Source organism: Electrophorus electricus, chromosome 11, assembly GCF_041902795.1.
Source record: "Electrophorus electricus isolate QZ-2024a chromosome 11, ASM4190279v1, whole genome shotgun sequence".
Lineage (NCBI taxonomy): Eukaryota > Metazoa > Chordata > Actinopteri > Gymnotiformes > Gymnotidae > Electrophorus > Electrophorus electricus.
In genome coordinates, this window is record NC_137507.1 from 16,798,696 (window position 1) to 16,860,000 (window position 61,305).

The 61,305-nt window shown below is 38.3% G+C and overlaps 3 protein-coding genes and 3 long non-coding RNA genes across 14 annotated transcripts; 1 reads left to right on the forward strand and 5 right to left on the reverse strand.

Annotated features, from left to right (window-relative positions):
• Positions 1 to 2,979: 2,979 nt before the first annotated feature.
• On the reverse strand, positions 2,980 to 9,243 carry LOC113584013 (peroxisomal succinyl-coenzyme A thioesterase-like). Of its 5 annotated transcripts, XR_014125758.1 has the most exons (8): positions 9,104 to 9,154; positions 8,783 to 8,985; positions 8,404 to 8,503; positions 7,935 to 8,125; positions 7,464 to 7,627; positions 6,706 to 6,761; positions 6,519 to 6,601; positions 5,124 to 5,399 (listed from the first exon to the last, which is right to left on the reverse strand). XR_014125758.1 is itself a non-coding variant. In XM_081722482.1 (7 exons), the coding sequence occupies exons 1-6, from the start codon at positions 9,133 to 9,135 to the stop codon at positions 6,741 to 6,743; spliced, it is 711 nt and encodes a 236-aa protein (XP_081578608.1). In that variant the 5' UTR covers positions 9,136 to 9,154; the 3' UTR covers positions 3,364 to 3,500; positions 6,706 to 6,740. The 5 variants fall into 5 exon arrangements, 4 of the variants coding, with proteins under 4 accessions (XP_035383774.1, XP_081578606.1, XP_081578608.1 ...); XM_081722482.1 differs by lacking the exons at positions 5,124 to 5,399; positions 6,519 to 6,601 and adding an exon at positions 3,364 to 3,500; XM_081722481.1 differs by lacking the exon at positions 5,124 to 5,399 and having other exon boundaries at positions 6,515 to 6,601.
• Positions 9,244 to 17,463: 8,220 nt separating this feature from the next.
• Positions 17,464 to 26,521, reverse strand: LOC118241646 (bile acid-CoA:amino acid N-acyltransferase-like). The gene is made up of 8 exons (XM_081722483.1): positions 26,408 to 26,521; positions 24,505 to 24,652; positions 24,179 to 24,241; positions 23,881 to 23,983; positions 22,785 to 22,939; positions 19,818 to 19,898; positions 17,913 to 18,036; positions 17,464 to 17,795 (listed from the first exon to the last, which is right to left on the reverse strand). Exons 4-8 carry the CDS (start codon positions 23,936 to 23,938, stop codon positions 17,674 to 17,676), a joined length of 540 nt encoding a protein of 179 aa, XP_081578609.1. The 5' UTR covers positions 23,939 to 23,983; positions 24,179 to 24,241; positions 24,505 to 24,652; positions 26,408 to 26,521; the 3' UTR covers positions 17,464 to 17,673.
• A 921-nt stretch (positions 26,522 to 27,442) lies between these two features.
• LOC145659674 (uncharacterized) lies at positions 27,443 to 29,215 on the reverse strand. Of its 2 annotated transcripts, XR_014125760.1 has the most exons (3): positions 28,614 to 29,191; positions 27,877 to 27,993; positions 27,443 to 27,755 (listed from the first exon to the last, which is right to left on the reverse strand). It is a non-coding gene; the product is annotated as an uncharacterized LOC145659674 (long non-coding RNA). The 2 variants fall into 2 exon arrangements; XR_014125759.1 differs by having other exon boundaries at positions 27,443 to 27,993; positions 28,614 to 29,215.
• An 825-nt stretch (positions 29,216 to 30,040) lies between these two features.
• On the reverse strand, positions 30,041 to 32,016 carry LOC113569155 (uncharacterized). Of its 3 annotated transcripts, none has more exons than XR_004776337.2 (3): positions 31,602 to 31,848; positions 31,212 to 31,489; positions 30,041 to 30,591 (listed from the first exon to the last, which is right to left on the reverse strand). It is a non-coding gene; the product is annotated as an uncharacterized LOC113569155 (long non-coding RNA). The 3 variants fall into 3 exon arrangements; XR_014126077.1 differs by having other exon boundaries at positions 30,041 to 30,353; positions 30,475 to 30,591; positions 31,212 to 31,820; XR_014126076.1 differs by having other exon boundaries at positions 31,212 to 32,016.
• A 571-nt stretch (positions 32,017 to 32,587) lies between these two features.
• On the reverse strand, positions 32,588 to 43,013 carry il15ra (interleukin 15 receptor subunit alpha). Of its 2 annotated transcripts, XM_035528740.1 has the most exons (7): positions 42,794 to 43,013; positions 37,038 to 37,235; positions 35,195 to 35,224; positions 34,459 to 34,581; positions 34,133 to 34,339; positions 32,958 to 33,048; positions 32,588 to 32,864 (listed from the first exon to the last, which is right to left on the reverse strand). In XM_035528740.1, the coding sequence occupies exons 1-7, from the start codon at positions 42,861 to 42,863 to the stop codon at positions 32,714 to 32,716; spliced, it is 870 nt and encodes a 289-aa protein (XP_035384633.1). In that variant the 5' UTR covers positions 42,864 to 43,013; the 3' UTR covers positions 32,588 to 32,713. The 2 variants fall into 2 exon arrangements, with proteins under 2 accessions (XP_035384633.1, XP_026876495.2); XM_027020694.2 differs by lacking the exon at positions 35,195 to 35,224.
• Positions 43,014 to 51,468: 8,455 nt separating this feature from the next.
• LOC118241761 (uncharacterized) lies at positions 51,469 to 53,756 on the forward strand. The gene is made up of 3 exons (XR_004776349.2): positions 51,469 to 51,565; positions 51,775 to 51,855; positions 53,639 to 53,756. It is a non-coding gene; the product is annotated as an uncharacterized LOC118241761 (long non-coding RNA).
• The last annotated feature ends 7,549 nt before the right edge of the window (positions 53,757 to 61,305 follow it).

Consider the following 61,305-nt stretch of genomic DNA (forward strand, 5'->3'; position numbering starts at 1 on the left):
ACCCTTGCGCAAAGACTTGTCCATCCTACTACCAATGTTATATACAGCTTGTCATGACTACATACCCAAACAAAATCTGGTACGATCACCCCTCAATACAATAAGAGGATGGTCAGTTTGTTATATAACAATTAAATGACCACTAGCATTAAAATACCTCAAAATGTTCGACTGGCATGATTCACAACCAAAATCCTTTTACACAAACCTGTGAAATTTTCATATACTGTGACCAGATCCTCCTGTAGAATAAAACAATGAGGAAATATAATTGAATTGGTCCATACTGCCCTCACATCAGATCGATTTTCATCAATGATGCGGTATGGCTCTGGGGAAAGCATAGTGTTTTATTGTTCAATAAACGTTTGAGAGGATGACATATTTTTCATGGTTTTAACAAAGTGTGAGCTACCTCTGTACAGTAAACACCTTAATGGACAAGGTTTATGATCATTACAGTCAGTGGAATTAAAGGGAAGAGGCCATATCATTGGCTGGGATCTACTTTTAGCACACACAATACAATTATCTGTTGTTATGGTCCGGGCTGTATAACTGGCGTGTGACGGCCATACATTATCAGTGTGTATGGATGCATTAACCACTAACTGCTCCCTGAAGACTTCAAGCAAGTTTCTTAAAGAGTGAATAACACTCCGTTTATTCTGTCCTAGTCCTTTTACTATTGTGGCATTGATCGAATGTGATATGTTAGTGCCTCTTAATCCTATCACAGGTGTGTGATTGACACATGTACGCAAATTTTCCCCTACTTAACCTTATCCGGTTGTTGATAAAAACAAGTGGGGTTGCAATAACAAAATCAATCAAGACACATATGGAACCTCAAAATCCATACAGTCCTGCATGATGAAATGGATACCACAGAAGCGTAGTCATTGTTTTGGTCCCAAACATTTTCTAAGTTCAATGCAGCTCTGGTAGTCAGCGAAGCAGTATGGGCGGCGCTTGGCTCACACCCTTACTGTGTTGTCAACGTAGGTTGGTGATCGGATGACTGCTTCCCAGCCATTGCCATAGACTCTAAAAATCTAATGGAAATTGTTAATCAGAAGCTTCTGAGTGTTCAGACGGTATTGCTTGATGTGTAAGATTTCTAGTCACTAGCTTGAAAATCACACTTGATCCCAGATCTTTTGCTTGTCCATCTTTTGTAGTTATCAGTGACACATGTGGACTGGCATTGCTAGATTTTGTGTACTGATGGCCAGCTCTAGCAGCTCAGTAAATTTTAATATTTGTGTTCCCAGAGAAATCTTGTGTCCTGATCTGCTCATTGGACAGGGAAGGTGATCGCCTTCTGGTTCAATCACTGAGTGTGTGGCACCTGTATCTACCAAGAACAGAGATTTTTGCAGACCGTTAACTGAAACTTGCACTTTGGGCTACTCTACCGATGAGGATGAAGTTACCAATTCCAAGTGCACCCCCTTAGGGCCCCTGGGCACCTGCAATACCATCCTTCAATGGGGCATGTGCAGCTTATATGTCCAGGTTGCCCACACGTCCGGCAATATATCTGAGGTCTCTGATCTTGCTGTCCTTTTATTAATTTTGGAACTTGTTGATTTCTACCTTGCTGGTACACACCATTTGGTGGCATGTTGACAGGTCTCTTTGTTCTCTACCTCTTTGTCTTTGCAGCTTGAGAGATGGTGTCACTTGGATGGGGCATTACTGGGGTCTCAATTTGTGGCTTAACTATTACAGCAGTTACAGTTGTTGCATCTTCTGTTTTCTTCTTTCTTTTTCAGTTAAACCTAAAAATTCTTCCTATGCATCTTGCACTTCTTGAGGCAGGTTTTTCTTGAGCATCATTTGAAAGTGTATTTGATTCATTTCATTTTGATTCCATGATGACCATTTCCTCCAGCCACTTTCTTTGAAAGGTATTGATGTACTCATTGACAGATGTTCCTGACTTCAGTTCCATGTTTTCTAGCTGACTGGGATCCATCTTTGATGGAAATTCTTGTCTACTAGCATCCCACATCTTGTTTCTGTGTGGGTCGAATGGAATATCATCCCATCCATTCTTGATTTGGTTCTCCGTTGGTGCCATTGAGAAAATATTTTCCATCCATCATTTTCCAACTGTTTGTGACAAGATAGCTTTTATATCTCCAATATGCAATTGATGTGTTTCCTTCAAAGGCTGTAATCCATCTTTGACCTCCACTATTGAAGTTTGGCAGTTGCTCAATCAGTCCTTTTAAACCCATAAATGACCATGGCACATAAGTGCGTTTGTGCCCTTTATATAATAATGAACATGCTGTAACTGGATATTTCTGTGCTAATCTTGCAGATCATCTGGGTGGTTGTTCATCTTCACCATCACTGTTTTCTTCAATAAAGTCCATTACATTTTCTTCCTGTATTCGGTATTCGGACCTCAGTTTTTTCTTTAGCTTTTTCTCTTCCCTTCCAGCAATCTTCTTGGTCATCGCTGTTGCGAACGCTCTGAATTCTTGAAGCTCTTTTTCTCTTCCATGCTGTCTTTGAACTTTTTGTCCTTTTTGTTCTTCATGATGAGCTTTCACTTTATCCAACTCTCTCAACATACTTTCATGACTCCTCCTCACTTGCTTTTCCATTTTTTTCAACTCAGCTCTTTGTCTGATGTAACTCTCTGTCTTGGGGTATATGGGGGTGGTATCTCTTTCTGTAGTTGTAAATGTTGTTCACATTTCTCCTCTGCTTCACTCTTCTGCCTGTATTCCAGATCCTCTCATTGGCCATTGCTATTCTTTCTTGCTAGTCATTTTGTTTTATTTCTTCATAAGACTTTCCAGTTCCTTCTTAGTGCCTATTCCCTCTAATAGAATTAAGCTATGGGGTGTCTTTCCTTCTTCTATTTTCTGCTTTACTGATTTATTCCACATAATCTTATTTGATGAAATGATGGAGTGGAATGATAAAATAAATCAAATGGAATAAAACAAAAATAAACAATAAAAATAAAAATAGTTTTATTTATTTAAATAAATGTGACTAATTATAAACCAACATTTGAATTTATATTATTAATTTATGTTAATCTGCATAACAAGGTATTAACAAGGTGTTTCATGTGCATTATTACAATTTATAATGCAATTATTAGTGATTTTCACAAAACATACCTTGATTCATATACTGATACAGGTCATAGTGTATAAATTCTATTTTATAGTGAATAAACCATTTACCATTTTTTATTTGGGCTTTACCAAACTAAGAACAAGACCTTACTTAAGTATTCCAAAAATAGTATTACTGAAAAATCACAGGTATCATACTACAATTTTTTCTTCTAAAATGATTTGAGAGGTTTTCTCTACACAAATACTCATCCATACAAATAATGTACCACTACAGTTCTGCCTGTGAAGTTGCATGATACAGATGTTGCTGTAGAAAGGCCAGAGGTTTTTCCCATGAGTCCTCTTGGGCATCTGCATGTGGCTTGGCCTATCCACCCCAGAGCATGAGTACTGTGATCATACACACACACGCACACAAATCAGAAAGCAAGATCTGTCTTTTTTATAATAATAATAAAAAATATATATCTCTCAGCATGAACAAGTGTAATATTAAAAGGTGTGTATGTATGTATGTGTTGTATCTAAGGGAAATGGACCATGTGTTACACTTATCATGAGATGATGCCTAACCTAACCATAACCATATGTACAGATTATATTTGGGTCAGTTTATTAAGAGATTATGAGGTCAGGTTAGTCAATTAGTCAATCAAACTCATCCACAAGACACCTAATATCACCTCAAATCTACATTCTACTCATTAACACCAGAAAAAGATCTCTCCTTTGTATCTACATTTCAATCTACATTTTCTAGATTTGAAATGGTTCATGTGCAAAGTCATAACTCAAAACTGATCTGAACTCAGTTCAACTGTTCAACTCAGCTGTGCATTAGAGTTGCGATTTTGCACATGAGCTTTGAAATGTGGATTTTTTTGTATCTTGAATATTTAAATCTATAGCCCTCCTCAACACTTTATTTTGTAGATGCATTTTAAACAGGTTTTATACAGACACTGGGCCTATCTTGTCATACACATTTTTCCAGCTACCCTCTACGATGTTCACATCCTGTTTTTATCACAGGTTCACTGCTGAGTGGATATTATTTGGTTGTTGTGCCATTCTTACAACATCCAAATACACTGACATGGAAGTGGCACAGTAGAGACTCTTGTGCTGCTTCAGGTTTACCAGGCACAGCAGTGTTGTGGGGGGATTTATACATCAGTGCCAGTGCTGAGTTAAGAGGGTATTCCACCATACAAAAATACACAGCTAACAGGGGTTCTATGGTCAAAAACTGACCAGAAAAGGCTAGAGGATGGGGGAACTTCTGAAACAAGACCAAGGGCTATAGACCTTAGTGGTCCACTTACAAAGTGTTTCTAATAAAGTGATTGGTAAGTGTATACTAAGATGCTGGTTTATTTCCAACCCACCTTGTGACTTAGAAGAAGCATTTTGACCCAATGACTGACATAAGGATTGATTCCCATAATGTGTCTTGGCGAGGGGTCTCAGTGTATCTGTGTGGAAGACAGCTAGCTAGGCAGGTTAACCAAAGACAACCTGGCTTCACAACTAATTTACATGAAATTGAGAAAATCCAGGTTTATCACTTTGTTGATTCAATGTGTATGTATTAGTAAATGGGCTAACATTAAACCTATCATATAACTGGTATGAAAATTACTCTAGGTTACATAATATTTTTTAATCTTGGTTATGGCCTTCTATGGAAATACTGGACAAATGGCATTCCTTATTGAAAAGAGGACCCAGAGTTTTTTGGGTTCAAAATGGTGTGAATGTGTATTATAACAGACATGTGGCAATGGATGCTATGTAACTTAAATCTGAATCTTGTTATAACAAGTAAAGTAATATATTGTGTTGTCCTATGGGTTATGTATGTGTGTTATAGAATTGTAAATGATGTACACAGGTGTGATCACAGGTACATCTTCAGTAATATCCAGAGTGGACCAGTTCTGATCATCACCACCAACCACTAAGGGCCACCGAGTGTCGCAGGGCGAGGGGCAGGATGCACAGACTCCCATGACGTGGACGAACATTTATTTACATATAACGACTTCGGCACTCACACGTATTACACACGATAAACACAAATCCGATTAACAATTGACGAAAAGAATATTAACACGTTACATCAACAATGACCAACACTCTGCACACTTCAACACGGGGTTTAAGTACATACAAACAAATAAGGTGCAGGTGTGTGCAGGTGTGGCCACAAACAGATCCTCCCACTACACGTGGCTGGCCCAACCACTTGACTCGGGGGAGCGAGCGTTCCATGACACCTTTTTTTACCTAATACACAATTAAGAGAAGTGTACAGATTAATACATACAAATTATGCAATAACCCTGTGAAATAACTAAATCATTTTAATGATTAGTTTTTTTTCCCTTTCATTTTCAATGATTTGCACTTCGCCCATTTTCATTTAAATTAACATTACTTGTATCGCTTTATAAACTGTATGCCTTTCGTACCATGTTACAAAGGTATTTTTAAAGTCGACTGAAGAACCAGTTTTTTTTAGTCCGATTTGCCTGAGAGTTGGAGTTATTCAACATGTTTCTCTATATAGTATGCTTCACATGAAATGAAGAATCACATTGCTTTATAGTCTCTGAATAAATCAGTTTATGCTCCATTGTGCAGGAACCCCACATGTAAGTGGCCATATTTATACTAGATTTAATACAGAATGTCTCATTTATCCAAGTGTTAGTCCACTAGGTGTTTGTATTCTTCAGAATATAAAGAATCACTGAAAAAAATAATTGATTGATTCTTTAAGCCATGTTTCAAACAAAATGATATCCAGTTAATTAGGTTTATTTACAGATGAGGACATGGCTTTCCTGGCTTTATCTATGGGAGAAGAATCACCATCTTTCATTTTCAGTTTAATCCCTGTTTTTAGTCATTTATAATTTAATACAATGCCTATTTGCCTTTTTGCATGCGCATACAAAATTCTACCTGCTACCTTTTTTGTTGTTTTCCTGCTATAACACCCCTGACGCACCATGTCTTTAGTTGAAGTAGTTGTTGGAGCAGCAATGTAACAAAGATTTCTGCACTGTTCCAGAACATAGTATATTTTAACTACATGACTGTATAATATTACACATTTTAAGATAAGTTTGTCACATTATTGTAGTAGGGCATTTTATTTGATTGCCTTCTTGGAGACAGAAATAATTACTTACTACAAGATATCAATGAACGGACACATCTAGATTTAAAAAACAAACATTTCACAAAAGGTACTGAAAATATGTTGCACTTTTATAAGTTTGGGATTTTTTTCTAATCATTAGCAACCCTAAAAGTAGAGGCTCAGGCTCATAACACACTCCCTCGTGTTCTATTGTTTAAATATATCCCATAATAATATGACATAAACTGAGTGCTTACTTCTTTAGGTCCTCAAAGGTTTCATTCAAAGACTTTTTGATGACTGGAATATGACTGCCACTGATGCACACACAACACTGGGGCTACACAAATACATGCACACATACACACACATAAAAGGTATTACAATTTGTGTCTCAGTGTTTGTATTATGTATGGTTATTTTGTGGCAGTACATGAAATTTACCTGAATGATTTTGGAGTAGACAGCCATAGAGAGGTTCACACAGCTACACACACTGTCTACAGCACACACACACACACACACACACACACACACACACACACACACACACACACACACACACACACACACAGAGAGACAAACTTTCATTCCAATTGGCAAATGTTCAGTCATCAGAATCAATCTATTTATGTTACGAAGACAGGAAACCAAAAACTTGAACCAACAGCATGAACGCTGCATTTAAATGCATGTTATCCAGATACTGAAATGTTAGAAATGTCAATGTTTGTTTGTTACCCTTAGAGGGCAAACTTCTTTTTGTTTGCATGCACACCACTTTAACTGAAGGCAAAAGGTTAGTGGTTGGACTCTGCTTGCTAGTATGTTTTTTACAGCCCTTTCACAACTCATTCATATGAAACCAGCTATGCTGGTCACATGGTCTGTGCTTACAAATCTATACCAAGAGACTATATGACATGCAGGTAAATCCATAAAAACACAATACCACAGAGCACTACAGCACAAAAAACAAACAAAGAACACTCAACACAGATTTATTGAATTAGTTGTTAGCTCTATGTTCCTAACACATAGTGTTTGTTTTCAGAACTGCATTCAGAATCTCCTACATGAATAGTGCTGACAATATTTTTAAAGTATGTCCAAGTAAGACCAATTATTATCAGCCCAGAGAATCACATCTTGCTTCCATGTGTTGAATATGTGTGTCAAGGAAAGAGAACAAGGGGAATTACCTCAAAGTAATTGACATCAGCCTTTAGTTTTTTTAATTCACCAGGAGTCAGATACTCCAGTGCCATTGAAACAAAGCCGTGTGAAACCAGGAGGGCGGCTGGATACTCCACCAGCCCACCATCCCCTCCCCACATATCCAGCAGACCAGGGAATGGTCCAGGACCTGGAAATACACACACAGACACACAGACGATTCTGATTCTCGCTACTTGTGCCAATATGTATAATTCTGCTTCTTGGCCTTTGTGTATAAAAAGTGCTGTGACGTCTCAAATGACCAATTACTTTACTATGAGGACTAACCTCATAGTTTTAGTTTTATGCAAAATTAAGTAAGCAACATGCACCAATTGTGCAATTAAATATGAAAAAAGGTATCATTTGTATCATGCACAGGGTTAGCAATTCTTAACAGTTTCTCTCACAGAGTAAATCTTTGCAAATGTGTTTGTATATGTTTTTGTTTGTACCTGGAGGTATGAACAAAGTTCCTCGAACACCTCTCTCTCTGATATCGAATCTTCGTACACCTGGAGCCATGTACCATCGCTCTATAACAAGGCTCTCTAATGGCGTGAGCTGAGTAAAACCCTGAGAAACATGTCCATCATGCACAGAAATGTGGAATACCAGTGGTGACAGGACATCTTTCTTTCGGAATCTAAATTAAATGAAGTGTAAATGCATGAATGGACAACAGAGAGGGAGGGAAAAAAGAGAAAGCAAAGCAAGTTACAAAAGGACTATTCATAGCTTCAGGCATTATATTATCAATGATTGTTAACCTAGAAAGACTCACGATTCTTCATATAAATACAACAGTCACACTTTCAACCTGTTGCTTTATGTGCAAACTAAAGTCATGATGTCCATCCTTGTGTACAGACCACTGAAGCCCCACACATAACTTATACACAGGTGTAGTGCAGTGTAGAAGACCTCAGTCCTGCTCGACTCCCTGGCACTGGCCGAAGACTCCACATCAGGCCCATGGCCTCCACACCTACATAGGTGCCGCTCAGACTGGCGTCCTTTGCCACTGCGTGCACACATGCGTCATACAAAAAGTCATAAATGTACTCAATCCTAATCATAAACGTAATTCACACGCAGCAGTTATTCACTGTCATTTCTGACACACGATATACATCAATGCGCCCAAACAACTTAATATTTTGCAGGGAGCATTTTCATACAATTTAAACCAGCTGTTTTTCACAACCTAAAAGACGTGTTTAGCTGGCTATGTAGCCAAGTGTGTATGTCATTTATTGTCACCATATGTAGTAAAACTGTTAATTAAAGTATAAATATTCACCGGTCACGGTGCCGTTGCCGTCGCTGACATAGTGTCCGAAGGCTTCCCAAAAATCCTTATCTTCTGACTGATGTACAGAGTGAAGTGTCACGTCTTGTTTTGGTCTTAAATTCCTCACGACGATCTGAAGCTTCTCGTCTACAAGTCCCCGCGTCGGCTTAATCGAAAGCAGTGGATATGCTGGGACCACGGTGCTCAACAACCTGAGAAAAGAAAAGCGAGACTTTCTGGGAATTTGTTTATTAGGTCATGTTTCTGTACAGCCAGCTACTTCCAAAAACAATTCACCAATCTACCAGAATCACAAAAGGTCTAGACAACCATGTATGTGCGGTATGCAGCTGTGTACACATGAAGTGGGCTCAGGAAAATGAATAACTGCCACTCCTACCTCTTTGCAGGCAACATTTTCATACGTGGCAGTTCCCCCAGTGCCTCCTCCCTAACGCGAGTGATCCAACTGAGACGAATTGCATGGTATGGAAAGCCAAAGTGATCAAAATTCGCTTCAAACGAAAGGCGTTTTATTTGTAAAACGCCGAAAAAAAGCGGCGTTTTGGATGCTTTTACGACACAAAATACGGCCTTATTTTTCACTACGCCATAAAATAGACTGCAAAAAACATTTTAAAAAAGCCGTATTCTACGCCATTAATGTGTCAGTTGAAATGCCGTAAAAAGAAGTTTTGGCTAGAAGTTTGGATAGAAGTTTAGTAGACATGGCAGTAGTGACAATGGATAGATACTTCGGACATCGTACTTTAAATGGGCAATTTAAATGGGCAAGTACTTTAAATAGGCAGTTGGCTAACTAGGTTAGTTAACTATCTAACTAAATAGCTAGAAGTTTAGTAGACATAGCAGTAGTGATCATGGTCTACTAAACTTCTAGCCAGCTAGCCTACCTAACTAGCTAATAAGTGTATAACTAAAGACATTCTTGAGTGAATGAACACATTTAAATCCCAAAAGTAAACAAACTTGAGGAAGGGTTCTTCAGCCGATTAAGATCTGTAGTGAACTGGTCAGGTCTGACCTTGTTCTTGAGTGATTGGGTGAAGAAAATTAAAGTCTATTGGCTGTCAAACCCAATAGGTGGAGCTCATTATCATACTATAAAATGGAATTTTAAACGTTTCAGTATAAACGTCGTAAAATATAGCGTTTTTGATGGTTTTTGCGGCATATTTTACAGCGTAGTGAAAGATAACGCCGTATTTTGCAGCATAAAAGCATCCTAAACGCTTTACAAATGTTTTACAAATAAAACGAGTTTTGCTTTACAAACGTTTTACAAATAAAACGAGTTTCGTTTGAGGAGTATTTGACCACTTTGGCTTTCCATAACATAGTGCTGTGGGTGCAATGTCCGAAGATGAGACCATTGCAAACTATGACCTGCTGGGTGAAGTTAGCTATACTTTACAACTTAATGTTGAACTTCGAGAATATGTTAAGCATATCAGTACCAAAATGAAAATGTAACACGCAAAATGGCAATTTAATCCTAAATTTGAATCTAAATATTCCACTCATACATTTAAGTTTGAGCACAAAACTAAAATTCCAAATTCTATTTACATTTGCAATTTGGTGGACCTCTTTTGATATTTCATTTAGCTTTATTAAAATTGAATGTATTTCCCAATTTGAATTAACATGTTTCATATGATCATGCGATAAATGTGTTAAAATGATCATTAAAATGTTATTCGCCTAATATGCATTTGCATTCAAGGACAATGCATTTTAAGTGCAATTTTCAAACCACCCTGCTAGAAAGATGGCTAAATTCAAATGTTAAAGGAGAAACAGCGCCTCTCCTCTTTGCAATAACATTCTGAAGTCATTTCATTGTAACAGATATTCCACGTCTATACCGCATGCTCATCAGTAGAAGGTGAAGAGAGGTTTATAAAAGAAAAATCGGAACTATATTCCGATAGTTTAGGTTCAAACGTTCCAGTTAACTGATCGAATTAGAAATGATAATATTACACGCTATGTAGGCTGTTAGATGCTGGCAGCAATGGGCTACACGTTCGCTTCTCCAATTCAGCCAACAGTATGTGAGTAAATATTCAGAACGTAGATCTAATTATTTTTTTAGAATACACTCCCAATATCAGTGCCATTCGTTTTGAATATTTAAGAAGATAACGTAGTACCTAATCTTATCATTTCTATATCCTATTATATCGTCAAACTAAGTGAAGCAAAATTTTAATTTCACATTTTTCTGCAATTGGCTGAATTGCCATAAGCCTTAACAAGTGAGTTTCTTGTACTGTATCTATAGCTCCTCCAACAGCAGCAACATAACATGTTATCTATGCGTCCTAATCAGTGGATAAAAATGGATTTATGTGGAAAACATTTTTGGTAAATGAACACTTAATAGAATTAATTTAAAAAAAAAAACATACTGCATGCACGTGTGCACATATCCACACACACACACACACACACACACACACACACACACACTATCATCCTAAAATTATGAATACATACTTTCTACTTTAGCCCTACTCATACAGTTACTATATGAGGAAAAGAGATTAAAAAAAGAAATCACCTTACTGGGATCCTACACTCACATTACTTGTGAAAGTGGGATATGAGTCGTGTTGAATTTTCAACCAATCCCATGAATTATCATTAAATTAATAATGAGTTAGGTCACTGTTAGTTTTCCTGTACTTCAGGCTGAATGGCAAAAGGACAGAAGGGCTTGTTTCACCTGCTGTGGTGGAACTGATGCTGCCTGAGTGCTTGGACTCAGAGGACTCTGTGGTCAGGTACTTCCTGTCAGTCAAGGAAAGATTGCATGTGGTTGTTACCAGCTTTGATGGATGAGCTGCAAAATTGAAATAATCAAGCCTTAACACTACACTGACTGGCAAAAAGACGGCAGAAATGTAGGATAGGCTATATTTAATTTTATTTATGGCCTGCAATAACAGATCAGCTGCCAAATGTAAATACACCACTATTAATGCAATATATCAAAATAATTAATGTTCTAATGTTTCAAAGTTACTGGTTATGTGAATGAATTACTCATTTTGATATAGAACCCAGGCAGGTTATTTACAGTGATAGATTGACAAAAAAATATAAAATAAAACATTCCAACCAATCACCATCCAAGATTCCTAAGGCCTCCTTGATGTCTTGTTATTATGATAAAAAAAGAGTGGACAAGTCACAAGAAGCAAGCGACTGCCCTCCAGCGTTAGGATGGTTATGATAGTGCAGTGTCTATATTTTCCTTACTGTAGTATGAGCATCCTGTAACATTTGTATCCTAAAGCTACCTTCTCAACTATGTGATAGCATATTAGCAAGTATGTTCACTTTCCATGGGACAGGCACTGTGCTTAGATTTTATGGCTGTAGTGTAGTGTTAAAACTCCACCTAAACACTCTTTAATTCAATGTTCTGAATTCTGCTAGAAAGGTCAATGTATTATGATCAGAAAAATCTATTCAGGTTGGTACAGTATATGCTTGGTACAGAGCTCTTGGACAAGATTCCTAATACCACATTCACCTACCTCTGTACTGTGCTTGTATTTGTAATTGAAATTGGATAAGAGTGTCTGTTAAATGCATAAAATGTAAATGGATAAAGAGATACCTCACCACTTACACTAGCCAAATAAACCTCAAAATGTTGTAAAGCCATAAATTAATGTCAGTGCTTCCTCCTTGATAGTGAAATATGCTCAGTGAAGACGACTGAAATTTCTGGAAAAATACAGGTTTATCTAGAGGTTTATCTATCCCTGACTGTAGCAGCACAACTCCTACCTCAAAATCACAAGTGTCCACTGCTGGCTTTAACATAGCCTTCGGAAATGACACACAAGAGAAAATGGCTTTCATCTGGACCAGTGCACTTTGCCAGTTTGCACACAAATTTAATAATCTCCTTAAATAGATTAGAGGAGTGGTCACCCAGCGACATTGGTTAATAATCTGAGGTAAATCCCAAAACAGTTTGGCTGTTGAAATCCCCCAAAATGGTGAATGCTGAGCTCTGCTAGAGCTTGCAGTGCCTCACACACGCACGCATGAGGTGCAACGTATACCCCTACCAGTACAACAGAGGAGAACTCCTGTGCACAGTAGAATGGTTTACAGTTTATGAAACATGATTTTAAGTTAGAACTGCATGATTTTGTTCAACCAGTTACATCCGTACACCAGCAGGTGTTAATGTAAAAACATATTCCGTCTCCTTGTTTTCCCTGAGAGCTCAATAGCACGGTGTACTCTGTACATACAAAATCGTGGAGCTGGAGTGCGCAGTCTGGGATAAGCTCAGTCAGCCATTTCTCAGTGAAGCACGGCACAGCAGAGCTAGAAAAATCCTTGTTTGTTCTGTTAAGCAGTGAATGTTCATCCATTTTGTTCCCTAAAGAGCAAACGTACAAAACGAGCAAAGTGTACAACAAACAAAACATGAAAGAGCTCCTCACCGGTGTCACTATCTGTGGCGCCATGTTGGGTGGCCACCTCACATACGTTGTAATCTAATAATGTGACTAATTATAGACCAGCATATAGATTGAATATAGAATATCGATTATTCATTACTGTTAATCTGCATAACAAGGTATTAACAAGGTGTTTATTGTGTATTGTTACAATTTATAATGCAATTATTAGTGATTTTCATAAAACATACCTTCACTTATATACTTACAGGTCATAGTGGATAAAGCTTATTTTAAAGTGAACAAACCATTTAACAGCTTTTAATTTAATTAATAATGAACCACTACAGTTTTGCCTATGGGGTAGCATGTTAGTTCTTATCACAGGTTCACTGCTGATTGGATAATATTTGGGTGGTGGGTCATTCTCACACCACCCAAATACACTGACATGGAAGTGGCACAGTAGAGACTCTTGTGCTGCTTCAACTTGACCAAGCACAGCAGTGTTGTGGGGGGATTTATACATCAGTGTCAGTGCTGAGTTAAGAGGGTATTCCACCATGGTAAAATGGTCTATTGCTACCACAGACAGCAGAGAGCAATCTGTTGTAATTAAAATATGTCTTAGTATAATAATAATAATAATAATAATAATAATAATAATAATGCTGTCCCCTGGATGAGGTTTTCCCTGGAGACACCTCATTTCAGCCCATTGAGTACAATGATACCCCAGTATATGGCGTGGATCAGACACAAGGTGATAGATGATCTATCATCTCTGACTTTACATCTACAAGGTGGGCCAATAGGGTAGGTTTATCTAATTAGTATTGCATGGTTTGCAAAAAAAAACAAAAAAGAAACTTGGACAGACTTCAGTACAGACTTACAGGCAGATTTACAGGAATTATTCTGAGTAATTTTAACAATGTGATTCAGCATCTGAACTGCCTGAGTGAGTTATCTACAGGTATAAAAGGTGTTGTATGACATTGACACAACAGAATTTAGGCATAGTAAACCCCATAAACAACAGGGAATTACTAAACTAGCTCATATTCACACATATAAATTCTAAATAGCACATATTAGCACATATTCATACCTGATAAATAACAGAATAATTGAAGTAACACATACTCATGAAAAGTAAACCCCATAAACAACAAAGAAGGGCTAAAGTAGCACTCACCCAGACCAGTAAAAATTCCACCAACACTAATTAGCTAGCTGACAGGCCTGTAAGCCTAATATATTTGTTATATATTTTTTTTACTCTTTGAAATATTGAACAGATACAATTTGCTACTTTGCTACGTGCTACTAAAGCATGGCATTGCAGAAGGACAGCTGGCATGATTTTAGCACTGTAGGTGCTGATCAGAAAGAGGGTGAGCTGAGAATAAATGTAAATGTATATGGAGGATTTATTGTTGTGAAGCATAGTGTCAGAGTGTATGAAGTCAAAGTGTTTGTATATCAACTTGGCAGCTCAGCTTAGCCAATCAGATTTTAGGGCCAGATCTATCTTTGTTTTTTTTAAGCTTCCTGCCAGCTGCTTCACCAGATACAACAGTTCTGGAATGTTTCCCCTGCTGACATCAAAATTCCATAGAATCAGTAAGATTCAGTTCTGCAAATGTTAGTGCATTTTAAATCTCTTTCTCAGTCACACGCCCTCATCTAACTGTTGTCTGCAATGGGACTGAAATATAGCAAGACAAAGATCCAAGATATGTCAGAGCGGCAGAGGATAAAGAATAAAAAACCCATTCTGCTAAGGGGCACCTCAAGACGCCTGATAGGAACTACCAACAGCTCCACAGCTTCCTTACCGACATATTTTGACTTTTACCTACCTGGTGCAGTCATCTGTAAGCTGAACCGCACCCCGATTGTCTGGGACAATGCCACTCCACAAAGATGCAAGAGTGTGTTGGCGCCTTCAGCCGAAAGCAGAGCTGCTAGCTTGCCCTTTCTCTCATGTGATTGATGTGGGTTGCAGAACTGTTAATATTTTAAAAATAAACAAATAAACAACACATCCTGCTTGTGTTTGATTTTATGGTGTATATGTACTGAATAAGCATAGCTAGCCTCTGTAATGTGAAAATACATGTACGTGACTTCTACAGCAGACAGAGCAGCGTGACGCATGGCATTCCTATCCAAATGGAAATCACACACACGCACACACACACACACACACACACACACACACACACACACACACACACACACACACACACTGGGCCTCCAGAACTGGATGGCAGGTGGACACAAGCAGAAGGAGAGTTTTTATACACATTATACATAAACCTACAAAATATACCAAAATAAAAATATACATATGCCTACAAATTATGCCTCTGTAATGAGCGATGCTGTTTGAGGGCCTGCTGAAAAGGACAAGCAGAAGGAGAGTTTTTATACATATTATACATAAACCTACAAACTATACAGTACACCTCCCCATCAATGAACTCACAAAATTCACACATGACAGAGGTCTTAACTGATGATGTCATCATGTCATTCAGGGTTTTTTTGGGGGGGATTTACCTCATGTTGTCTGTATTTTAGGCCTGGTGCCTACTTGATTTTTCAAAACTCAACAAGCTTTTTCACTACTTGCATGGCATTTTCTTCTGAGGTGGTATCCCATGGCAACCTCACTGACAGAAAGTAGTGATCACACACAAGTACACACTGACCCCACATACACACCCATATGTCCAGCCCATACTGGAACCAGGACATCGACTCCCTGTAAGATCAGTGCTCTTACTGTGGTAAAGCAATAATCTGATTCTATCAGAGAACAGGTTGAATCTTATTATCTGTGAATCAATTACAGTTACTGGATTACCAGGGATTAGGGGTCCCAGCAATTGGCAAAAGAGAGAGAAACAGAAGAAGAGAAGAAAGAAACTTACCTCAGCTGGACTACTGGGGCCATTTCTTTCAGACTTTGTAAGGCACATGGCAGGACCAGGGAGCTGGGTGTCGGGGTCTGAGTCCCTTCTGGGTATTTTGGAATTCACCACTGGTTTCTGGCTTTGCCTCGCACCAAACAGGAGAAGATACACCACCTTATCTCACAGGTACAGTTCCACTCCTCTTCTACTGTTTATACAACCCTCTAACACAGTTTAATTAAGGGAGAGCAGAAACATTCAGGATCTGAAGAAACTGATGATTAGAGCCACTGAGATCTTCAACCTGCCAGCAAGGGCTAGAAAGTAACCTGGAGTTCCTTATAATGCATTAACATAATACAGGCAGGGTCAAACATCTGGGGCACAAATCTCAAAAACACTGGGCTTTCATGTATTGTGGATACTTTCATTGGCCATGGTTTACCTCTACTGGTCTGCTTAATTAAGCTCTTTCTTCTGTGTCTGTAATTAGTGATGCTGTTTGAGGGCCTGCTGAAAATGACAGTGTAATTGGACAGGGTTGACGTAGTATTTTTATTTAGGCTGGAAAAAAAGTTAAATCCAGATTACTTTCATCAACATAGTTTTGCAAAAGAAATCAACGTGTCTCTCAAGATTTGATGAGAGTAAACAAAAGCATATGTATTGCCAAGGTCATAATTTAACTGTAATTGCTATGCTTACTAGCTAATTGAATAGCTCAAAATCTCGGGCGGATACATGTCAGAAGTCTTTCAGAGGGCTAAATTACGCTTCAGAGTAAAATAGGGGTTGTTCAAGGCACTCTGATACTGACCCAATGCTGACGAAGTCTTCTTTAATGCTCTAGTAGCTGATGTTTGACAACACACCTTGGGCTCCTGCTCTCAACAAAAAGAGAGCAGATTCTAGAAGATGGCTTAGATTTTCACGAAAGCCGAAAACCCTCTAGGCGTTCCATTCATAGGAGTTCTGTTCATAAATGTTGGAAGTGGAGACACTGTATTGTTAAAGCTTGACTCTCCAACAGAAGGCAAGACAGTTTTCTAAGTGAGTCTTGACTTTGGCTGTAGGCATCCACCCAATTCTTTCCATATTTTCCGTTCCAGCTGAATGATCTGTGCACTAATCACCGATAACCATCTGCAGAGCTGGTGGCAAATATCAGCGCCAGGAAGTCAACGTTAATGAAGCACCGTGCAGGACTTTGGGTTTATGAGTGGGCCATAGTTGGACGTAGCTGGACTGCGGTGTGTCTGCTGGTTATTAGTGATTTTCATAAAACATAGCTTCATTCAAGTACTGATACAGGTCAAGGTGTATAAAGCTTTTTTTATAGTGAATAAACCATTTTTCAACAGTTTTTAATTAGGGCTTTACCAAAGTAAGAAGAAGACCTTACTTAAGTATTTCAAAAATAGTATTACTGAAAAATCACAGATATCATACTACAATACCTCCTTCTAAAATGATTTGAGAAGTTTTCTCTATTCACATACTCTTCTATACAAATATTGCACCACTACAGTTTTGCCTGTGGAGTTGCATGATACAGGTGTTGCTGTAGAAAGGCCAGATGTTTTTCCCATGAGTCCTCTTGGGCATCTGCATGTGGTTTGGCCTGTCCACCCATGAGCATGACCACTATGATCACACACATGCACACACCCACACACACACACACGAGCACACAATATCAGAGTACAAGTGCAATATTAAAGGATTTGCATTTTATTAAAGGAGGAATAACTTTATTTTTGCCTTGTTTGAAGTTGGCAGCCCAGTGATGTGGTGAGTATGGCGGCTCAATTAGGTGCCCTGCACCAGGGTAGATGAAGACTTGGAGCAGGTGATGATTTCCTGCCTTTTCCATTATCTGTTGTATCTAAGGGAAATGGACCATGAGTTACAATTATGAAATGATGCCTAACCTAACCCTAACTATATGTATGGGTTTTGTCAGGGTCTGTTTCTTAAGAGATTATGTTGTCTGGTTAATCAATCAGTACTCATCTACAAGCCATTTCATATCACCTCATACTATACATCTACCTCATACTCATTAACACCAGAAAGAAATTAGGTTTCACCTTTGTATTTAAACAATCTACAGTTTCTAGATTTTAAACAGCTCATATGTTAAGTTACAAATCAAAACTATTCTGATGGCAGCTGTGCATTGGAGGCAGAACAAATGTAACTGGTTAACAGTCAACGGGTGGAGATTAACAAGATTGGTAAGCAATCAATCGATGGAAATTTTCAAAGACTGCATGTTCACCTCACATAGTACCTTTGCAGTGTCTGCCAGAAATTACTTTAAGCATAAGTGTGTAAGAACATACTACAGCAGTCAGCAGAAGAGAAGCAGCCATGCTTGTATTTGAAGTCTAAACATAACATTCATGTACAACAAAACCAAACTATTACAAAGTCATTACGACATACTGCATCTGTATCTGCCTGCACAACACCTGGCTTACTTACAACAAACAAGCAAGTAAAGAAGACAGTTTTGGGGGGCTAGATAGCCTGCCAGGTAGTTTTGAGAGACACTAAAAGCATATAAAAAAGAACAATTAAAACAAAAGGCAAAACTACAATTAAAATAGTGTACATTTTATGTAGTGCACATAAAATAATCTGAGAAAGTACATAGTTTTCTAAAGATAAGCTCTGCTTACAGCTTATTTTGAATCACATTTGTTACAGTCTGAACCAATTAGATTTGCTCAAGCTGCCTTCAGAACAGTTTTGCATTGCAATTTTGCACATGAACTTTGAAATGTGGATTTCATTTTTGCAAAACTTTGCCAATATTTAAATTGCAATATTTAAATCTACAGCCATTCTCACCACTTTATTTTATAGTTGCATTTTAAGTTTTAAAGATACACATGGCCCATCTTATCATGCACATTTTTCCAGCTACCTTCAACGCTGTTCAAGTTTGGTCAAAAACTGACAAGAATGGGCTAGAGAAAGGCAGAACTTCTGAAATACCGCCAAAGGGCTTTAGACTTTAATGGTACACTTACAAAGTGTTTCTAATAAAGTGATTGGTGCACGTATACTAAGCTGCTGTTATTGCCAACCCATCTAGTGAAGCATTTTGATGCAACGACTGACACAAGGATTGATTCCCGTTATTGTAATGTGTCTTTGTGAGGGTTCTCAGTGTATCTGTGTGGTAGATAGCTAGCTAGGAAGGTTAAAAAAGACACCTAATTTACATGACACTGAGAAAATCCCAGTTTGATTTATCACTTTGTTGATTCTTAATGCAAGTCTATTAGTAAATGGGTTAACATACAATAACATACGTATGTCTGTTATTCTGGGTAATAGGCTACTCTGGTATGAAAATGAATCTAGATCACATTTTTAGAGCATGAATATTTTTAGTTATGTCCCTGTATGAAAACACTGGACAAAACCATTCCTTTCTGATTCCAAAGGGGACCCACATTTTTTTGGTTCAAAATGGGGTGATTGTGTATTTTAAGGAACATGCGACAAGGGACAATGGTTTAAGGGACAATGGTTTCTTTGTAACTTAAAATATCTCAATATTGAATTAACAAGTAAAAGAATATGTTGTGTTGCCCTATAGGTTATGTATGTGTGTTATAGAACTATAAATGATTTAGACAGGTGTGATCTTACATCTTCAGTAGTCTCCAGAATGGGACAGCTCTGGTCATCATCACCAACCATTAACAGTGCTGGACATGTTATCTGATCAACCTGCGTGTTATACAATACCTCATTATAGGCAAACACATACACATACATTCAAACCTATAAACAAACACACAAAATATCATACACCCCTAGATGTATTTGACAATATTCTACAATAAAACAAATTACGCTGAAGCACAGATTAATGAGATGATTGTAAAAAATTTTTTAAAGGATATATAAAAATGCAGTATAATTATTATGCAGCTTACATCCACTTTCAAGGTGGGATCTGTTGGAATGGGCAGGATAACGCCTCTCCAGATGATCTGATTGTTTTCTATCTGAATTTTACTTCTATATCTAAAAAGTAACATTTAAAAAATTTAATTACAAATGCATGCATAAATCATGTATTTAGGACTTCTACTTCTACAACACAATTGTACACCACAAATAAGAATTGATGAGTATCTAAAAGCTTTAATATAAATGGTCTATTGTTGCCCACAGACAGCAGAGTGCAATCTGTTGTAATTAAAATATGTCTTAGTATAATAAGAATCCTGTCTCCTGGATGAGGTTTTCCCTGGAGACACCCCACCTCAGCCGATTGAGTACGACGGTACCCCAGTATATGGTGTTTGCCGCATGCCTATCTGTATTGTGAACCTATGAAAGCCTTTTGCATTTGGAGCCAAACCTACCTGTGTCCTAGCATTCTTGACAGTTATACTTTTAGTTATGCTCTTTCTTCATGAGTTTTGTTTGATAATAAGTTTCCTAAGTTGGTCTTTGTTCAGTTGATAAGTAAATTGCCCAGTTGGTCATTCCTACAAGTTGCTTGAAACTGTTTTCTTTTTAAATCTCTTTTTTTTTTATTAGCCTAGTTAGCTACCTTTGTCCACCACAAATCATTTATGATAATTTTGGCTTTGTTACATTATGTTTGTATACTGTAGTGATTCTAGTGAACTCAATACCTCTGGTCATTAATAGAATCTTAGTCAATAATTGTTATGCAATGTTTTTTTCTATCTCTGCTTATTCAATAAACATACCTTAGTTGTTACAACTGTGAGTCAAGAGTGGTAATGTTCTAATGTTTGGTAGATGAGATACTAATCAAATATCAAACTTGTAAGTTTCATTACTTGAGACTGAATTCTTAGTCATTAATAAATCAACTTAAAAGTAATATATTTTCCTTTTCAATCAGGGTTAATTAACCTTATTGGGATTAATTAACCCCAATTAACCTTATCAACTGTGATTGTCACTTTATTAAAGTGTTAAAATCACTACATGATATAACAATACATTTTCCTTATTTTAAGTTATCAAAGTTACTGTCCTGATATTAAATTAAGCTAACTTAGACTATGTCAGGTAAAAAAAGAACTTTAGCCTCACAGGTGTGGGCTAAGATCCAACTGTTTATAATTTCCAGCTCTGACCCTGATTTGTACGATTTGTACCACCAAATAATATTTAAGAAAATTATTATTCATTATTTTTTAATTTACTTTTCTATAAAGTACAGCTTACATGAAATGAAAAATCACATTGCTTTGTAGTCACCGCATATACCAGTTTATACTCCATAGTGTGGCTACCCTACATGGAGGTGGTGTCCAGGTTTCAAAATGTGAAAAATATTCACTTGAAAAATGGCTTATTTTTCCTTTATGCCCTGTTTCAAGAAACTATTACAACTGGCTACAGGGAGGGAAATGGCATACAATTAGATCAGTTTATTTACAGATGAGGTCATGGCCTTAATGGCTTTATTTATGGAAGAAAAGATGAATCACCATCTTTCATTTTTTGCTTAATCCTTGTTTTTAGTCATTAATAATTAAATACAACGTTTATTTGCTTTTTGCATACAGGTATAAGCTAGTTTTTGCGTCTTGTAGTTTTCCAGCTATATAATACACCTGATCCATCTAATCAACTACCCGATCTTGAGCTGAAGTAGGTGTTGGAATGTTTCTTTTAGGGGTGTTTTTATTTTTTCCCTCCTGGTCTTTTTCCTGTTAGCTGTAATGAATGTAAATTCCTTTTCAAAGGTAAAGTAATTAGGCAAAGAAGACCATCAGGCATTTGTTAATGCTGCATAGCAACCAGTTGTTTGTTGTGGAACTACTTTTTGGTGGAAGGAACTGCCAATATGCTGTCTACAACACACAGACACACACACACACACACACACACACACACACACACACACACACACACACACACACACACACACACACACACACACACACAGACACACACACACACACAGAGCCAAAGTTAAAATTAACCTCAAATAACAAATGTTCGGCCAACAGTACCAATCTTTTTATATCTCTATATATTCATGTGTTTGGTCTTGTTTTACTGTTTGTTGTAAAGAAGACAACAAACAATAAAACAAGACCAAATACATGAACACACTGATCAGTTCAAGTGGAATGCATGTTATCCAGATATTGAAATGTAAATAAATGTTTGTTCATTTGCTACCCTTCAGCGGTAAACATCTCTTTGTGCTCTCATGCACACACACACACACGTGTACACATGGACATCACTCTTTACATTGAGGTGCTGGTGGTTGGACTCTGTCTGCTAGGGGTTTCCTACAGTCCTTTCAAACTCATTCATATTAAACAGATTGCAGATCATGTGACGAGTATACAAATCTACACAAATAGACCAAAACAGAGTACTGCAGCACCCAATATGAACAACGAACACTCAACACAGGTATGTTGAATTAGTCGTTAGCTCTATGTTCCTAACACATTTGCAGAATTGCAGATTGGCAGAATTATCCTATATGAATGTGCAAGTAAGACCAATTGTTATCAGTCCAAAGAATCACATCTTGCTTCTATACATTTTGGCCTGCAGTGGAGGCATGGGTGTGTGTCAAGGAAAGAGAATAAAAGGAATTACCTCAAAGTAATTGACATTAACATTTTTTTTTGTTAAATCGCTTGGAGACAGATAGTCCAGCAAAAAGCAAAGATGTGTGATGCCAGGGGGGCGATACTCCACCAGCCCACTACTCACTCCCCACCTATCCAGCACACCAGGGAATTGGCCAGGGCCTGGAGACACACACACACACAAACATTTACATTTACATTTACATTTACATTTACGGCATATAGCAGACGCTCTAATCCAGAGCGACTTACATAAGCGTTTTGTCATTTACTCATAGAATATATCCAAGTACAGTATAGTAGGTTAGAATTAGACATACCAATGAACTAGAATACTGTAGAATACAGGGATGAATGCTGATACCTTGAAGTGCAAAATACATAAGGTCTATCTTAAACAATGATAATTGCTATAAACAATAAGTAGTGCCCTACAATAAGTACTAAATTAGTCAGTCAATAAGGGAGCAGTGTCAGTTGTCCTTTAAATATTCTGCAAATAGATGGGTCTTCAGTCTGCGTTTGAAGACTGCAAGGGACTCTGCTGTCCGGACAGCAAGCGGGAGTTTATTCCATCATCTTGGAGCCAGGACAGAAAACAGTCTCGATGCTTGTCATCCATGAGACCTGAAGCAAGGTATTTCAAGCCGAGCCATACTTGAAGTTCGAAGTACTCGAAGTACAGATTTGACCATTGACCTCATGTATGAAGGGGCTGGTCCATTTTTGGATTTGTAGGCAAGCATCAAGGTTTTAAATCTGATGCGTTCAGCTACAGGGAGCCAATGAAGGGAGCGCAGCAGTGGAGTAACGTGTGAACTTCGGAAGATTGAAGACCAGTCGTGCTGCTGCATTCTGGAGAAGTTGTAGAGGTTTGATGGCTCTTAGCGGAAGACAAGTAGCGAGTTGCGAGTTGCGAAAGAAAGGGTCGAATCCTTCATATATTAAAAGGAGGAATCTGCAGGACCGGGTTAGATTAGAAACACGAGTTGAGAACGACAACTGGTTGTCCAAAGTTACGCCCAGGCTGCGGGCAGCTTCGGATGGTGATACCAGGGAGTTCTCAAAGGAAACAGTAAGGTCGTGGTAAGGGTTGGGAGTACCTGGGATGAACAAAAGCTCAGTTTTATTGAGGTTGAGCTTCAATTGGTGGGCTGTCATCCATGACGCGATGTCAGTCAAGCATGCCGAGATACATCTGGAGACCTGTGTGTCAGAGGGTGGAAAAGAAAGAAATAATTGAGTGTCATCGGCATAGCAGTGGTAGGAGAAACCATGAGAAGATATTACATCACCAAGAGAACGAGTATACAAAGAGAAGAGAAGGGGGACCAATACTGAGCCTTGTGGAACACCAGTGGAGAATCTACACGATTTGGATATGGATCCTCTCCATGTCACCTGATAGGACCGTCCATCCAGATAGGACTGAAACCATCTCCAAGCAGAGCCAGTCACACCAAGCTTGGAAAGAACAGAGAGAAGAATGTTGTGGTTCACTGTGTCAAAGACTGCTGAAAGGTCTAGAAAATCAAAACAGATGACTGTTTGGCAGCTTTAGCAGCATGAAGTTTCTCAGTGACCGCTATGAGGGCCATTTCTGTAGAATGTGCCAGTTTGTAGCCAGACTGATTGGGATCATGCAGCTGGCTCTGGGTGAGAAACAGAGACAATTGATTATAAACTGCTTGTTCACGGGCTTTTGAGAGGAAAGAGAGAAGTGATACCGGGCTGTAGTTGGTAATGCTGGCGCTATCAAGTGCGGCCTTCTTGAGGATTGTTACCACCCTGGTGGTTTTGAATGCAGTAGGCACGTATCCAGAAGATAAGAAGTTGTTGATGATGACAGGAAGGAAGCAGATCTCTTCCGATTGTCTGGAACAGAGCAGAAGGAATTGTATCCAGCAGACATTTAGTTGGATTGCTGGAAGTCAGGAGTTGAAGAATTTCATCTGTGGAAAGAGGAGAAAAAGAAGTCAGAGAGTTGGATGTTGGGGAATGCACATTAGTTGGAGGAGTGGGAACAGAGGAAAAGGACTGGTGGATTGCTGCAACCTTCTCCTCAAAGGTGAGTAAGAGATGAGGGGGAAATGAAAGTATTTGTAACTGTATCCAAAGAGAGAGAGGATAGAGAGTCAGGGTGAGGAAGGGTGGACAAAATAGTAGAAGTAAGGGAAGAGGGAGTTATGGAGTGCAGATTGCGACGGAGGAAGGAGGAACATGTTGGAGAGAAGGAATGGAGAGAGAGAAGAATAGAAAGTGATGGTCCAAGAGGTGGAGGGGGGTGACTGCGATGTCCGACGTTGTGGTGGTACAGGTGAAAATCAGGTCCAAAACATTGCCCGCTTTGTGAGTCGGAGGAGAGTGGTTGAGGGTGAGGTCAAATGCTGTCAACAGCGGAAGGATGCAGGAGGAATGCAGCTTGTCTGATGGAAGATTGAAGTCACCAAGGAGAATGAGTGGATTTCCTTCAATGGGGAAATGACTCAGAAGGATGTCGAACTCATCAGCGAAGTGATCTAGGGAACCTGGAGGGCGGTAGATGACAATGATAAGAAGTTTGGTGGGGAAAGACATTGTAATGGCATGAAATTTAAAAGAGGAGATGGAAACTGTGGAGAAGGAAAGTGGAGTGAAATGCCACTCTCGAGACATTAGTAAACCTGTGCCACCACCGCTACTGAGACGCCTCAGAGAATGCGTGAATGAAAAGGCAGAGGAGAGGGCAGCCGGAGTCGCCGAGTTCTCAGGGGTGATCCATGTTTCTGTCAGTGCCAGGAAGTGTAGGAAGTGGAGGGATGCTAATGCTGAGATGAAGTCAGCTTTCAATTCCAGAGCCCTCCTGCCACCACAATATGTGATGGTGTGAAGCGTTGTGAGTCAGTGAGGTTGCTGAGACTGCGACGTCTATGATTGTGTCGAGGAGATCTGTGGGATATGTGGACAGGAATTGTGAAGCACATTTCAGATGCTTGATTTGTGGATGTATGAGATAAAGGATTGAGATAATATGAGAAGATACTTAGCTGAGTTTGTGAAGTCCTGTAGGTGAGATGTAGATGAACTTGAAAATTGCTGTTAAGGCTCAATTGACAGACATGAACGAGATGTCACAGAGCCTATGGACTGGATTATCCACATGGTAATATTTAAAAGACTGTTGAATATTGAAAAGAATATTGAATATTGAAAATAATCTAAGACTGTGGCTGCAGTGACTGAGATAAAGCAACAGATTTCAGCTGCCACTCTCCTCTGCTACTATGTTGCATGCCAAACTAGTCAAGCTCTAGGCAAGCAGGCATTGGGTACATGCTGCATACACTCCAGAGCTACAGGCTGAACATGCTGTACAAGCCATGATCAGACATGTATCTCAGTTACTTAACAGGGCTTCCCCAAGAGTCTAAGATGCATCCTATTCACAAGACCCTGTGCTTGCAACAGGAGAGGTGGGACTTTGACCACGTCTTTCAGTCAGACTACCGAATGTCACAAATGTACCCACACAGATGTCTTTACACACATGACATAACGTGACAAAGCCAGGTGCCCACCCAACACAAGGTGGGCTAGGAGCTGCCAACAAGAGAGGTCTCTCAGTTCATGTTCATGTCCGTGTTCACCTACCTGGTTTTCTGTGGTTGCCGATATGTTAGGCCTTTGTTTGTGTATAATAAATGTCTGTCTTGTCTGTCAAGAGAGCCTGTGAGTCCTACTCCTCGCTCTGCGGCACTCGGGCCGTTACACAAGTCCAGTTAAAAGGTCAGATAGCAGAGCTGAGAAGTGGCTAGGATTCCTTGTAAGCACATCTTGTATTACAAAATGAAATGGAGCTGAAGCTATATACAAGCTTGAGCATATCGTTAAATCAGTTTCAGGTAAAACCGTCAGCCCAAATGTAAAGGGTTGTCTCTGGACTCCAACAATCACACTTTTGACATTGCACACAAACATACATTGCACCAATACAAATATCCCCATACCCACATTTACACTATTTTTCATGTGGAGGGGTAAAATGTAGGTGATGTTAATATTAGTTCCAAAGAAGTACAGACTGCTTGTCACCAAGCCATAGTCATTTCATATCTGGGTGGCCCCTGCTTTGAGCTCAAAGAGATGAATCTACTCAAAGCCCTAGGGCTGGTTATTTCCCATAATGCATAGCCAGGCTGGTAATGCTGACATTTCAGTTCCTGCATGGGAATCTTTGTCTTCAGCATCACTATCAGCTTTTTAGTTACTGAAATACATGCTCAGTGAGCTTGGAACTTAGTTGTGGACTTGGGCCAGTGAAGAGAATTTCACTATTGGCCATGAAAACTGACACTCTTGCTTCAGAAATATGCTCCTGTTCTGCCAAAGTTGAAGCACTCTTGACACAGATGCTTCTGTAGACTTCACATCTATTCCTGCTGCTGCTGTTAAAGGTTATCAGTAAAGAGATACATCATATGTACACATTAGTAACAGTAGACATACGCTACTTTTCTGTCTTTGTTAATTATCTCTTTCCATTACCCTGGTACTAGTTGATCTCCTTTCATCTTTCCACAATACATTTTCATATCAGGCCTTTCTTGCTCTTAATGTTTAATTTCAAACCCAATGAAAATCAGATTCATTTGAGAAATGTATTTGATGTTCAGTAAGACATTTACATGAAGACAAGATAAATGTACATTTATTCCAAACATTGTGATTTTATCTCAACATTTTTAATGTTGTACTCAAATGACAAAATAAACAAATAAAAAAACAATACACATGCATGCAGGACAGATGAGTGAGTTTGTATTCTGGGCAGTTTTCCTTTGTTGCTTATGTACACATGGCATGGTCTGAATGGATAGACTTTTCTTGGCTTGAATCTGGAGTGCAGCTGTTGTTTACTACTGGGTGGGACTAACAGTGGGTAACCTGACTCAGGGCTCTGGGGTGTCATCTCTACTGTTTGACTGGAGCCACTTGTCACCTTTCAGTGAGAGAGAAAAATTAAAGATGAATGATTGCCTGGACTTTGAGATTGTTAATGCAGATCAAAGCCAGCTATTGTCAGGTTTCACATGTGAGTGCCTTAGACAGATAAACTTTACCATTCCTGCTGAACTTCATAAGGTTGATATTGCAAAACCTGGGTGCCTGACAGAGCAGCAGCTCAATTCCATCTGTGCAACATGTACCACAGAACATCCCAATAACCTTGAAGATTGCTGTTAAGGATCATTTGACAGACATGAACGAGATGTCACAGAGCCTATAGACTGGATTATCCACATGGTAATATTTAAAAGACTGTTGAATATTGAAAAGAATATTGGATATTGAAAATAATCTAAGACTGTGGCTGCAGTGACTGAGATAAAGCAACAGATTTCAGCTGCTACTCTCCTCTGCTACTATGTTGCATGCCAAACTAGTCAAGCTCTAGGCAAGCAGGCATTGGGTACATGCTGGATACACTCCAGAGCTACAGGCTGAACATGCTGTACAAGCCATGATCAGACATGTATCTCAGTTACTTAACAGGGCTCCCCCAAGAGTCTAAGATGCATCCTATTCACAAGACCCTGTGCTTGCAACAGGAGAGGTGGGACTTTGACCACGTCTTTCAGTCAGACTACCGAATGTCACAAATGTACCCACACAGATGTCTTTATAGTCTGTTTGTTAGAGGAACCAGGGTTCACAGTATCTACATTGCAAAGATTTACCACTTTGTTTGTTATCCAAAATACCAGTGGTCTAAAAATTGGGTAAAATGTTTGATATTATTTTCAATATTATTTAATAATTATTACATTATTTTTGTGCAAATGTTAAGCATACATACCTTTGTAAGAAAGGACTTTGGGGAAGGACATTGGAGAAAGGTTTGTATGTAGGGCCAAGTTGTAACAGCCCGAGTGGCACTGGGCAAGGAGCAAAATGTATAGACTCCCTCGATGGAGACAAACATTTATTAATATACGTTACAGACACTGGCACTCAGTAATGTGCAACACAAACTGTGTATGGAAAATTTTGACCACTTTGGCTTTCTATACTTCCAAGGGGCACGGCTCCCGACATGTCCATCACCAGGACAGCGAAACCCAGGCTGCCGTGCACCTACACACATGACATAACGTGACAAAGCCAGGTGCCCACCCAACACAAGGTGGGCTAGGAGCTGCCAACAAGAGAGGTCTCTCAGTTCATGTTCATGTCCGTGTTCACCTACCTGGTTTTCTGTGGTTGCCGATATGTTAGGCCTTTGTTTGTGTATAATAAATGTCTGTCTTGTCTGTCAAGAGAGCCTGTGAGTCCTACTCCTCGCTCTGCGGCACTCGGGCCGTTACACAAGTCCAGTTAAAAGGTCAGATAGCAGAGCTGAGAAGTGGCTAGGATTCCTTGTAAGCACATCTTGTATTACAAAATGAAATGGAGCTGAAGCTATATACAAGCTTGAGCATATCGTTAAATCAGAGTTTCAGGTAAAACCGTCAGCCCAAATGTAAAGGGTTGTCTCTGGACTCCAACAATCACACTTTTGACATTGCACACAAACATACATTGCACCAATACAAATATCCCCATACCCACATTTACACTATTTTTCATGTGGAGGGGTAAAATGTAGGTGATGTTAATATTAGTTCCAAAGAAGTACAGACTGCTTGTCACCAAGCCATAGTCATTTCATATCTGGGTGGCCCCTGCTTTGAGCTCAAAGAGATGAATCTACTCAAAGCCCTAGGGCTGGTTATTTCCCATAATGCATAGCCAGGCTGGTAATGCTGACATTTCAGTTCCTGCATGGGAATCTTTGTCTTCAGCATCACTATCAGCTTTTTAGTTACTGAAATACATGCTCAGTGAGCTTGGAACTTAGTTGTGGACTTGGGCCAGTGAAGAGAATTTCACTATTGGCCATGAAAACTGACACTCTTGCTTCAGCAATATGCTCCTGTTCTGCCAAAGTTGAAGCACTCTTGACACAGATGCTTCTGTAGACTTCACATCTATTCCTGCTGCTGCTGTTAAAGGTTATCAGTAAAGAGATACATCATATGTACACATTAGTAACAGTAGACATACGCTACTTTTCTGTCTTTGTTAATTATCTCTTTCCATTACCCTGGTACTAGTTGATCTCCTTTCATCTTTCCACAATACATTTTCATATCAGGCCTTTCTTGCTCTTAATGTTTAATTTCAAACCCAATGAAAATCAGATTCATTTGAGAAATGTATTTGATGTTCAGTAAGACATTTACATGAAGACAAGATAAATGTACATTTATTCCAAACATTGTGATTTTATCTCAACATTTTTAATGTTGTACTCAAATGACAAAATAAACAAATAAAAAAACAATACACATGCATGCAGGACAGATGAGTGAGTTTGTATTCTGGGCAGTTTTCCTTTGTTGCTTATGTACACATGGCATGGTCTGAATGGATAGACTTTTCTTGGCTTGAATCTGGAGTGCAGCTGTTGTTTACTACTGGGTGGGACTAACAGTGGGTAACCTGACTCAGGGCTCTGGGGTGTCATCTCTACTGTTTGACTGGAGCCACTTGTCACCTTTCAGTGAGAGAGAAAAATTAAAGATGAATGATTGCCTGGACTTTGAGATTGTTAATGCAGATCAAAGCCAGCTATTGTCAGGTTTCACATGTGAGTGCCTTAGACAGATAAACTTTACCATTCCTGCTGAACTTCATAAGGTTGATATTGCAAAACCTGGGTGCCTGACAGAGCAGCAGCTCAATTCCATCTGTGCAACATGTACCACAGAACATCCCAATAACCTTGAAGATTGCTGTTAAGGATCATTTGACAGACATGAACGAGATGTCACAGAGCCTATAGACTGGATTATCCACATGGTAATATTTAAAAGACTGTTGAATATTGAAAAGAATATTGGATATTGAAAATAATCTAAGACTGTGGCTGCAGTGACTGAGATAAAGCAACAGATTTCAGCTGCTACTCTCCTCTGCTACTATGTTGCATGCCAAACTAGTCAAGCTCTAGGCAAGCAGGCATTGGGTACATGCTGGATACACTCCAGAGCTACAGGCTGAACATGCTGTACAAGCCATGATCAGACATGTATCTCAGTTACTTAACAGGGCTCCCCCAAGAGTCTAAGATGCATCCTATTCACAAGACCCTGTGCTTGCAACAGGAGAGGTGGGACTTTGACCACGTCTTTCAGTCAGACTACCGAATGTCACAAATGTACCCACACAGATGTCTTTATAGTCTGTTTGTTAGAGGAACCAGGGTTCACAGTATCTACATTGCAAAGATTTACCACTTTGTTTGTTATCCAAAATACCAGTGGTCTAAAAATTGGGTAAAATGTTTGATATTATTTTCAATATTATTTAATAATTATTACATTATTTTTGTGCAAATGTTAAGCATACATACCTTTGTAAGAAAGGACTTTGGGGAAGGACATTGGAGAAAGGTTTGTATGTAGGGCCAAGTTGTAACAGCCCGAGTGGCACTGGGCAAGGAGCAAAATGTATAGACTCCCTCGATGGAGACAAACATTTATTAATATACGTTACAGACACTGGCACTCAGTAATGTGCAACACAAACTGTGTATGGAAAATTTTGACCACTTTGGCTTTCTATACTTCCAAGGGGCACGGCTCCCGACATGTCCATCACCAGGACAGCGAAACCCAGGCTGCCGTGCACCTACACACATGACATAACGTGACAAAGCCAGGTGCCCACCCAACACAAGGTGGGCTAGGAGCTGCCAACAAGAGAGGTCTCTCAGTTCATGTTCATGTCCGTGTTCACCTACCTGGTTTTCTGTGGTTGCCGATATGTTAGGCCTTTGTTTGTGTATAATAAATGTCTGTCTTGTCTGTCAAGAGAGCCTGTGAGTCCTACTCCTCGCTCTGCGGCACTCGGGCCGTTACACAAGTCCAGTTAAAAGGTCAGATAGCAGAGCTGAGAAGTGGCTAGGATTCCTTGTAAGCACATCTTGTATTACAAAATGAAATGGAGCTGAAGCTATATACAAGCTTGAGCATATCGTTAAATCAGAGTTTCAGGTAAAACCGTCAGCCCAAATGTAAAGGGTTGTCTCTGGACTCCAACAATCACACTTTTGACATTGCACACAAACATACATTGCACCAATACAAATATCCCCATACCCACATTTACACTATTTTTCATGTGGAGGGGTAAAATGTAGGTGATGTTAATATTAGTTCCAAAGAAGTACAGACTGCTTGTCACCAAGCCATAGTCATTTCATATCTGGGTGGCCCATGCTTTGAGCTCAAAGAGATGAATCTACTCAAAGCCCTAGGGCTGGTTATTTCCCATAATGCATAGCCAGGCTGGTAATGCTGACATTTCAGTTCCTGCATGGGAATTTTTGTCTTCAGCATCACTATCAGCTTTTTAGTTACTGAAATACATGCTCAGTGAGCTTGGAACTTAGTTGTGGACTTGGGCCAGTGAAGAGAATTTCACTATTGGCCATGAAAACTGACACTCTTGCTTCAGCAATATGCTCCTGTCCTGCCAAAGTTGAAGCACTCTTGACACAGACGCTTCTGTAGACTTCACATCTCTTCCTGCTGCTGCTGTTAAAGGTTATCAGTAAAGAGATACATCATGAGCTACTTCTTTTTGTTTGTTAATTTCCTTTCATCTTTCCACATATCATTTACAGGCTTTTTTAAAGACTTGCTCTTAATATTTTATGAGTCCAATGAAACTCGGATTCGTGTCAGAAATGTATTTGATGTCAAGTAAAACATTACATGAAGGCAATACAGTTGTACATTTATTGTTGTACTCAAATATCAAAACAAGCATACAATCAATACATAATGTAAAGGCACTATGCATGCTTGACAGGCGAGTGAGTTTATATTCTGGGCAGTTTTCCTTTGATGCTTATGTACACATGGTGTCTGAGCAGGCAGGCTTTTCTTGGCTTGAATCTAGAAGGCACCTGTTGGTACCACTGGGTGGGACTAACAGTGAGTAACCTGACTCAAGGCTCTGGGGTGTCATCTCTATTTGTTGAGTGGAAGCCCTTTGTCGCCTTTACATGAGAGAAACAGAGAGAAGAATTACTTAAGTAACATTAGCAACACATCTCATATTTTTCACATTGCATATGAGTTCAAATGCTTACCCTCGGCACCAAAGAAGAAGCATGACTGTTGCTGCTAAGCCAGCGATAAGGACTAAGACTAGCCCTGCAGCAATTCCACTTGTGCCTAAATCTTAATGAATGAGATACATAAGTAAGCTGTTAGACAGAAATAGAGAGAGAAAGAGACTGAGCATGAAACAGAAACCAAAATATGAGCATATGGTAGGATTAGATGTCATAAGAGGAGCATGCACTATAACTGCATACAAGAAGTCTGTATTGCGAGATGCAATCTCACCATTTCCTTAGAGAGAGAGAGAGACTGAGGAAGAGAAACTGACATTAAGCCACATGTGAGTGTGTAACTGACAGTGAAAGTGACAGATTTATTTGTAACATGTAACAGTAAAGTATTGGTGTGTTGGTCAGTTTAATTTTGTGCAATACAGTGCATCCAGAACTCACATAAATACATTACTGCAAATACCTGAAAGCAAATTTATCGATACAGGGATATTCAATCCAGCGCAGAGAATGGTTAATGGATCAATTAACAGCTGGCAGTTCTTCCATTTTAAATGGCTGAATCTGAAGTACCATAGTTTAACGTTAACATGTGAACAGAACCCAGAACGAGACAAGGGCTAGGATATTCGAGTAACTAAACACAAACAGCGAGAAGAACTAAACACACACAAGCACACAGGATAAGCAAGCTATGACAGACAAGGAAACATGGAGGCTAAGATAACAAGAGTACAGAGTACAGTACTTTGTACAGAGTACAAAGAAACATGACCATGAGAACCATACACAACCATCAAACACATTCAATGAACAGCAAAAAATGTTTAAAAATTAAAAAAATTTGTTTTATTTTTTTTTTAAAAAGGACCAAGACAGGGTTTAAATGCATGAACTAAACAAGGGACAGGTGTTGAAAATCAAACGAGGGTCGGAGAAAACAAAACTATGGAACGGAACTAGAAAACACAAGACAGGGAAAACATGGAACATGGAAGCTGGGAGGGACTGATCATAACAACACCCACATTTCTTATGATAGTAAAAATAATAAGTTGAGGTGAATTTTCTGCAGGTCTCATTGATTGGTGGATTGGTTTAGTTTAAAATGAATAAAGAGATATGTCATTATTAGTTTTCATATAGGTAGTTCAGGCAGAATGTCAGAAGGACAGAAGGGCTTGTTTCACCTGCTGTGGTGGAACTGATGTGCTTGTGCTTGGACTCAGAGGACTCTGTGGTCAGGTATTTCCTGCCAGTCAAGGTACTGGATGATGAAAGTACAGTCCAATTGGCTGTGGTCATAGTCTCCTCCTTCTCAGCTATGGTCCTCACAGTGGAGTAAAGGGGGGTCCCTGTTGCTGTGGCAACTGTATGTGTTGTAAAGCCAATTTGCCCTGTCATAGGTTGAAAGGAGTGTGTCACACAGGCAACGTCACCGCTGGCCCAACTGAGATACACATACAACACAAAGCGTGCATGTACACACCCAAATAGGTTATTAAGTAATCTGTACCAGATGTCATTGAAGTGCTCTTTCTGGTTCTTGTTTCCGTGGCCATGTGAAACATCTTCACTCTTGGTGTGGACGAGGAAGCAGTGAGAGGTGGGGCAGATGTGTGGGGTGGTGTGTGTGTAACTGTAAAGTAATATTTAACATTTTGTATTTAACATTTTGTATCTTATTCTCAAGCATATTTTTGAAGCAATGGTCCATGTTCACCAAGACGATGTTCCAGACCAGTCTGTAGTTCTCCAGTTCTTTCGATCCCTTTGACTACTTTCTTGTTCATTTTTTCCTGCTCTAAGTAGAGGGTAGGCTATATTCTGTATATTATTAGTCATGACACTGTTTGCAAATCTCCTGCCAGTATCAAATTCATTTCTGATTTTGATTCTACATGTCCTTGTTACATGTGACAAACATCAAAGCCTACAAAATGAACATATCACTACTGTAAGAAGAAACAGGTAGCCTATAGGCACAGGGAGAGTGAGAGAGAGAGAGAGAGAGAGAGAGAGAGAGAGAGAGAGAGAGAGAGAGAGAGAGAGAGACTATCCTGTAGAAGGACAAGTGGAAGTACAGATTTCTCTTCTAAGGGGCACCATAGTTTCCAGACAAATGCATATATCCAAAGACGAAGGGGATTAGACAGTTTACAGGCTTAAAGGAAGAGCATACTTGTCTGTGGGTCTGAAATATATGTGCACACTCCTTAAGATAAAAAGAACTAGATTTGTAAAATGCTTACCTGTGAATTCTTCTCGCTTTGTTGGATGAGCTGCAAGGTTTATATAAGTAAGCATGAACACCATACTGAATGGCAAAGAGACATAACAGAAGGGAAAGATAGGCTGTGTTTAACTTTATTTATGGCTGGCAATGATGGATGAGCTGCAAGACGTATTAAACTAGTATAACCACAAGACTGGCAGCTGTAAGAAACAACACAATTGATCCAGCCTATCTAGCTGGTCCCCGGAGGGATCAGGCGTTGCAAACGCAGCACGCTTATTTTGATCCCATTTCTTAAACATGCTGAAAAAGTGGCATTTACCAGGATGGGGTCAAACGTTAGCTGGTTAAATTCATCACTGTGTAATTTTTAAGATCAATGCCAGTGAAATGTACCATAACGAGGTAATAGCTGACGTATAAAAAGTTCTTTGAGGTATCCGTTTATACAGAATTAATGGACTTGGTGGAAGAATTCCGCTCCTCCACCACATCCTGGAGTTCTTTTCTGCTTTCTCTTCCATTACATTTTTCCACTCCATTCCTACTGTGTCAGCTAACAAGTTATGTGTTGATTGTAAAGCATCCTCGGTTTCTAAGAAAGGCACTATATAAGCAACTTCATTCATTCATTCAATAGCTATGGTCTAGACTTTTGAGGGAATTTATAGGCTTTAGTATGAATTATCATTTTATGCTTATATCCCATGCTTATATCCCATTTTATGCTTATATCCCATTTTATATCCCATTTTATGTCTTATATCCCATCATGGCCGCACGAACGATATTTTCATATTTTCAGAAAAGTGAAAACAAGCCTCACATGGTGGATTAAAGTTACAATAAATTCTTAAATTTGAACTAATTCTATACTATATTAAAGTGCACTAGGGTACAGCAAATTAGTTACATTTGTTTTAGCCATTTCAGATAAAACAACCTTCAGCAATAAGCAGGCCAGTACTTCCACAAGTGTTGACATGCATGTTCTTTTGTATATGTATATATGTTCTTAATTATTTAGTCACGCGTGAGATTTCTAAACTCCTTCCTGTTTTTACATTTATTTAAAATTGTTTTTAAATAAATAAATAAATAAAACTCAGCAGTTTAGGAACAATTATGATATTCTAACTGCATAACTACTGCATGTAGGCTGTACAGAAAGCCTCTTGACTGTATATCTAAATTAATGAATGTTCTTAGCGTCACACTTACTGGATAATGTGAAATGAATCAATCATCACCACCTTTTATCAACTTGTGTGGAATGATGCGTGATGGGAGAATTAAATTTGAGTTGCTCAAGAGGACGACCCCTATAATCTTACAGTCGGTAGCTTTAAAGTAAGGTTTTTATACATCATTCATATTGCATATTAAATCACATCAACAAAGGTTTGGGTGTATTGCAGTACTTGCTACTTTAATTAGCCTCATATAAATTGTTGTGGTGCAAAACTAATAAAGGAAATAAAGGAAACGTTGATCACCAAATATGTCTTAGCTGATCAATTACATTTGAAGTGGACATGCCTGTAAACTTCTCTCTTCCTTTTTTTGCTAAACAATGCCTTTAAGACTCTAAATCAAAGAAACTGCATATGTAAGCAAGACTAAAATATGCAAACGAGACAAAAACTATAACAATTTGACTATGTGTATGTGTAAAACAAATGCTGAAAAATAGTCATCTCTTTGATCCATCAGAACCATGTGTTTAGCATTGCTGTGAAAAAAACAAAAAAAAAAAACAAGGTAATGGACCATGGTAGGAAAGTTCTGGGAAAAAAAAACTGAAAAAATTGAAACATTCCTCACCTAAGCTTATGAAAAATAACTAATGGATAACTTACGTATACACTCTAAAGCTGGATAATTTTTCCACGAACAGTTTTTCGTGTGTTCGTCAGTTGTGCATCTGAAGAGGTTGGATGTCCCAGCCTTCCGGACATAGTCCTTTATACACATCATACGGAATGTGGACTGTAAGGTATAAGAGGAATTGCCTACAGGCTCCGTGTTGGCCACCTGAACTGGAGCGTTGCATGTTTCTGAAAGAAAAGAAGCACAGCACTTCATGCACTAAAATACACAGAGCACACCCACACAGGCAAAATAATAAATACAAATATACAGGACCAGATTAAGCCATTTTGTGGCTATGAAACATCTGGGACACCCTTAAAATTAAGATTATGTATACACAATCTAAAAATAATGTCACCATAATGAATAGGACCGTATGATGAAATAAGCAAGAAAAGTTGCAAAAGTACATCCACGCTAGTTCTGATGTAACAGGAAAACAAATAAACAAAAAGTATAAGCATGCTTTATGAACAGGGACTACAGCTTACCAAACGATTGTCAATAATAACAGTTGATATTGAAATACATGGTTAATTTAGGAGTTTTATATATTATCCCATTAGTTTGGGGTTGTTTCTTTTGCTGCAGGTTTCATTTGTGGGCCACGCTCCTACATTTCCTAGGTGGTCATCATTTAATACATTTTGCTAATAAATCTGATGATATCCTAAAAATAATTTACACCTGCAATGAAAAAATGACTCAAAGGGCCTTTGGGGAGAGACATCTTATTAATAAGAGAAAAGGCACTGCATATAGTTAGTTTTTCTAATAAGGTGTATTAAAGAGCGTAACCAGCAAAACTCGATGCCTGGAAAATTCAACACTTTATTTTTAAACATGCTGGATAAAAATGAAGTTGGTTAATAAAGCTGGATAAAACACTAGTTTGGTTAAAATAAAGTGGAGAATTTTCTAGTCATCATCAAGTGTTGCTGGTTTCACTCTTTTAGCATGAGGGTCAAACACATCAAATTTTATACATAAACTAGCCAAGCAAAGCAATGACATAATGACAATGCAATGACAACTTTCAGCATGACATAAATTCATTAATCATTTCTGGCTTTAACATCTCCAAACAGATTTTACCTGAGTGAACCATGGACACTAACCTGTATATTCATGATCAAAATGTTGAAAGATAAATATTTGTTGATTAAGATAGCTCATAATAGTTAACTTTAGAAGCTGTTTGTCTGCTTTGCTGTGTATTCTTTATTAAAATACAAATAAAGAGAACATTCTCTTTTTGCATAATAAAGCACACTTTTATTAAATGTGTTCAGATTATCAGAAACACAATGCTCCAGTTGTCTGTTTTCAACTCTGTATGGTAACCAACAGAATTAGTCTGTAATCAGCTGCTTACAACATGACTTGAAAAATGTGTTGTGGAATATATTCACTTAGGATTGGGTGCACATATCCCTGCCTATACCTGTAGAACGTTGCTACATGCAGAGTGCAATTTAAAGCCCCAGTTTGTAAGTGTACCAAAAGATAACCCAGAACCAGCAGGAAACATTGACTAGCATACCAAATGGAAAATATTTTACATTTTGTTCATTCTTATTGTCATTCCAAAGTCTTTGTTGCAGTGCTAAAAAGATTAGCAAGACCAATGCAGCCTAAAGGCTGAAACACAAAGCTTCTTTATTGCATTATTACCAAGCTACATTTACTACTCACTTTCTGATATTTAGCCTCAGTGAACCAAATCCAGTAGCACAAAAAGTTACGACAAGGCAAAATCAAATGGTTGAATTTTAATCTTCACAGTGATATTATTTTTACAAATGCAACAGTGCTGTTCTTGTTTATTTCCCCTTTGCTCCATTCATATCTTCAATTTTCTCACTCATTGCCAATGCTAATTAAAAATTACATTAGGAAACTTGCACTTTGCTGCACAAATACACACAGCAACACTTTCACTAGTCTTACTGCTGACATTTATTCTGCTACCTTGCCAAGAAAAGACCAACTGATAAATATTTAAACACTTATCATCTTATTGGATTACTAATTAGTTTTTTCTTCTTTCATGACTGTATTAACCTGATTAAATAACTTAGAAACAATGGTTTCTAGTGCTATTAGAAAAAGCTTTAAGCTATAGAAAAGGGATGGGTCATACTCTATACAAAATAGTTATAAAAATAAATAGAGTTAAATAGAGTTAACTGTGTACCAGAATAAGACAACGTGGCCAAAGTTGTGGGTATGATAGATTTACATGCCAGGATTATGGTGAGTGTGGTTAATAATTACACGTTAAATACACATATCTGCTTAAGGTATCACAGTTATCTATCTTATGGCAAGGCTATAGGAGGGAAATGTTCAGGCAATTGTGAAACCATTTGTGAACACATGTATGTGGCATGTGCTCTGTGCTGGGAATGTGACAAACACTGTGAATGTGAATGAATGATTGAACTGTGAATGAATGTGACAAAACCCCAGAGAAAACAACAGTGAAGCATATTTATAATATATAATATTATAATATACTGTATAATCTACACTTTGCAATTCTGGGGAGAATTTCTCAGGAAGCGCATGCATGAATTAATTATATATTCTGAGCTCTTTTTTGTGGACATAGTTCCAGCAGAGAAATAAGGTATAAAACCGGCACAGGCATATGCAGGCATGGAAGAAATGTTGTTTGCTATTTTCATGACTTAGCAGAGGCACTGTTCCAGTGCAGACTGGTACAGTTACAAACAGGGGATGGGTTAGACGGGTATTGCCACCACAATATTCAGTCAGACTAACCCTTCTCATGCCATTTAAAAGCTAAGCGTAAGCCAGAAAAACAGCACAGTGGCAATTTCATTATGGCACTGAACGTGCAGTAATGGAACCCACCTGAAAAACCCCCCACAAATATAGGATGCTTGACAGGGAAGTACAGTCACCAAGCAAAATTATATGGAACTATTAACAATATATATCAAACTAATAATAATAATCTTTTTTATAAAAAGTATTATTGTTAACAACAATTATTTTAACAATACATCAGTAATTTTGATAGTACATTTCATTACCACTGTATTAGCGTTAAAGTCACCTAACTCTTCTTTCTTTGTTAATCTTGGAGAATCATGACACAGTAGGCCTCATAAAAACCTGCAAATTCAGATTAGCTGCAGCTGCAAAGAGTATCAAGTAAACAGGTTGTTATGTCATCTATAGAAAACACACAGTATATAGATGCTTTTCTATTGAAAACTCATCCTGAACTCAAATATATATCACACCATCTAATAATTTGTGTATGTGTGTGTGGGGGGGGGGGGGGGTGTACACAAATAGGGATTACAAAGGAAAAAACACAAAACAGCAACCAGGCAAAAGCAACACTCAAATAGACAGAACGGCAAAACAAATGCCTCACAGTATTGAGAGAATGGAGGGGTATAAATGCACAGGAGCAGATGAAAGTAAGTACAATCAGCTAGAGGCAATGACCATAATGGATAGGATAAAAGGTAAAATGGCGAGTAAACCAAGGCGTACAAAATAATCTCACTATCAGAAGACCAATACATAAAGCTTTGTTCACTGAGAGACAGAACAGCAACTTCTGCAGAGATATACAACGTGCTGATTTAAGAGCATGCGACCCCATACAGCAAAACTATGGTCAAAATATGCTTATGTAGCAGTGGTCTCAGAGGACAAACAGCCATCTCTAAACCACTTCCCAGGAAGGTAAACAAAGCAAACACTTGCCTTGTACTGAGACATACATACTTTTCATAGTAGATTTCTGGAAAAGGTCCTATTTACTGAAGAATCCTAGAGTGTGATTTATGTCAGCAACAGAACAGAGACTGATACCATAGTGTATCAAAGCAACAGTGAGGCATGATGGTGGTGATATTAAAATATGGGGGTGTTTTGCCTACTCTGGACTTGGTGTACATGTACAGAAACAATTACATATGGTATCACTCCATTCTTCAGAGGCATGCTATAACCTCTCATTTGGATCTTTGTGGACAAAGATTCATGCTGCATCTTAGCGGGATGATGACTCAAAATGCACCTCTAAGCCTTGCAAAACCTAAGTGAAGACATTTTGTATAAACCCCATTGTGCATTTATGGGGATACCTGAAGACAGGCCTGTGTCCCATAAAAAAAGAGTAAAACAACATCTCAAATGACAGAAAGATCTAAAGAAAGCTATATGGAACATAATTCCATCATATTTTTGATCACAGTTAAGATAGATTTGGCACTAGCAACTTTAGAAACAGTCTAGGAAAACACCAAATTTGAAAAGCAGTACCAGTGTTATGAATTGTTGCAATCATGCTGTATTAATTAGCTAACATTTTCTAGGGAAACTTAAAAAATAAGCCTGTTCATAACACAAACGCTACCCCTACACGATGTAAAGGGCATGAAGGTTGGTTCTGAAGTTTAGTGGTTAGTTCTGATGTTGAAACCTCAAGCTTGGGTAATTTGTCCAGATTTTTTTTCACCATTTCATAAACCACAGGTAAGTGACGTCACCTGGGCTACCTTTGAAAAATCAGGGTCTCTCCCTAACCATGTGACCTAACCACATCCTCACACAATAGCCTAAAGAAAACTGGTAGGCCCATTACCAAACCAGACGGGGAAATCCAAAACTGTTTGGAGTTAATAACTGTGAATTTGTTTCACTAGTTATTACGTATCATTATATGGAAAAGTTTTCTATGGAAACATTATTTTGGTTGGACATACATATCCTTTGGTATTGGCTTCCTAATCTTGCTACTATGCATCAATTTATTCAACACTAAGCTAACACATGGTAGAAATGAAAGTCACATTAGAAATAGACTATAGCCACCCTTATACTGCTGATTTAAGGGGTTCTAAAGGTGTGAAGATATCACAAATGATCTTATCCACCCAATCCCATAATATCAGAGATATCAGCAGAGGTAGTGCTGCGGTGCAAATGAAATGGTGCATCAGAGCCACCTTCTAGCACGTTTGCAGTTAGAACACTTAGCACACATTTTGTTTTGATAGTTTTAAGTGCAACAACAGCCTGAGAAATGTCAGGATTCTACTCAACTTTGCAGATTACTTTCATGAAGCACCCCAAGCTTCACATGCATACCATATAAACCTAAATGTTTGTATACATTGTTTTCATGCTTCCAGTTCATAAGTGTGAAGATGTGCTGGCTTTTGAGACTGATATACATTCAATCACGCTACCTTTGCTGAGTGATTGATCCTGAACCTATGTTGAGTAACTGAAAGTCTAGTAAGTTTGTTATTGCAATGTCTGAGATAGATCTTATATGTGTTTTGCACTTTTAGGCATCAGCAGTGATCCCTGTATAACAGTATTCTAGTGCAATGGTATCTGGAACTCTAACCTAACTACTGTACTAGTTAGGATACAATATATAACTACATGACAGCCCTTTTGTAAGTAAGACAAAGCACTTTCGTAGTATGACTACACCGAAGTTTTTTATGTAAATTATTTTAATTACTTTTGTTAAATCACAAGGTTTCTTTTACAGTTACATTTACATTTACGACATTTGGTAGTCATGCTAATATAATACTATTATCGTATTCTGGTGTATTCGTGACCAAAAACACCTACCAAGGCTAACAAGTCATTAACATTTATTCGTTTCTAAGCATATTTTGGGGCGACGTAGGTTAAAGTACTCATACGAAGAATGTTAAATCGTTTCGAAACTTACCGCATTTCCCTCTTATAATAAGCGAATATTCAGTCGTAATGAAAAATAACGTTAGAATTATTGGACGCATATCCACTGCAACGGAAATGAAGAAAATAGCCCGATTGAGTTTTAGACATATTTTAGGAAATACTCAAAACTGTCATTGATGCTAAATCTGTGACGACGTTCCTTCTACTTAAAAACAGCTTTCACTTTCTATTTCAGACAGAAACATCTGCAGGATCTGAGTTGTAGGGCGTACAATAACGCCTCTACTAGCAGATGGCGCTGTATATTCAGAACGTATTTGTATTTTGTAGACGGCTACTCGTAATGTATGGCATAATACATATAAGGCGCTTTAGTAGGCCTGTTTATGCTGAATTGTTTTTGCGAGGCACTGGTTAGACAGTAAGTCTCAATAGGCTACCTATCTACGCGACAAAATAAACTCGAGAGAACTAAAATGGCATGGCTTCAGACGACACAGTAAACCAACCCAGTTTCATGCCAGTTTCTTTTCCAGTGATTATCTCGTAATTTGTTCGCTCCTGGTGATATTAAAGTCAGGTTTTATGTGTGGGCCTTCGTGGACGGTTTGATTATATGCCTGGGAGAGCCAACGTCTGCGACCTAAAACGCCTAAACGACCTAAAACGCAAGAGATGAAAGCTTTAAATGTTCATGTTCAAACCACCATTTCAAATTTGACAATTCAGTTTACAAAAGTAAATAAGGCGAAAAGTCAAAATTTCATGAAAGAGAGGCTTTGAATATAAAATAAAATTAGTTTCTTTGTATCTTTGATGCAAGTTTGACGTTTGACGTCTTTGCTTTTATAGACAAAGCGATTTTTTTGAGAGCGGGATTTGCTTTGAGATGCTGCGTTCATTCGGTTAGCTAAACTAAGTGATCAATTCCAAGCAGTGTGTGACCCTAAAAAGTAGCTAGAAGACGGCGCATCCTTGAGGATGCATATAAGAACATGAAAAACAATAATCGGTGAACAGGAAAGGGCATCTGCGTTTACACGTCTTCAAAGAAATTGATGAACTGATAGGAGAGCAACATAACGTGGATTTTCCTGGGACTACACCATAATAGAGTATATATATATATATATATATATATATATATATATATATGCCGACCTGAAGCGTTGGCAGTAGATGAAAATGTATCAGTTCTACCAATATGCATTCACACTCCCATGAGCTGCCTTTGCCAGGCTCTCACAAACAAAAAAGACAAGCCAACCACTCTACAGTTTTTGCAGGAAGCAGAAACTTCTACTCAGAAGAGGCACAAAACAGATGCAATCTTCCCAACAAGTCCTTTGAGAAAATTATGATTAAATTACTAGAAAAGCTGTAAATCAAAAGCAGTTGGTCCCTGTTTATTGTCAGGTTTTGGTGAGTTGTAGTTTGTTTTGATTTTTTTTTTTTACTTGAATTGCAAAATGTGATCTGTACCAATGAAACACTAAATTTCCTGGACTCGAAAAGACCTGACCTTTAAGTTAAACAGTAATAAGCATATTGGTCATTCTTTGTTTTTGTCTTTTTATTGACCCACGTATGTTCTGAACAAACATCTTTTGTATTCTGAAGTCAACGGTGTAAAACCATTTTTTTTCTCCTAAAAGAAAACAAAAACAAATGGTTATTCTTATGTTTTAAATACACACATTCAAATTACTTGAATAATGTAACGTTACACCGTTACACCGATGGTGCTGGTGGGAGTGGAGCAGGACGCACAGACTCCCTCGAAGTGAAACATTTATTAACATAAAACATGTAGAACAATGGCACTCACACACAACACTAACGGCAGAGATGAGTTATACATTTAATTAAACACAGACTACAATCACAGCTAACAAATGACTATATACGCACTAACATACATCAGCGAACAAACAATGACCAATGGTGAGGCGCCCACTGACGGGAGTTTAAACAGGCAAACACATTAATAGACCAGTTGCTTGCACAAAAGCCACCAACAGGGCTGTTGGAGTACGTGGTTACCTTTTCCAGATAGGGCTGCTTCTGAGTTAGCTAAAGAAAATATTCGCTTTGCTCTAAAGAAAATGAAGATTCAGTAAGGTATGAAAACAATGACTCCACATTTTTCCACAATATAGAGTTCCAGTACTACTCCCCATTACTGTCACTTATCATGATGATGATGTGGTTTAGAGTGCATCTGCAGGGGCCAATTGAGTGGCTAGAGATAGTGGTATGGTGGTACATCTACAAAGTGAGAAATTGGAAGGGCCCAGGTCACTTACCTTGGCCATCAGTTTGAGCAGGGAGCAATAAGACTTAGGACCTCTCCAGACTATACCACAGCTAATGTGTATACTAGAGTTATGTGGGATTTACCTCAGTTTAGTAACCAATGTCAGCACAGGTGGCCTCTCCTCTAATCTATTGAAGAAGATTATGTGCAGACTTTTCAAAGTGCACTGGTCCAGATGAATGCCATTTTCTCATGTGAGCTGGTTATGAAGGCTCCAGATTTTTGTGCTCTGTTGAAGCTAGCGGTGTACAGTTGTGATGTTGGGGTTGGAGCTGTGCTGCAAAAAAGGAGTTGTGCTGCAGTCAGGGATAAATAAACCTGTAGATTATTTTTCCAGAAAACTCAATCGTCTTCACTGAGCATATTTCACTATCAAGGAGGAAGTACTAATATTAATTTATGGCAGTACAACATTTTGTGGTTTACTTGGCTAGTTCAAGTGGTGAGGTCTCTCTTTATTCATTTACATTTTATACATTTGGCAGATGCTCTTATCCAATTTCAATTACAATTACAAGTACGTTATAGAGGTAGGTGAATGTGGTGTTAGGAGTCTTGCCCAAGGGCTCCCTACCAATCATATACTGTACCAACCTGAATGGATTCTTTAGCGCATAATCCATTGACCTTTCTAGCAGAATTCAGAACATTGAATCAAAGAGTGTTTAGATGGAGTTTTAACACTACACCACAGCACTAAATTCTAAGTGTAGTGCATGTCCCATGGAAAGTCAACATACTTGCTGATATGTTATCATGTAGTTGAGCAGGTAGCTTTAGGATACAAGGATGACAGGATGATAGGATGCTTATACTACAGTAAGACAAATATACACATTACACTATCATAACCATCCTAACCACTAGAGGGCAGTAGCTTGCTTCTGGAGACTTGTTCTTATGATACAATGAGTGGACAAGACATCAAGAAGGCCTTAGAATTTTTGGATGGTGATTGGTTGGAAATTTTTTTTTTTTTTAGTCAATCTGTCATTTTAAATTACATTTTAACATTTAAATTGTGGGTTATATTTCAAAATGAGTGGTGATTCATTCACATATCCAATAACTTTGAAACATGTGTCTTTGAAATTCAGTGTAGTGCTCACTATTTCAGCTCAACCATGAAAGCAGGTAACAACCACAGGTAATCACTCTTCTCTAGCTCTTTTTACTTTTAAGAAATTAATGAATATATATTTTAGATCCACAGATAAGTATACTCTTTCTTCCAGCCTAATGGTCTATCCCCACTTTGTCCTGTATGCATGTATCTGGCAATGTTGATGATCTGCCAGAATCTGGCAGAAAGAGATGATGTTCCTCATCACAGATAAATGTGTATGTCCACCTGTTCTTCTGGATGACAGCCTTTTTCTTTCACCTGCTCATTCTCTGCTCCTCTGTATATTTCTTTTTACTCTTTGAGTCTTTGCATTTGCTTTGTTTTGTTTTTTTTTCTTTTTCAACATTTGTTACATGAATCATCACATATGGAATCACAATGGAAGTTGAACTTGCAGAAGATTCGCAAACAATATCAAACAGTAAGTGCACTTACATGCACTTAATCTAATAACTACACAAAATCATATTTTGTCAGTAATCCGATCAATGCATTTAGATTGTGCTTTGGTATTCAGATAATGGGAAAACATTGGTCTTACATAGGTCAAGAAATAACTGGATTCAGATTTGCAACCAGCCAATAATCTCATGGAATGATGTGACGTAAACTTCAAACTTCCTGCTGCGGTGTTTTGTTAACATGGACCCACTTTACGGGCAAATATGGATCTTCTTTTTCATATTTGTATGGATACTAATGGTTACTAATGGTGCACAATTCAAATTCTTTCATTTCCTCGAGCATGTACTTTATTTCAGAGTTTCCCCAAATCTTTTTTGATAACCATTTTGTATGTGTTGAATTTAATTCTGCTAGCCACTTCCATGACAGCACTGGTTATATTTGCGAGTACGCGCAGACTGCGAAATCCAAAAGAAATCAGAGTAAGGGTATACACGCACTGCAAAATCAGATTACTGAGCTAAAAGCCAGCTCTCTGAGGTCCAGATGTTCTGTTAGTATTGGATTAACATGTTAAATACCAAATGTTAAATATTACTTTACGCTTACACATGCACAGTCCCAGACGTCTGCACTACCTCTCACTGCTTCCTCGCCCACACCAGCAATCACACCAGCAGTGAAGCTGTTTAATACAACCACCGAAACGAGAAACAGAAAGAGTATTTCCATGACGTTTTTATTGATGACTTAATAACTCATGGGTGTGGGTGAGTGTGAGTGTGTGTGTGTGTGTGTGTGTGTGTGTGTGTGTGTGTGTGTGTGTGCCTTTCTGTGTTAAGTGTTGATGTGTGTCTCAGGTAGGCCAATGCTGAAATTGCATTTGTGATACACTCCTTTTGACCTATGACACGGTAAATTTGGCTTTACAACAACAGATACAATTGCCACAGCAACAGGGACCTCCCCTTTGCTCTACTGTGAAGGCCACAGTGAAGTAGGAGGAGCTTATGACCACAACAGGAGCTCTGGGTGCACTGGTGGGAGAGGAACTGCTGGCTATTTGCTTTCTTTTTCCATCAAGCCTGTCATGCATTGTTCTTCTCTGATTTACTGTCACCTGCTTAGCATTTCTCAGTGTATTGCACAAAATCAAACTGACCAACACACCAATACTTTACATGTAAGCAATAAGCCCATGTCACACTGTCACTCACTTTGAAGGTCAGGTATGCAGTAAGTTGTGGCTCACAATCCCCCCCACCCCCCACCCCCCGCCTCTCAGGAAATGGCATCACAATCAGCTTCCTTATCTACTGCATGTTCTACTTGTGACATCTTATCATATCATGTGCTCACCTGTTGAAGCTTTCCTATGTGTCTAATTTGTCAGAATTTGGGCACAAGTGGCATTGCTGCAGGGCTAGTTTTAGTCCTTATCACTGGCTTCTCTGGTGGAGATATGTGTGTGTGTGTGTGTGTGTGTGTGTGTATATATATATATATATATATATATATATATATAATGCATGATATGTTTTGTAAATAATTTTTCTCTCTCTCACTGAAAAGTGACAAGTGGCTTCCAGTCAAACAGTAGAGATGACACGCCAGAGCCATGAGTCAGGTTACCCACTGTTAGTCCCACCCAGTGGTAAACAACAGCTGCCCTCCAGATTCAAGCCATGAAAAGCCTATCCGTTCAGACCATGTGTACATAAGCATCAAAGGAAAACTGCCCAAAATACCAATTCACTCACCTGTCCTGCATGTATGTGTATTGTTTTTTATTTGTTTATTTTGTCATTTGAGTACAACATTATAAATGTTGAGATAAAATCCCAATGTTTGGAACAAATGTATATCTATCTTGGCTTCATGTAAATGTTTTACTGAACATCAAATACATTTCTCAAATGAATCTGATTTTCATTGGATTTGAAATTAAACTTTAAGACCAAGAAAAGCTTGATATGAAAATGTCTTGTGGAAAGATGATAGGAGATCAACTAGTACCATGGTAATGGAAAGACATAATTAACAAAGAAAGAAGAGTAGCATATGTCTACCATTACTAATGTGTGCATATGATGTATCTACTTACTGATAACCTTTAACAGCAGCAATAAATGTACAACTGTATTGCCTTCATGTAATGTTTTACTTGACATCAAATACATTTCTGACACGAATCCGAGTTTCATTGGACTCATAAAATATTAAGAGCAAGTCTTTAAAAAAGCCTGTAAATGATATGTGGAAAGATGAAAGGAAATTAACAAACAAAAAGAAGTAGCTCATGATGTATCTCTTTACTGATAACCTTTAACAGCAGCAGCAGGAAGAGATGTGAAGTCTACAGAAGCATCTGTGTCAAGAGTGCTTCAACTTTGGCAGAACAGGAGCATATTGCTGAAGCAAAAGTGGCAGTTTTCATGGCCAATAGTGAAATTCTCTTCACTGGCCCAAGTCCACAACTAAGTTCCAAGCTCACTGAGCATGTATTTCACTAACTAAAAAGCTGATAGTGATGCTGAAGACAAAAATTCCCATGCAGGAACTGAAATGTCAGCATTACCAGCCTGGCTATGCATTATGGGAAACAAACAGCACTAGGGCTTTGAGTAGATTCATCTCTTTGAGCTCAAAGCAGGGGCCACCCAGAAATGACTATGGCTTGGTGACAAGCAGTCTGTACTTCTTTGGAACTAATATTAACATCACCTACATTTTACCCCACCACATGAAAAATAGTGTAAATGTGGGTATGGGGATATTTGTATTGGTGCAATGTATGTTTGTGTGCAATGTCAAAAGTGTGATTGTTGGAGTCCAGGAGCCATATTGCTGAAGTAACAGTTGCAGATTTTATGGCCAAAAGTGAATTTTTTTCATTGGCCCAAGTCCACAACTCAGTTCAAAGCTCACTGACCATGCACATAATACAAATGATAACTTTTTGCATATTTATTTGTGCAATTGATATGTATTGCTTTATATAAAACTAAAACCAGTATTTCTCAAGGTATATTTCTTGAGGTAATTTTAGAGTATTGGGTGATCCAGCTACACAGCACTTTTATACACAAGGGCTGAAAGTAATTGGGGAAATTAGAATTTTAAATAAAATATTTGTTTTGAATATGAGAGGAAACATTCTACACTGTGATAATCTGAATGCAGCAGTAACAAATGCCTGATGGTCTTCTTTGCCTAATTCCTTTACCTTTGAAAAGGTATTTACATTCATTAGGAAGAAAAAAATAAAAACACCTCTAAAACAAACATTCCAACACCTACTTCAGCTCAAGATCGGGTAGTTGATTACATGGATCAGGTGTAATATATAGCTGGAAAACTACAAGACAGATGCAAAAACTAGCTTATACCTGTATGCAAAAAGCAAATAAACATTGTATTAAATTATTAGTGATTAAAAACAAGGATTAAGCAGAAAATGAAAGATGGTGATTCATCTCTTCTTCCATAAATAAAGCCATTAAGGTCATGACCTCATCTGTAAATAACCCAAATTAATTGGATAACATTTCCCTCCCTGCAGCCAGTTGTAACAGTTTCTTGAAACAGGCCTTTGTACTGATAACTAGGGGCCTGGACACCACCTCCATGTAGGGTAGCCACACTATGGAGTATAAACTGGTATATGCGGTGACTACAAAGCAATGTGATTTTTCATTTCATGTAAGCTGTACTTTATAGAAAAGTAAATTAAAAAATAATGAATAATAATTTTCTTAAATATTATTTGGTGGTACAAATCGTACAAATCAGGGTCAGAGCTGGAAATTGTAAACAGTTGGAGTTTAGCCCACACCTGTGAGGCTAAAGTTCTTTTTTTACCTGACATAGTCTAAGTTAGCTCAATTTAGTATCAGGACAGTAACTTTAATAACTTAAAATAAGGAAAATGTATTGTTATATCATGTAGTGATTTTAACACTTTAATAAAGTGAAAATCATAGTTGATAAGGTTAATTGGGTTAATTAACCCCAGTAAGGTTAATTAACCCTGATTGAAGACGAAAATATATTATTTTTGTTGATTTAATAATGAGTAAGAATTCAGTCTCAAGTAATGAAACTTCCATCATCTACCAAACATTAGAACATTACCACTCTTGACTCACAGTTGTAATAACTAAGGTATGTTTATTGAATAAGCAGAGATAGAAAAAATCATGCATAACAATTATTGACTAAGATTCTATTAATGATCAGAGGTATTGAGTTCTCTAGAATCACTACAGTATACAAACATAATGTAACAAAGCCAAAATTATCATAAATGATTTGTGGTGGACAAAGGTAGCTAACTAGCCTAATAAAAAAAAAGAGATTTAAAAAGAAAACAGTTTCAAGCAACTTGTAGGAATGACCAACTGGGCAATTTACTTATCAACTGAACAAAGACCAACAAAGGAAACTTATTAATCAAACAAAACTCATGAAGAAAGAGCATGACTAAAAGTATAACTGTCAAGAAAGCTAGGACACGGGTAGGTTTGGCTCCAAATGCAAAAGGCTTTCATAGGTTCACAATACAGATAGGCATGCGGCAAACACCATATACTGGGGTACCGTCGTACTCAATCGGCTGAGGTGGGGTGTCTCCAGGGAAAACCTCATCCAGGAGACAGGATTCTTATTATACTAAGATATATTTTAATTACAACAGATTGCACTCTGCTGTCTGTGGGCAACAATAGATCATTTATATTAAAGCTTTTAGATACTCATCAATTCTTATTTGTGGTGTACAATTGTGTTGTAGAAGTAGAAGTCCTAAATACATGATTTATGCATGCATTTGTAATTACATTTTTTAAATGTTACTTTTTAGATATAGAAGTAAAATTCAGATAGAAAACAATCAGATCATCTGGAGAGGCGTTATCCTGCCCATTCCAACAGATCCCACCTTGAAAGTGGATGTAAGATGCATAATAATTATACTGCATTTTTATATATCCTTTAAATTTTTTTTTACAATCATCTCATTAATCTGTGCTTCAGCGTAATTTGTTTTATTGTAGAATATTGTCAAATACATCTGGGGGTGTATGATATTTTGTGTGTTTGTTTATAGGTTTGAATGTATGTGTATGTGTTTGCCTATAATGAGGTATTGTATAACACGCAGGTTGATCAGATAACATGTCCAGCACTGTTAATGGTTGGTGATGATGACCAGAGCTGTCCCATTCTGGAGACTACTGAAGATGTAAGATCACACCTGTCTAAATCATTTATAGTTCTATAACACACATACATAACCTATAGGGCAACACAACATATTCTTTTACTTGTTAATTCAATATTGAGATATTTTAAGTTACAAAGAAACCATTGTCCCTTAAACCATTGTCCCTTGTCGCATGTTCCTTAAAATACACAATCACCCCATTTTGAATCAAAAAAATGTGGGTCCCCTTTGGAATCAGAAAGGAATGGTTTTGTCCAGTGTTTTCATACAGGGACATAACTAAAAATATTCATGCTCTAAAAATGTGATCTAGATTCATTTTCATACCAGAGTAGCCTATTACCCAGAATAACAGACATACGTATGTTATTGTATGTTAACCCATTTACTAATAGACTTGCATTAAGAATCAACAAAGTGATAAATCAAACTGGGATTTTCTCAGTGTCATGTAAATTAGGTGTCTTTTTTAACCTTCCTAGCTAGCTATCTACCACACAGATACACTGAGAACCCTCACAAAGACACATTACAATAACGGGAATCAATCCTTGTGTCAGTCGTCGCATCAAAATGCTTCACTAGATGGGTTGGCAATAACAGCAGCTTAGTATACGTGCACCAATCACTTTATTAGAAACACTTTGTAAGTGTACCATTAAAGTCTAAAGCCCTTTGGCGGTATTTCAGAAGTTCTGCCTTTCTCTAGTCCTTTCTTGTCAGTTTTTGACCAAACTTGAACAGCGTTGAAGGTAGCTGGAAAAATGTGCATGATAAGATGGGCCATGTGTATCTTTAAAACTTAAAATGCAACTATAAAATAAAGTGGTGAGAATGGCTGTAGATTTAAATATTGCAATTTAAATATTGGCAAAGTTTTGCAAAAATGAAATCCACATTTCAAAGTTCATGTGCAAAATCACAATGCAAAACTGTTCTGAAGGCAGCATGAGCAAATCTAATTGGTTCAGACTGTAACAAATGTGATTCAAAATAAGCTGTAAGCAGAGCTTATCTTTAGAAAACTATGTACTTTCTCAGATTATTTTATGTGCACTACATAAAATGTACACTATTTTAATTGTAGTTTTGCCTTTTGTTTTAATTGTTCTTTTTTATATGCTTTTAGTGTCTCTCAAAACTACCTGGCAGGCTATCTAGCCCCCCAAAACTGTGTCTTCTTTACTTGCTTGTTTGTTGTAAGTAAGCCAGGTGTTGTGCAGGCAGATACAGATGCAGTATGTCGTAATGACTTTGTAATAGTTTGGTTTTGTTGTACATGAATGTTATGTTTAGACTTCAAATACAAGCATGGCTGCTTCTCTTCTGCTGACTGCTGTAGTATGTTCTTACACACTTATGCTTAAAGTAATTTCAGGCAGTCACTGCAAAGGAACTATGTGAGGTGAACATGCAGTCTTTGAAAATTTCCATCGATTGATTTCTTACCAATCTTGTTAATCTCCACCCGTTGACTGTTAACCAGTTACATTTGTTCTGCCTCCAATGCACAGCTGCCATCAGAACCGTTTTGATATGTAACTTAACATATGAGCCGTTTAAAATCTAGAAACTGTAGATTGTTTAAATACAAAGGTGAAACCTAATTTCTTTCTGGTGTTAATGAGTATGAGGTAGATGTATAGTATGAGGTGATATGAAATGGCTTGTGGATGAGTACTGATTGATTAACCAGACAACATAATCTCTTAAGAAACAGACCCTGACAAAACCCATACATATAGTTAGGGTTAGGTTAGGCATCATTTCATAATTGTAACTCATGGTCCATTTCCCTTAGATACAACAGATAATGGAAAAGGCAGGAAATCATCACCTGCTCCAAGTCTTCATCTACCCTGGTGCAGGGCACCTAATTGAGCCGCCATACTCACCACATCACTGGGCTGCCAACTTCAGACAAGGCAAAAATAAAGTTATTCCTCCTTTAATAAAATGCAAATCCTTTAATATTGCACTTGTACTCTGATATTGTGTGCACATGTGTGTCTGTGTGGGTGTGTGCATGTGTGTGATCATAGTGGTCATGCTCATGGGTGGACAGGCCAAACCACATGCAGATGCCCAAGAGGACTCATGGGAAAAACATCTGGCCTTTCCACAGCAACACCTGTATCATGCAACTCCACAGGCAAATCTGTAGTGGTGCAATATTTGTATAGAAGAGTATGTGAATAGAGAAAACTTCTCAAATAATTTTAGAAGGAGGTATTGTAGTATGATATCTGTGATTTTTCAGTAATACTATTTTTGAAATACTTAAGTAAGGTCTTCTTCTTACTTTGGTAAAGCCCTAATTAAAAACTGTTGAAAAATGGTTTATTCACTATAAAAAAAGCTTTATACACCTTGACCTGTATCAGTACTTGAATGAAGCTATGTTTTATGAAGATCACTAATAACCAGCAGACACACCGCAGTCCAGCTACGTCCAACTATGGCCCACTCATAAACCCAAAGTCCTGCACGGTGCTTCATTAACGTTGACTTCCTGGCGCTGATATTTGCCACCAGCTCTGCAGATGGTTATCGGGGATTAGTGCACAGATCATTCAGCTGGAATGGAAAATATGGACAGAATTGGGTGGATGCCTACAGCCAAAGTCAAGACTCACTTAGAAAACTGTCTTGCCTTCTGTCGGAGAGTCAAGCTTTAACAATACAGTGTCTCCACTTCCAACATTTATGAATAGAACCCCTATGAATGGAACGCCTAGAGGGTTTTCGGCTTTCGTGAAAATCTAAGCCATCTTCTAGAATCTGCTCTCCTTTTGTTGAGAGCAGGAGCCCAAGGTGTGTTGTGAAACATCAGCTACTAGAGCATTAAAGAAGACTTTGTCAGCATTGGGTCAATATCAGAGTGCCTTGAACAACCCCTATTTTCCTCTGAAGCGTAATTTAGCCCTCTGAAAGACTTCTGACTCAGTTTGTCCTAATGACACATGCTCTTTCACCCCCTTACACTTCAGGGTTTCCAAGAAAGAGAAATTAGTGTGAAATATCTTTTAAATATTGGCTTGATGGCCTTCCTCGCCAACCCCTCCCCGTGGACATGTATCCGCCCGAGATTTTGAGCTATTCAATTTGCTAGTAAGCATAGCAATTAGTTAAATTATGACCTTGGCGATATATATGATTTTGTTTACTCTCATCAAATCTTGACAGACACATTGATTTCTTTTGCAAAATTATGTTGATGAAAGTAATCTGGATTGAACTTTTTTTCCAGCCTAAATAAAAATACTCCGTCAACTCTGTCCAATTACACTGTCATTTTCAGCAGGCCCTCAAACAGCATCACTAATTACAGACACAGAAGAAAGAGCTTAATTAAGCAGACCAGTAGAGGCAAACCATGGCCAATGAAAGTAGCCACAATACATGAAAGCCCAGTGCTTTTGAGGTTTGTGCCCCAGCTGTTTGGCCCTGCCTGTATTATGTTAATGCATTATAAGGAACTCCAGGTTACTTTCTAGCCCTTGCTGGCAGGTTGAAGATCTCAGTGGTTCTAATCATCAGTTTCTTCAGATCCTGAATGTTTCTGCTCTCCCTTAATTAAACTGTGTTAGAGGGTTGTATAAACAGTAGAAGAGGAGTGGAACTGTACCTGTGAGATCAGGTGGTGTATCTTCTCCTGTTTGGTGCGAGGCAAAGCCAGAAACCAGTGGTGAATTCCAAAATACCCAGAAGGGACTCAGACCCCGACACCCAGCTCCCTGGTCCTGCCACGTGCCTTACAAAGTCTGAAAGAAATGGCCCCAGTAGTCCAGCTGAAGCAAGTTTCTTTCCTCTCTCGTTCTGTTTCTCTCTCTTTTGCCAATTGCTGGGACCCCTAATCCCTGGTAAGCCTGTAGCTGTAATTGATTCACAGATAATAAGATTCAACCTGTTCTCTGATTTAATCAGATTATTGCTTTACCACAGTAAGAGCACTGATCTTACAGGGAGTCTATGTCCTGGTTCCAGTATGGATTGGACATATGGGTGTGTATGTGGGGTCAGTGTGTACTTGTGTTTGATCACTACTTTCTGTCAGTAAGGTTGCCATGGGATACCACCTCAGAAGAAAATGCCATGCAAGTAGTGAAAAAGCTTGTTGAGTTTTGAAAAATCGAGTAGGCACCAGGCCTAAAATACAGACAACATGAGGTCAATCCCAAAAAAAAACCCCTGAATGACATGATGACATCATCAGTTAAGACCTCTGTCATGTGTGAATTTTGTGAGTTCATTGATGGGGAGGTGTACTGTATAGTTTGTAGGTTTATGTATAATATGTATAAAAACTCTCCTTCTGCTTGTCCTTTTCAGCAGGCCCTCAAACAGCATCGCTCATTACAGACGCATAATTTGTAGGTATATGTATATTTTTATTTTGGTATATTTTGTAGGTTTATGTATAATGTGTATAAAAACTCTCCTTCTGCTTGTGTCCACCTGCCATCCAATCCTGGAGGCCCAGTGTGTGTGTGTGATTTCCATTTGGATAGGAATGCCATGCGTCACGCTGCTCTGTCTGCTGTAGAAGTCACGTACATGTATTTTCACATTACACAGGCTGGCTATCCTTATTCAGTACATATACACCATAAAATCAAACACAAGCAGGATGTGTTGTTTATTTGTTTATTTTTAAAATATTAACAGTTCTGCAACCCACATCAATCACGTGAGAGAAAGGGCAAGCTAGCAGCTCTGCTTTCGGCTGAAGGCGCCAACACACTCTTGCATCTTTGTGGAGTGGCATTGTCCCAGACAATCGGGGTGCGGTTCAGCTTACAGATGACTGCACCAGGTAGGTAAAAGTCAAAATATGTCGGTAAGGAAGCTGTGGAGCTGTTGGTAGTTCTTATCAGGCGTCTTGAGGTGCCCCTTTGCAGAACGGGTTTTTTATTCGTTTTCCTCTGCCGCTCTGACATATCTTGGATCTTTGTCTTGCTATATTTCAGTCCCATTGCAGACAACAGTTAGATGAGGGCGTGTGACTGAGAAAGAGATTTAAAATGCACTAACATTTGCAGAAATGAATCTTACTGATTCTATGGAATTTTGATGTCAGCAGGGGTAACATTCCAGAACTGTTGTATCTGGATTTCAGCTGGATTGTTACATCACTGCGCACTGGTGAAGCAGCTGGCAGGAAGCTTAAAAAAGACAAAGATAGATCTGGCCCTAAAATCTGATTGGCTAAGCTGAGCTGCCAAGTTGATATACATACACTTTGACTTCATACACTCTGACACTATGCTTCACAACAATAAATCCTCCATATACATTTACATTTATTCTCAGCTCACCCTCTTTCTGATCAGCACCTACAGTGCTGAAATCATGCCAGCTGTCCTTCTGCAATGCCATGCTTTAGTAGCACGTAGCAAAGTAGCAAATTTTATCTGTTCAATATTTCAAAGAGTAAAAAAAAATATAACAAATATATTAGGCTTACAGGCCTGTCAGCTAGCTAATTAGTGTTGGTGGAATTTTTACTGGCCTGGGTGAGTGCTAGTTTAGCCCTTCTTTGTTGTTTATGGGGTTTACTTTTCATGAGTATGTGTTACTTCAATTATTCTGTTATTTATCAGGTATGAATATGTGCTAATATGTGCTATTTAGGATTTATATGTGTGAATATGAGCTAGTTTAGTAATTCCCTGTTGTTTATGGGGTTTACTATGCCTGAATTCTATTGTGTCAATGTCATACAACACCTTTTATACCTGTAGATAACTCACTCAGGCAGTTCAGATGCTGAATCACATTGTTAAAATTACTCAGAATAATTCCTGTAAATCTGCCTGTAAGTCTGTACTGAAGTCTGTCCAAGTTTCTTTTTTGTTTTTTTTTGCAAACCATGCAATACTAATTAGATAAACCTACCCTATTGGTCCACCTTGTAGATGTAAAGTCAGAGATGATAGATCATCTATCACCTTGTGTCTGATCCACGCCATATACTGGGGTATCATTGTACTCAATGGGCTGAAATGAGGTGTCTCCAGGGAAAATCTCATCCAGGGGACAGCATTATTATTATTATTATACTAAGACATATTTTAATTACAACAGATTTCTCTCTGCTGTCTGTGGTAGCAATAGACCATTTTACCATGGTGGAATACCCTCTTAACTCAGCACTGACACTGATGTATAAATCCCCCCACAACACTGCTGTGCCTGGTAAACCTGAAGCAGCACAAGAGTCTCTACTGTGCCACTTCCATGTTAGTGTATTTGGATGTTGTGAGAATGGCACAACACCCAAATAATATCCACTCAGCAGTGAACCTGTGATAAAAACAGGATGTGAACATCGTAGAGGGTAGCTGGAAAAATGTGTATGACAAGATAGGCCCAGTGTCTGTATAAAACCTGTTTAAAATACATCTATAAAATAAAGTGTTGGGGAGGGCTATAGATTAAAATATTCAAGATACAAAAAAATCCACATTTCAAAGCTCATGTTCAAAATCGCAACTCTAATACAGCTGAGTTGAACAATTGAAATGAGTTCAGATCAGTTTTAAGTTATGACTTAGCACATGAACCATTTCAACTCTAGAAAATGTAGATTGAAATGTAGATACAACGGTGAGATCTTTTTCTGGTGTTAATGAGTAGTATGTAGAGTTGAGGTGATATTAGTTGTCTTGTGGATGAGAACTGATTGACTAAACTGACCACATAATCTCTTAATAAACTGACCCAAATATAATCTGTACATATGGTTAAGGTTAGGTTAGGCATTATTTCATGATAATTGTAACTCATGGTCCATTCCCCTTAGATACAACACATAATGGAAAAGGCAGGAAATCGTCACCTGCTCCAAGTCCTCATCTACCCTGCTGCAGGTCAACTAATTGAGCCACCATACTCACCACACCACCGGGCCACAGAGATAACTTAGTGTAGCTACACACAGTATTAAATTTGCCATGAAGTATATTATACATATTGGGATATGTGTAATCATACCAACCCTACAAATAGACTCTATATGTGGTTAAACACATGTTAAAACGTTTGAAAAGAGTAGCATAAAAATAGTAGATTGGTTCGTGACACAAAGTCAAACATTGCATTAGACATATTAACAAAGTAAAGCATAAGGGCATCTGTAGAGGCCTGTGCAGGCTTTAGCAAAGGATCTTGGGTAGGCTTTGGTGGACCTCAGGGTAAGATATATGACCTCTCCACCAGGTTCTGGATGGTGCAGAAAAAACAGATTTCTTTAGATAAGGTCAAGAAAAGTCCTCGCTTGGTTGTGGTGATTGGGTGTTGAATGTCAGTTTGCATATGTTGACTAATGTATGGTTTGGATGTAATGGTGACAAATGCAAACCCTAGTATGTAAAACGGTGGGGTGAATACATAATTGATTCTGACCAATGTATACAAATGTGGGTTCTTTGTGTGGTTGTTAGAAATTCTCTGGAGGGTGCCTCAATAATGCTTGTTAACGTTAACTTGCAATAAAAGACGGACCAGCTATTCTCTTGAACTAATTCTGAAGTCTGTATCTTCATTTTATATTTGAATGTGTAACTTAACAACTATCTGACTGGGGATTTAGGAATGACACCCCCCAGACAATGGGTGATTGTCAGCTGGCTAACGACCTTAACACATTCTACTGCCGGTTTGAAAAGCCAGGTACCACACAACTATTGTGTGACCACAATCCACACCTCATCAGCACCCAGCTACCCACTCAGCCTGCCCTGAAGATCTGCAAGGAAGATGTGTGACACCTCTTCAAAAAACAAAAAGTGAAGAAGGCATCTGGGCCTGACAGAGTTTCACCCTCTTGTCGTCTACAAGCCTGCACGAACCAACTTTGCACCTGTCTTCACAAAGATATTGTTATGGAAAGATGTGTGTGTGTGTGTGTGTACATACAGATATTGTAAAAAGTGTGTAAATATTGTTTTGTTTGGTACTTTGGTGTTGGATATGGTAGGGAGTGAATGCCTTTTTGTCAGGTAGTTTGGAAAGTCTGTTGTATGTTTCTTTTGTTTGTTTGTATTATTTATCTTTTTTTTCCATTATTTCGGGTTTTGTTTGTTTTGGCCTGGGTCACTCCTGAAGACATTGCACTAATATGATTGTTAATAAATAATGTCCTCTGTAAAATACACCAAAAAAAGGAGATTTTCATTTGTGCTTCCATTTGTTTTGTTGCACTTTTTACAACTTGCCATCTCTTTGCCATTCAGTGTAGTGCTGACTATTTCAGCTCATCCATCAAAGCTGGTAACAACCACAGGTAATCACTCCTCTCTAGCTCTTTTTACCTTTAAGAAGTTAATGAATGTATATTTTAGATCCACAGATAAGTATACTCTTCCTTCCAGCCTAATAGTCTATCCCCACTTTGTCCTGTATGCATGTATCTGGCAATGTTGATGATTTGGCAGAATCTGGCAGAATGAGATGAGGTTCCTCATGACAGATAAATGTGTATGTCCACCTGTTCTTCTGGATGACAGTCTTTCTTTTTCACCTGCTGATTCTCTGCTCCTCTGTATGTTTCTTTTTACTCTTTGAGTCTTTGCATTTGCTTTTTTTCCCCTTTATAAGCATTTGTTACATGAGGAATTTGAACTTGCAGAAGATTCGCAAACAATATCAAACAGTAAGTGCACTTACATGCACTTAATAATCTGATAACTGCAGAAAATCATATTTTGTCAGCAATCCGATCAATGCATTTAGACTGTGCTTGGGTTTTTAGATAATGGGAAAACTCTGGTCTTACGTAAATCAAGCAATAATTAGATTTCTGCTTGGCAACCAGCCAATAATCTCATGGAATGATGTGACGCAAACTTCAAACTTCCTGCTGCGGTGTTTTGTTAACATGGACCCACTTTACGAGCAAATTCGAATCTTCTTTTTCATATTTGTATGGTTACTAATGGTTATTAATAGCGCACAATTCAAATTCCTTTGTTTCCTCGAGCATGTACTGTATTTCAGAGTTTCCCCAAACCTTTTTTGATAATCATTTCACGTGTTGAATTTAATTCTGCGAGCCGCTTCCATGACAACACTGGTTATATTTGTGAGTATGCTCAGACTGAGAAATCCAAAAGAAATCAGAGTAAGGGTATACATGCATTGCGAATTACTGAGATTATTGAGCTAAAAGCCATCTCTCTGAGATCCAGATGTTCTGTTAGTATTGGATTAACATGTTAAATACCAAATGTTAAATATTACTTTACACTTACACAGTCCCAGACGTCCACACCAGCAATGAAGCTTTCATACAACCACCGAAACAAGAACCAGAATGGCATGGCAAATTTGGCTTTACAACAACAGGGACCTCCCCTTTACTCCATTGTGAGGGCCATAGTGAAGTAGGAGGAGCTTATGACCACAACAGGAGCTCTGGGTGCACTGGTGGGAGAGGAACTGCTGGCTATTTGCTTTCTTTTTCCA

Excerpts from the sequence above, each read along its gene's own strand:
- LOC113584013 (XM_081722480.1), bottom strand. The coding sequence starts at position 9,135 with ATGTGTACACAGCTGCATACCGCACATACATG. Across the intron at positions 8,504-8,782 it reads CGGCAACGGCACCGTGACCG|TGGCAAAGGACGCCAGTCTG; the intron begins GTGAATATTTAT and ends GTGTGCACGCAG. Across the intron at positions 3,501-7,463 it reads CTGATGTCAATTACTTTGAG|TACTCATGCTCTGGGGTGGA; the intron begins GTAATTCCCCTT and ends GTATGATCACAG.
- LOC118241646 (XM_081722483.1), bottom strand. The coding sequence starts at position 23,938 with ATGACAGCCCACCAATTGAAGCTCAACCTCAATAAAACTGAGCTTTTG. Across the intron at positions 18,037-19,817 it reads TTCTGGAGACTACTGAAGAT|ATACAACAGATAATGGAAAA; the intron begins GTAAGATCACAC and ends CATTTCCCTTAG. Across the intron at positions 17,796-17,912 it reads GGCTGCCAACTTCAAACAAG|TGGTCATGCTCATGGGTGGA; the intron begins GCAAAAATAAAG and ends GTGTGATCATAG.
- il15ra (XM_035528740.1), bottom strand. The coding sequence starts at position 42,863 with ATGCGTCCAATAATTCTAACGTTATTTTTCATTACGACTGAATATTCG. Across the intron at positions 34,582-35,194 it reads AAAGCGAGAAGAATTCACAG|TTACACACACACCACCCCAC; the intron begins GTAAGCATTTTA and ends ATTACTTTACAG. Across the intron at positions 34,340-34,458 it reads GAGCACTTCAATGACATCTG|GGCAAATTGGCTTTACAACA; the intron begins GTACAGATTACT and ends AACCTATGACAG.